General features: G+C 38.2%; 1 protein-coding gene across 3 annotated transcripts; it reads right to left on the minus strand.

Annotated features, from left to right (window-relative positions):
• Positions 1–18,960: 18,960 nt before the first annotated feature.
• TMEM144 (transmembrane protein 144) lies at positions 18,961–59,558 on the minus strand. Of its 3 annotated transcripts, none has more exons than XM_060178897.1 (12): positions 59,445–59,558; positions 50,340–50,510; positions 49,710–49,832; positions 47,482–47,581; positions 43,706–43,786; positions 37,541–37,622; positions 34,387–34,463; positions 32,107–32,225; positions 28,766–28,885; positions 26,964–27,061; positions 24,637–24,690; positions 18,961–21,266 (listed from the first exon to the last, which is right to left on the minus strand). In XM_060178897.1, the coding sequence occupies exons 2-12, from the start codon at positions 50,446–50,448 to the stop codon at positions 21,183–21,185; spliced, it is 1,047 nt and encodes a 348-aa protein (XP_060034880.1). In that variant the 5' UTR covers positions 50,449–50,510; positions 59,445–59,558; the 3' UTR covers positions 18,961–21,182. The 3 variants fall into 3 exon arrangements, with proteins under 3 accessions (XP_060034880.1, XP_060034881.1, XP_060034882.1); XM_060178898.1 differs by lacking the exon at positions 59,445–59,558 and adding an exon at positions 53,053–53,148; XM_060178899.1 differs by lacking the exons at positions 28,766–28,885; positions 59,445–59,558 and adding an exon at positions 52,827–53,156.
• Between the last annotated feature and the right edge of the window lie 1,390 nt (positions 59,559–60,948).

The following is a 60,948-nucleotide window of genomic DNA, read 5'->3' on the forward strand; positions in this document are numbered from 1 at the left end:
ATGGCTTTTTTTTTTTTTTTGAGGTTACAGTGTGCGTTAGAAATATAGTATTACTTCTATTAAAAATATTCTTGTAATCAGACTCAGCTCTGCTTTACGGTGGTGCCAGAGACTGAACCTGGGACTTCTGAGCTTCGTGCATGAATGTTGGTTGCGAAAATAGCTATGCTATCTCCATTTAAAAATAGTTTTGGGGGGCTGGGTGATGGCGTACCTGGTTGAGCGCACATCTTGCAATGAATCTGCAAGGACCCAGGTTTGAATCCCCAGTTCCCCCCTGCAGGGGTAAGCTTTGCGAGTGGTGAAGCAGTGCTGCAGGTGTCTCTCTGTCTCTCTCCTTTCTCTGTCACCCCCTTCCCTCTCAATTTCTGGCTGTCTCCAATGAATAAATAAATATATAATTTAAAAAATAAAATATTTAATAAAATAATAATAGTTTTTGTCATTGCAACATGCTTTATAGTAGGCAAATTATGGAAACAACCCAAGTACCCAAAGATTGATGAGTGTATAAAAAGATGAAGTATATGTGTACAATGCAATAAAAATACATAAAAAATGGCCCTTTGCAATAATACAGATGGAGCTAGGTGTGTGCATACTAAATAAAACAAGCCAGAAGAAAGACAAATATCAGATAATCCTGCTTACATGTGGAATATTAAGAAACAAAGCACAAAAAAAAAATCCAAAGTAAAAAAATGATGTTTTTTTAAAATTTAGAATAGTGACAGAAATTTTTTTATTTAGAATAGAAAAACTGAGAGGAAAGGGAAAATAATGATAATAATAATGGATAATACAGAGAGAGAGAGAGAAGCTTTCCCTCTTCAGGTAGGATAGGGAGTTTGAACAGCCATTGTAACGTGTGTTCTACCACGTGCACCACCAGCTGGTTCCTATGTCCCTTTTTCTATAGTATTCATTTTTTTTCATTTAAAAATATTTTTATTTATTTATTTTTTATTTCTTTATTGGGGGATTAATGTTTTACATTCGACAGCAGATACAATAGCTTGTACATGCATTAAGTTGTCCCAGTTTTTCCCATAACAATACAACCCCCACTAGGTCCTCTGCAATCATGAGATACATATTTTCAAGTGTGGTATTCATTTTTAAGGAAGAAAGCGTGATGTGTTACAACTTTAAAAACTGTAAGATTTTTTTATTTCACAGTTGTTTAGAATAATATTTTTTTCTACCTAGAAAAATGTAAAGCTTGCATTCAGATATACTTGTCTCCGCTTCAGTTCTTATACTGGTCATTTTATATAGGAGCCAGTATAATTCCTTTTTACTGACAATTCTGTGAACCTAAAAGAAAAATACAAATAATTTTATTTAAATACTTTGAATTCTGCTCATAAAAATCCTTTAAAGCTATTTCAGAGGTTTTTTTTGTTCTCTAATGATTGAGGATTCAGAATAGTTCCCCGTTAAATTTGCTGTCTAGATGATATGTGAGCAGGGGCCAAGTGGTGGTGCACCTGGTTAAGCGCACTCATTACATTGCACAAAGACTCAAAGCCCTGGTCCCCACCTGTTATTTAATAAATAAATAAATATAATTACATAAAGAAAATATTTAATAAAAATAAAAAGTTTTTGTCATTGCAACATGCTTTATAGAAGGCAAGTTATGAAAGCAACCCAAGTACCCAAAGACTGATGAGTGTATAAAAAGATGAAGTATAATAGGGGGAAGTAATAGGGGAAAGCTTCATGAGTGGTGAAGCAGGGCTACAGGTGTCTCTTTCTCTCCCTCCGTATTTCTCCCTCCCCTCTCAGTTTCTATCAAATATTAAATAAAGAAAAATTATGTATCAGCAATTATTAAAACAACCCTGAGATTGTGAATTGCCTTAAATTTACATGCTTTAGTTTTTCTCAAACTGCTTCTTTTTTAAATTTTTTATTTATAAAAAGGAAACATTGACTAAACCATAGGATAAGAGGGATATAGCTTCGCACAATTCCCACCACCAGAACTCCGTATCCCATCCCCTCCCCTGATAACTTTCCTGTTCTTTAACCCTCTGGGAGTATGGACCCAAGGTTATTGTGGGATGCAGAAGGTTGAAGGTCTGACTTCTGTAATTGCTTCCCTGATGAACATGGGCGTTGACAGATGGACCCATACTCCCAGCCTGTCTTTATCAATCCCTAGTGGGGAAGGGGTCTGGGGAAGCAGAGCTCCAGGACATACTGGTGGGGTTTTCTGTCCAGGGAAGGCTGATCAGCATCATGCTAGTATCTGGAACCTGGTGGTTGAAAAGAGAGTTACCATACAAAGCCAAACAAGTTGTTGACCAATCATGGACCTAAAGGCTGGAATAGTACAGATGAAGAGTTAAGGGGCCCTCCGTTTTGTAGATAGCTAGTAGGCATATTTTAGTTATATTCCAATGGGCCTGTGGTTATACTTCTTTTTTTTTTTTTTTTGTCTGAGCTTGAAATCTGATATGCAGATGGATCCTAATTATTGTCTGGGGAGGTGGTGTCATGGCTGGCAGAAGGACCAGAAAGCTGGATCAAGGAAAAGATCTCAAATATGGGAAAGGTGTATAAATATTGTTGACTGTAAACCCCATCGATTTGCTGTGATCTGGAGCCCATATTCAGCTTAGGAGCCTACGTGACCTCTGCATCCCTGTAGATCTGAGCTCACATTCTGTGGTCATAATTAGGAATGTTCCAACCTGCCCCAATATCAGGACCCATCTTCCTCAGGTGTAGCGTAGAGTATGTTGTCCAGCCTCCCTTCAGAGGATGGAACATTCTCTACAATTGTTGATCCAAGTTGAGGGCAAGATCCTATGGGGGTCCACAAAGGGGTCTGTTGTGTTGTTTTTGATATTTATGACCAGTAACAATGGAGAGAGGGATTTATTTGAGGTCTTGGTCCATCATGTCTGTTTGGGAATCTCAGGACTCCCTATTAGGGCCCCAGCTGATGGGGTGGCCTGATAGTGACTAAAGAGTCATCCTTAAAGTATGCCAGTCTCTTCAAACTGCTTCTTTCAATGTAATTCCTAAGTACATGGTATGCAATTACTATTGTAGCAACAATAAGGTCTTTTGAACTTACTTTTAATTCATACAATAAATATCTTTTGTGTACCTAGTTTGTAAAAATATTGTACTGGCTACCTAGGCTATTGATGGGAAACCAGAGAGATAGACTAGAAATGTGCATCATGATTAATATGATTGTAATTAATTAAACATTATCTTTGAGAAGACATAATAAGGGTTGAAGGGGAAGGTAAAGAAAGTTATTAATATTGTTCACGTTTTGTATGAGAGGGCAACTGAAATGAAATGAAAAAGAAATGAAATCCAAGCTCAGCAGTTAAGATTTGCTTTTGAGCCGTTTTGCAGGCGGTAAACTAAACCAGAGCAAATTTAAAATCTAGAATGAATAAAATATAGGACGGAAAAGTTAGCACTTTAATAGGTAAGAGGATAATGACACAGAACTTCAGTTTGTGGCAGAGAAAATTACAATTAAAAATTGTTAACAATGAGTACCAAAAGTCAACCAAATAAGAAGTGATAAGATCTTTTTTCAGTCTACCATGCATTGTTTTTATTGAAGTAACAATGGTTTATAACAATGTCTAAGTTTCTGGAGTACCCTTCATCAAACAGTACCCACATCGTGCCCACCATCAAAATACCAACATCCCTTTACCACAGTCTGCCATCCTCTCTACCACTCGATCTCCTATCCTTACCCTACTGGTAATCCACTTCTGCAGTCAGAAACCAAGGTTGTGTTACGCTTTCACTTTATTCTCTTGCTTTCTATTGTGTGGAGTCACCTGGCATTTGTCTCCTTCAGCTTAGTCCACTAAGCTGAGGAAACTCCTCTAGCTCTTTCCATGTTGCTGCAAATGGTAAGATTTCATCTTTTCTTTTAGCTGAGTAGTATTCCATTGTGTGTATATACCGTATCTTCTTCATTGACTATATCCATCCTTGGACATTTGAATTGTTTCTTGGTTGTAGTAAATCAGTTTAGTATTTTTAGGTCACACGGAAGATCACTTTAACATTTCAAGAATCCCTCATACTGTTTGTCATATGGTTTGGGCAGTTTTCAGTCCCACCAAGAGTATATAAGTGTTCTTTTTATCCATACCTGTATGAGCACCTACTGTTTGTTTTTTTTAATATATTTTTTATTTTATTTTTTAAACCTTTCTCTTCTTTTTTTTCAAAGATATTTATTATTGGATAGAGACAGAGAGAAATAGAGAAGAGAGGGGGAGGTAGAGAGGGAGAGAGACAGAGAGAGACCTGCAGCCCTGCTTCAGCACTTGTGAAGCTTTCTTTCCCTTGCAGGTGGTGAATTTTTTTTTATTTTTTAATAAGAGAAAGAGAGAAGGAAAGAAGCTGAGACCAATACACTGCTCTGTTATGACTTAGGACAGTGTTGAGGATTTAACCTGGGAGCTCGGAGCCTCAGCCATGAAAGTCTTTTTTGTAACCACTAGTAGTACTGTCTCCCTAGTCCTGCCCCCCCCTTAAATATATGCCATTATCGCTGTTGTGAGGTGACATCTCATTGTAGTTTGATTTCCTTGTTTATAATACTTTTTCATGTGTCTGTTACCCATCTGTGCATTTCCTTTCCTTTCCTTTTCTTCCTCTTTTTTTTTTTTCTCCAGGGTTATCACTGGAGCTCGGGGCCAGCACTACAAATCCACTGCTCCTGGAGGCTGTTTTTCTCATTTTGTTGCCCCTGTTGTGGTTGTTATTGTTATTGTTGTTATAGATGTTGTTGTTGTTGGATAGGACAGAGAGAAATCAAGAGAGGAGGAAATGACAAAGAGGAGGAGAGAAAGATAAGACACTTGCAGACCTGCTTCACTGCTTTCGAAGTGACCCCCTTGCAAGTGAGGAGCTGGGGGCTGGAACCCGGATCCTTATGCCCTTCCTTGCACTTTGCACCATGTGTGCTTAACCTGCTGCGTTAGTACCCAGCCCCCATATTTTCTTTCTTAAAAAAATATTTTTATTTATTTACTATTTGATAAATAGAAATTGAGAGGGGAGAGGGAGATAGAGATAGAGAGATAGACAGACAGACAGACAGACAGGGAGAGAGACTTTCATCCTTACTTCATGACCCTTGCAGGTGGGGACCAGGGACTTGAACCCCAGTCCTTGTGCACTATGATGTGGACACAACCAGAAGTGCCACAACCTCCCCCCTCCGCCCACCTCTGCATCTTCTTTGGAGAATATCTACTCAGTTCTGCCCATTTCTTGATAATTTATTCAACTTTTGTTTTTGAGTCTTATGGGTTTGTTCCGTTTGTCAGATGGTTGATATACAAATATATTTTCCTACGTAGATTTTTTCTCCTGTATAATGATTTTTCTCAGTGAGGCTTTTTAGTTTGATGTAGTCCTATTTATTTTTGCTACAATTTCCATTGCTGTTGTAGCATCCTCTGTGCTTTCACAGAAACCTTAGACTACAATTGATCCACTTACAACCTGACTCCAACCTCAGCATTTCCTGCAGGCAGAGTCCCCCCCACAACCCCCCACCCCAGAAGTTCAGGCAAGAGCTGGGCAGCAGGTACCAAAAGTAATTGCTAGTTTTGTTCCTGACAAATTACCTAGAAGCCCGAGCCCTTTGTGAAACTCCAGCTTATTTGTAGTTAGCCCCTTGGAGTTTTTTCCAGAAGCATTAGTCTCTGCTGGCAAACAAGGCCTGACCAACCTGCAGAGCCCTGGCAGAGGACTCCTTGCTGTACACTCCCGATAACCCCGTGCTGGAGGTGGGGTGACCTCTGTTTTGAGTCTGGGGACAGAGGCAGGAGTGTAGTATGGCAGGACACAGGCTCCTACGAGTGCACAGCATGCAGCAGAACCCACCTGCGAGCTGGTTAGATCTTGGGATGTGCACAGGGTGCTTGCTGGATACTATTTTCTAGTACGTAGGTGTGGGAGGGGAGTAGGTAGGTTCTTTTGTTTAACAGGAGTGGACGTTGTCTCAGATCTTAGCTAGCTCAACCATTTTTCAGGAGTGTATAGTGTTCTCATCAGGGATCTGCCCTCAGGTTCTAATAATATGGTGGGTGGAATTCAACATAGAGCCCCCAAACAGTTACAGGTATTATTTCAAATGTTACCATGATGACTTCTGCCAAGTGACTTCACCTTTTTGGTTTATTGTTGCTTCTCAGGTCAATGATGGGGGATTCCTTCACCTACGGGGTTAGGGTTAGGGGTTAGGGGTTAGGGGTTAGGGGTTAGGGGTTAGGGTTAGGGTTAGGCAGGTGTTTCTACCTTGGGCTCCAGGATAATTCTGCTACTGGTCCTCACACTCCAGTTTTCTCCCTCACCTTTCTTGAGTTTTTTCCTCTTTAATGGATGGTTTTCCTCTCTGCTATGCTGATTATCAGTAAGAGTCCTACTTTTTTCATCAGAAATCTCATCTACTTCATCTCACCCCTGAATCATTTTATGATAAATCTCAGACATTAATTCATGAGTCATTCAGTTTGAAATGCTGCAAGACTATGAAAACCAAAATACTATTATCAAGCATATATCTTCTTTTGTTTTTTAGCTGTAATTCAAGGAATTGCATAAGATATTTTACAATCTTCTTTTATTGAGGGGGTTAATGATTTACAGTATATTCGTTGACACACGTGTGCATTTTCATCATGCACCAAGACCTCCCAGGTTCTCTCCACTCTTCCCTCCCCTTCCTTCCCCAGAGTTGTTTGCTTTGATGCAATACATCTTGTTTAGTCTATGCTTAACTTTGCATTCTTTTCTGGCCCCATATATTAAGTCCTACTTATCTCATTCAGTATTTATCCTTCTCTTTTTGACTTATCTTGCTTAACATGGTTTCTCCAAGCTCCATCCAAGATGATACAAAGGAGAGACCTTCATTGTTTTTAGCAGCTGAGTAACATTCCGTCCTCTATATAAACCGGTATTTTAAGCAATTCACTTGACACTGGATCAGAGGTGTACATAGGTCTCTTCTGCTAGGTGTTTTTGTTTCCTTTGGGTAAACCCCCAGGACAGAAATTGCTGTGTCATAGGGCAGGTCCACTTCTAGGATTCTGAGAAATCTCCAGACTGTTTTCCACAGCAATGCAAAAGTGTCCCTTTTTCTGCACATCCTCTCTAGCATTCGTTGTTTCTGTCCTTTCTGATGTATGGCATTCTCACAGGTGCAAGGTGGTATTTCCTTGATGTCTTTATTTGCATTTCTCAGATGATTTCGAGCACCTTCTCGTGTATCTGCTGGCCCTCCGGATCTCTTCCTTGGTGAAATTTCTTTCCATGTCTTCACCCCTTTTAATAAGATTTCTTTTGTGTGTACTAAGCTTACTGAGCTCTTTCTATATCTTGGTTACTAGCCCTTTGAGGTGTGTTGTATAAAGATCTTCTCCCATGCTGTAGGGTGTCTTTCTGTTGGGTGGTGATATCCTGTGCAGAAGCTGTGCAGAAGCTTTCAGTTTGATACAGTCCCATTGGTATATTTTTGCTTTTGTTTCTTTGATACTGGATTTGAATCCTGGAGGGCTTTTTTGAAGCATAGATCGTGAAGTGCCTTGTGTTTCTTCTGTGTATTTGATAGTTTCTGGCCTAATGTCCATGCCACTGATCCACTTATAGTTGAGTTTTGTGCATGGTGATACCTGATGGTTCAGTTCCATTCACTTGCATGTTTCAATCCAATTTTTCCCAACATTTATTCAGGAGACTCTCCTTTTGTCATGTAATGGTTTGGGACCCTTTGTTAAAAGGTTGGCCATAGATGTGGAGGGCCTATTTCTGGATCTTCAATTTTATTACACTGGTCTATGTGTTTATTTTGGTTCCAGTACCAGGCAGTTTTGATTACTTTGATTAGTTCTGATTGCTTTGGCAATCCTGGTGATTTTTTTGGTTCCAGATAAATTTTTGTAACTTTTTTTCTTTTTTTTTTTTTTGCCTCCAGGATTATCGCTGGGGCTTGGTGTCTACACCATGAATCCATTGCTCCTGGTGGCTATTTTTTACCCTTTTGTTGCCCTTGTTGTTTATCGTTGCTATTATTGTTGTTAATAGTATTGTTATTACTGTTGTTGGATAGCATAGAGAGAAATGGAGAGAGGAGGGTAAGACAGAGAGGGGGAGAAGAAAATAGACATCTGCAGACCTGCTTCACCGCCTGTGAAGTGACCCCTTGCAGGTGGAGAGCCAGGGACTCGAACCGGGATCCTTAGGCCAGTCCTTGTGCTTCATGCCATGTGTGCTTAACCCACTGCGCTTGTTCTATTCCTTTAAAGAAGTTTGTCGGGGGGCTGGGTGGTGGTGCATCTGGTTGAGCATCCCCCTGGGTTCAATCCCCCAGTCCCCACCTGCAGGGGGAAAGCTTCGCCAGTGGTGAAGTAGGTGTCTATCACTCCTTGCCCTCTTGATTTCTGACTGTCTCTATCCAACAAATAAAGATATTTTTTTTTAAACAAGAAGTTTGTTGATACCTTGATGGGTATGGCATTAAACTTGTATATAGTTCTGGTAGGGTGGTCATTTTGACAATGTTAATTCTTTCAATCCATGAGCAAGGGATGCTTTCCATTTCTTTTTCTCTCTATTTCCTTGAACAGTAATACACAGTTTTCAGTGTATAAGTCCTTCACTTCCTTTGCTAACTTTATTCCCAAATATTTTATTGTTTTTGCTTTAGTGAAGAGGATTGATTTCTGTATGTTTTCTTCTAATTTAGTGTATCAAACATATTTCAGCATATGTAATCTCTTGTTGAGCTAGCCTGTTTGGTTTAAAACAAGATTAAAACAAGGTCTAGGTGTCTACTGCTTTTTATCTGCTGTCTCTAAAGTTGCTCTAGCCATATATTTATATGTCAGCATATCTATAAATATATAATGTATCTTTTTTCTGTATCCCTCTGTGTTTAAGAAAGCTCACAAGTTAAACTAGTATGTCTGCACAAATATATACTCATAAACATGAATATCTGAAGGGCCCAAGTCCTTATTTATCCAGGGAGTTCTCAGTAGGTCAATTTTGCTGATTTCTTCCTGTGGTGGATTTTCATATGTCCCCTTTCCATACACATGCTGAGAGAGTGGTAGAAAAAAACATCTGGGGACTGAATTTTTCATTGAATTCTTCCGGGAAAGTTTAAAGAAGTTGAGCTTCTCTCTGAATTAGATGCTCTCAGAAATTGTGGGTAGTTCTCTGATGGGGTGTCTATACATTTCATCTTGGGAAAAGGGAAACTAGGGAGACTTATCAAAACTGTGACTGGCAATGTAACAACAGTCATGCACTTAGTCAGAAGTGGTATTTGCAAATTGTACAGTATGTTTTGTCTGTGTTTATATGTGATTGCAAATTTTGTCTTGTTTCATCCTGAGCACAGTGACCTTGTTTAATGTGGGTGTACTGTGAAATAGTTTACATTCAACAGAACACTGAGTCCTAGCTGAGTACCAGGGGACACTTTTTTCTTAATGTTCACTTACCTTGACCCTAAACTTCAACTTCTCAGCATACACACCTAAAAAGAATGAAGGCACATAGACACAAACTTGTCTTCTATGGGAATGTTATTAGTAGCTAAAAACTGGAAATAACCTCATACCCATGTTAAAAAAAATGGACAAAGTGTTATATCTGTAATGTGCAATGGAAAGCCACTAGTTAATAAAAAGGAACAAATTATTGATACGCACACAATACTTAAACCTTGAAAATATTACGTACAGGAAGGCAAGCCACAAACTAGGGAAATATGTGATACGATTTACACCATATGGAATATAAGGATACTTGCTTAAATGCTTTTCTGAGAGTGTCTGTAGAGTTGTTTTCTGGCTAAAATTAATATTTGAATCCATCCACAGACTGAACAAACCACAGTGCCCTTCTCAATGTGGGTGGGCCTCATCAATCTGTTGAAAGGATGAATAGAATAAAAACTGAGTAAAGAGGGCTTTAGCTTTCTCTCTGCCATCCTTAGTTGTCTTTGGAGCAGCTGAAACCCAACTGGAATATAGAACATTGATTCTCTAGCTCTAGAAATGCTGGTAACAGCCCATGACAAATGAGCCCTGTCATCAGGTGACATGAACTGAGTTCTAAAAGTTTCCTTTTTTGTTTGTTTGTTTATCTGTGTGTTTTCTAATCTGGAGAGTTTACAGGTAGCAGTACAGAAAAGGAAGTTAGGAGAAATGGAAATAAAGTCCCCTGGTTTTCCTGAGTTAAGTAGAAAGTTGAAAATGTGAGAAAGTCAAAGCAGATAGAATATATGGAGTACGGTATTAGAGTAGGAGAAGAAAGGAAGGAAGAGAGACAGAGAAAGAAAGGCAGGGAAGAAAGGAAAGATTGATCCTAAGGCCCAGATTTCCAGACATATGCAAAGGGTTTCTCAACTTTCAGCTGTCTAAGGATAACTCCTGTGTGGGAGAAAAGTACTAAAGCTTGGGCAAAGACCCATGGGAAAGGAAAGGAGTGGCTGGAAAATATCCCCTGAATGTTCTAGATTTTGGAAGATTTCACATTCACTGCAGCCAAAGTAACAAACGAAAAAGGACAAAAACAAAATAAAAAAAAAAAGAAACCCAAACACTAAAACCAACAACCCTCCTAATATAAAAGGTATTTGAATACCAAAGTACTCAGAAGGGTAATTTGTTGTGGGATGAATTTACCCTAGACAAAATATTGCATATATCCAACTTTTGGTGACTTACATAGTAGTAGCTCACAAGATTATAAAGTTACAGGTGTTAGTGCCGCACTGCACTCACCACCAGAGTGCTGTGTGACTTGGTTTAACAAATAGTAAAAGGAAGGGTTCTGGGAATCAGGCTGTTTCAGAGTAAATGTATGGAGCTTAAAGTGAAGCTAGAGATTCTAGGACTCTGTTAAATGTACACACACACAAAAAAAATACATAGAATTCAACATAAAATTCACAGTATGGACTGGTAAAATAGCTCACTTGGGTAGAGTGCTGTTTTATCATGTGCACAACCCAGGTTCAAGCCCAGCCCTTACCACACTGGAGGGAAGTTTGATGGTGTGGTCTCTTTAACTCTTTTCCTTGGTCTCTTTATCTCTCCCTGAAAAAGTTATCCCTGAGCAGTGAAGACCTGGCAATAATTTTAAAAATCCACAGTGCCTTACAGCCAAATAAAAAGTACAGTAATGTACCCATGTCATGAATGATTAAATAGATATCAACGTTAAAAATAGAAGTTGTAAATACGCTCCATATACTTGAGAAAGTAAAGCACCACCACCCTACTAAAGAAAGTCAGTTGAAATGTAAACAATGATATATGATGAAAATGTACTGAATGAATTAACAGTCGATGGAAACTGAAGGAGGACTAGTAAAACTGAATATGGAAATATAGACATTATCTAAAATGATGACCGAATAAAAAAATTAATAGTGAATCAGTGAGTATTGGGAAAAATAAAGCAGACTAATAGATGTAACATTGGATTTAGAGATGAAAGTAAAGGAGGTAAGGAATAAGAGTAAGTTAACACTTTACTTCTGTGAGAATGTCATACATCAGAAAGGATAAATGCTGGAGAGGTTGTGGGGTAAGCAACCCTCCTGCATTGCTGGTGGGAATGAAAATTGGTCCAACCCTGTGGGTAACAGTTTGGAGAACTCTCAGAAGATTATGACCTAGCAATTTCTCTCCTGGGGATATATCCTAAGGAATCAAACACACCCCTTCAGAAAGATGTGTACTTATATTCATAGCAGTACAATTTGTAATAGCCAAAGCAACCTTGGTGTCCAACAACAGATGAGTGGCTGAATAAGTTGTGGTATATATACACAGTAGAATACTACTCTGCTATTAAAAATGGTGAATTCACCTTCTTTAACCCCATCTTGGATAGAGCTTGAAGGAATCATGTTAAGTGAGATAAATCAGATGGGATGATCTCACTCATAGACGGAAGTCGAAAAACAAGATCAGAAGGGAAAACATTAAGCAGAACTTGGACTGGAGTTGTTGTATTGCACCAAAGTAAAAGACTCTGGAATAGGGGTAAGGGTTCAGTTCCTGGAACGTGATGGCAGAGGACAACCTAGTGGAGGTTGTATTGTTATGTGGAAATGTTATACATGTACAAACTATTGTAATTTGCTTTAGACTGTAAACCATTAATCCTCCAATAAAGAAAAAAAATCATAAAAGAAAAAGTGCTGTCAGTGCCTTAGGAGAGGCTATAGGTTCTATAGAAAACCACATGGAATGTTTGAAAAAAATGTTTCTTCTAGGGGCCGGGGGTGGGGACAGGGCAGTGGCACACACAGGGTTAACTCCACATAGTACAAAGAACAAGGACCTGCTCAAGGATCCCAGTTCCAGCCCACAACCTAGCAGGTCTGCAGGTATCTATCTTTCACTCCCTCTCTTTTCCCCCCTCCCCTCTCAGTTTCTCTCTGTCCTAAACAAACAAACAAAGGCCACAGGAGCATTGGATTCCTAGTGTAGGCACTGAGCCCCAGAGATAACCCCTGAGGCAAAAAAAAAGTTACTTCTATAACTTGTTACAGCCTACTGTCTCCACCCAAGAAACTATTCTCAGCTTCCTTTACAGCTCATTTCCAGGATTTAAGTCATTAAAAAATGTTGAAAAACCTCCATTGGAAAGTTAGAATTTTTGTTTGTTTTCATGGGATCTTGTCAACATGAACTGTGTTGGAGATTTTATGACTGGATAAAGAAATAATCTTTCTGTGAATCTGAAAACAGCTTTGGCTATAAGCCTCTTGGAGACAACTCAGAATGTGAAAGTTAAGTCCTTTGAGCCAAAAACAAACAAGGTGATTTGATGCCTTTTTGGTTTTATTGTTATTTTTTTTGTAAAAAAATTAATATAGAAATTTTAAAGCATTTTCACCTTACCTCCTGGAAAGTCTTTATCAGATCAGATCAATATCCATTCTAAAAATTTTCTCTTTTCCTTCTAGGAGTGAAAAAGATATTCTTTCTTTCTTCCATTTTTTCTTTTTAGTAACTCAGTTCTTTGAATTTTTTTACTATCAAGGTGTGTCACACACACACACACACACACACACACACACACACACACACACACAAAAACTCAGTGCACAGAATTTGCCACACTAGTAAAAAAAAAAAAGTGAATTCATACTGTCCAGCTCCAGAATTTAGAGACCTTTATGTTGTAGGAAATACAAAATATATATTTTTCTGATCATTCATAAAGTATAGATCTTCTAGATTAAACAATTTTATATTTTACAATTTCTTAAAGGAGACATTATGAAAAAAAAGATAGATTATGGAATTGAGATGAACTCAAACACTCAAACAAAGCTTAAAACTCTTCTGGTCTATACCAGTAATTTAAAACAGGAAATTTCTGGCACATAACACATCATACTTCATTATAACAATTTTAATTGTTAAGTGTGTGTGTAGGGGTGTGTGGCTGGTTTGCTCCAGGGAATAAATGTTTTGTTATGAGTAAAGTTTGGATCTGGGTTATGGCTACCACATGGAGCATCATAAAAATGTAAAGATTTGTGAGCGGGAAAGCAGTGCTATGGTATCTCTCTTTTTCTTCTTTCTCCCTCTTTGCCTTTTACCTCCTATCTGAAAAATAAAACAGTAGTAAAAAAAAGTAGTCCTCTGACAACTGCAGAACCATGCAAATAGCTTTTATGAAGACATGATGACAAGGTAAAACACACACACACACACGCACACGCATACGCACACGCACACGCACACGCACACGCACACACACACACACACACACACACACACACACACACACACACACAGAGAACAAAAATAAAAGGAACCTGCAAGACAGCTCACTTGGCTAGTACCATGCTTTGCAGTGATCACAGCATAGGTGCAAACCTGGTCACGTGCATGGAAGAAGGCTTTGGTGCTGTGGGTCCCCCCCATCCTAGCACCTCTGACTATATAAAAAATAAAATTTTTAAAATTCTTTTGAAGACATAAATGTTTTTCCCCATGGGAGAAAATAATTGAGAACAGATTGTAATTGTTTTATTTTTTTTTAATTATCTTTATTGTGATTGGGGAGGTGGCGCAGTGGATAAAGCATCGGACTCTTGAGCATGAGATCCTGAGTTCAGTCCCCGGCAGCACATGTACCAGGGTGATGCCTAGTTCTCTCTCCACCTATGTTTCTCATTAATTAATAAATAAAATCTTTAAAAAATTATCTTTATTTATTGGATAAAGACAGCCAGGAATCAAGAGGAGAGAGGAGATAGGGAGAAAGACACTTGCATCACTGTTTGAGCACTGTTGTGAAGCTCCTTCCCCCAGCCCCCCATATGTGGGGACCAGGGGCTTGAACCCGAGTTCTGGCACACTTAACCAGGTACACCTCCAACCAGCCCTTGATTATAATTTTTTTAGATAAGCATTGACTGATTATCATAGCGATCAGATGATGATCAGACTCGAAAGGTTATAGACTATAGGATTCTTTTTTTTTTTCTTCTACCTTATTTTAGATAGTGTGAGAGGGAAGGAGAGAGAGAAAGAATGAAATAAAAGTCCTGGACCGGATGATTTTACAAATTAATTGTACAAAACCTTCAAAGAAGAACTAATATCTCTAATTTTAAAAGTATTCCAGAAGACTGAAGACACAAGATACTCCTTTCCACCTTCTATGAAGCCAACATCACTTTGATACTAAAAACAGACAGGGACACAACCAAAAAAGAAAACTACAGACCAATATCTCTGATGAACATAGATGCTAAAATATTGAACAAAATTCTAGCCAACCAGATATAGCAGTATATTAAAAAGATTGTTCATCATGACCAAGTGGGGTTTATCCCAGGCATGCAAGGTTGGCTTAATATATGTAAATTGATCAACATGATCCACCATATCAATAAAAGCAAGACCAAAAACCACATGGTCATACCAATAGATGCAGAGAAAGCCTTTGACAAAATACAACATCCCTTTATGATCAAAACACTACAAAAAATGGGAATATATGGAAAATTCCTGAAGATAGTGGAGTCTATATATAGCAAACCTACAGCCAACATAATGCTCAATGATGAAAAACTGGAAGCACTTCACCTCAGATCAGGTACTAGACAGGGCAGCCCACTATCACCATTATTATTCAACATAGTGTTGGAAGTTCTTGCCATAGCAATCAGGCAGAGGCAAGGAATTAAGGGATACAGATTGGAAGAGAAGAAGTCAAACTTTCCCTATTTGCAGATGACATGATAGTATACATAGAAAAACTTAAAGAATCCAGCAAGAAGCTTTTGGAAATCATCAGGCAATACAGTAAGGTGTCAGGTTGCAAAATTAACATTCAAAAGTCAGTGAGTGGAATTCCTCTATGCAAACACTAAGTTAGAAGATGATAAATTAAGAAATCAATTTCTTTTACTATAGTAACAAAACCAATAAAATATCTAGGAATAAACCTAACCAAGAAGTGAAAGACTTGTATACTGAAAATTATGAATCACTACTCAAGGAAATAGAAAAAGACACAAAGAAGTGGAAAGATATTCCATGTTCATGGGTTGTAAGAATTAACATCATCAGAATGATTATACTACCCAGAGCCATATACAAATTTAATGCTATCCCCATCAGGATCCCAACCACATTTTTTAGGAGAATAGAACAAATGCTACACATGTTTATCTGGAACCAGAAAAGACCTAGAATTGCCAAAATAATCTTGAGAAGAAAGAACTGGAGGCATCACACTGCCAGATCTCAAAATGTATTATAGGGCCATTGTGGTCAAAACTGCTTGGTGGGAGTTGGGCAGTAGCCCAGTGGGTTAAAGCCCCCAGTTAAAGCCCCCGGCTCCCCAACTGCAGGGGAGTCGCTTCACAGATGGTGAAGCAGGTCTGCAGGTGTCTATCTTTCTCTCTCCCTCTCTGTCTTCCCCTCCTCTCTCCATTTCTCTCTGTCCTATCCAACAACATCAACAACAATAATGACTACAAAATAAAAAAAATGTTTGGTACTGGAACATGAATAGACATTCTGATCAGTGGAATAGAATTGAGAGCCCAGAAGTAAGCCCCCACACCTATGGACATCTCATCTTTGACAAAGGTGCCCAGACTATTAAATGGGGAAAGATGAGTCTCTTCAACAAATGGTGTTAGAAAAAATGTGTTGAAATATGCAGAAGAATGAAACTGAACCACTATATTTCACCAAATACAAAAGTAAATTCCAAGTGGATCAAGGACTTGGAGGTTAGACCAGAAACTATCAGATACTTAGAGGAAAATATTGGCAGAATTCTTTTCCCCATAAATTTTAAAGACATCTTCAATGAAACAAATCCAATTACAAAGAAGACTAGGTCAAGCATCATCCTATGGGACTACATCAAATTAAAATACTTCTACACAGCTAAAGAAACTACTACCCAAACTAAGAGACCCCTCACAAAATGGGAGATGTTTAAATGCCATACATCAGACAAGAGGCTAATAACCTAAATATATAGAGCTTGCCAAACTCAACCACAAGAGAACAAATAACCCCATACAAAAATGGGGAGAGGTCATGAACAGAAAATTCACGACAGAGGAGATCCAAAAGGATGAGAAACACATGAAAAAATGCTTCAAGTCTGATTGTCAGAGAAATGCAAATAAAGACAGCAATGAGATACCATTTCATTCCTGTGAGCATGTCATACATCAGAAAAGGTAGCAGCAATATGCTGGAGAGGTTGTGGGGTCAAAGGAACCCTCCTGCTCTGCTGGTGGGAATGTTTATTGGTCCAACCTCTGTGGAGAACAGTCTGGAGAATTCTCAGAAGGCTAGAAATGGACCTACCCTATGATCCTTCAATTCCTCTCCTGGGGATATATCCTAAGGAACCCAACACACCCACCCAAAAAGATCTGTGTACACATATGTTGTTAGCAGCACAATTTGTAATAGCCAAAACCTGGAAGCAACCCAGGTGTCCAACAACAGATGAGTGGCTGAGCAAGTTGTGGTATCTATACACAGTGGAATACTACTCAGCTATTAAAAACAGTGACTTCACCATTTTCAGGCTATCTTGGCTGGAGCTTGAAGAAATCCTGTTAAATGAAAAATATCAGAAACAGGATGAATATGGGATGATCTCAATCCCAGGCAGAAGTTGAAAAACAAGATCAGAAGAGAAAACACAAGTAGAACCTGAATTGGAATTGATGTATTGCATCAAAGTAGAAGACTCTGGGGTGGGGGCGGGGAAGGGTACAGGTCCAAAAAGGATGACGGAGGTCGCGGTGGGGGTTGTATTGTTATGTGGAAAAGTGAGAAATGTTATGCATGTACAAACTATTGTATTTACTCTCGAATGTGAAACATTAATCCCCCAATAAAGAAATTTTTTTTTAAAAAGTGAAAAAGACCACAGCACTAAAGTTCCCTTCAGTGCTGTGAATCTGTCTTTAATGCTCTGAGGGCTCAATGGTGAAGCAGCACACTATCCAAAGGAGCTACTTCTCAGGCCCTATATGATTCCACTTCTATGCCAATTTAGAATAGGCGAAAGTAGTCCAGACTGGCCGAATACAGGTTGCCGATAATCTGGGGCATGGGAATCAACGGTAATGGCACCCAAGGCAACTTTTAGGGGTTGTTAGAAATGTTCTTTGCCTAAGTTATAGTGATGCATACCAAAAGGTATATATTTACTGAGGCTCAGTGCACTTTGTCTTTTCTGTTTTATTTTGTGTGCCTTCGCGTTACTTACTTATTGTAACAATTTACAGTGCTACGAAGAATGAAGAAGTAATATGACATTCATCCATACTTTCCTTACCCAGAGTTAATTACTTTAGCAGTTCGACTATGCTCCTGAACATTTTTTATTCTTAACACATTTCAAAGAACACATATCTGAATTCATGTTATGAAATTATATGTATTATCGATAATTACAAATAAGCTCACAAGGCTCATTTATCTTTGGTCGAAGCAAATGCTAATGAACTGGCATATGTTATTTTTAAACGTTTTATTCTTACCTGTATTTATAGAAATAACTTCATGATTTAAAAATGTAGCTGTTATCAGTCATGTTTATGGTTCTGCAATTTGCCTTTTTCAATCTCTAGCAGTATTGACATATAAATATCTAGTAGTTAGCCACTATTAAGTACAAACAATAAAGTACAACAGGAATAAAAAGATCCCATAACAAAGGGAAATTATGTACTATTAATTCTTTAAACTCTATTAGGAATTTTTGTTAACAGAAGAAAATTCTCATAATCTGGGTGCCGTACTTATTGTGCTGATAATTCCGTTCATTTTGCTGGGGCTCGGTGCCTGCACTACAAATCCACTGTTCCTAGAGGCCTTTTTTTCCCCCCAGTTTGTTCCCCTTGTTGTTGCCCTTGTTGTCTTTATTTTCACTGTTGCTACTGATGATGTTGTTGTTGGATAGGACAGAGAGAAATGAAGAGAGGAGGGGAAGACAGAGAGGGGGAGAGAAAGATAGATACCTGCAGATCTGCTTCATAGCTTCTGAAGCGACTCCCCTGCAGGTAGGGAGCCAGATCGAACCTGGATCCTTATGCTGGTCCTTGCATTTTGTGCCACCTGTGCTTAACCTGCTGCGCTACTGCCCAGCCCCACCCCTCCGCGTTCATTCTTTTCCCCTCAGAAACTGCTTATTTTCCATCAACTTTATTGTCATTTTCAAAGTCAGAGATAGCTTAAGAAAACTGAGTAGTTGTTCCCACTGATTTAGTGGTCTTACTAGTGGGAACTGCAGACCAGTCTTCAGTGGCAGGCAGAGCGCTCCAATTTTCATTAGGAAACTGTTGAACAGACACAGAGATAGCTCCCTTCTTAAATGCACTACCATATCTGTATTCAGCGGGCAGGATCTCTTTGATAAGAATAAGATATAATTTTAGGTAAGGTGAGGGGAACAAAAAAATAAAATAAAAAAGTTAAAATAAACACAAGAATTTGACCATTTGACTAAACAAGGAAAAATAAAAGTTCAAATCCTTAAGAGAGATAGGTGTGTGTGTGTGTGTGTGTGTGTGTGTATCCAAGTTGAACAAAGAAAGTAGATTTGGCAATTGCTCACTATCCTCTATGTTGTTGTTTGGCAATGATTTTGAAGAGACATATTTATTTCCACACTACTTTTACTCATACTGTAGGCATATCTGCTACTGGAAACTATATAGGAGGAATAATATTTTCTTTTAATTTTTCTTCTGCAACTGCTTTTTTCACATTATGCACCTTGCATGAAATGATGGATCTCAACTGAGATTATATGCTATCAAATATAAACACTGAAAACATTTTAATTAAAATTTTTATCATATCAGTATATCTAGTTATCAGAATGGCATTTCAGTTTAAAATTAAATGAGTTTTACATGAGGTTACAATCAAATATTTATATTAGCAATTCAACAATCAAAAAGGTGCCTAGTATCATTTTTAATTGCTCTCACACAGAGAATGTAAGTTGTGTACTAGCAGGTTTTTTTTTAATTCAAACTAATATTGTCTATTATTTTCTTTTGCTCAGAAGAAACCAGCAGTTAAAACAGGAAGAAAACCTCTAGTTAAAGGAGGCATTTTAGAAAGATGTATTTCAGAAAAAATACATACAAAATCAGAGAAGTATTTTTTTCTTTAAATGTTCACTCTGGTCAAGCAGAACTTAAGTTCAGCAACTGTAGTTTCCCTCATATTTGGAATAGTATATATTTATGTATTTATGAAAATGTGATTTTGTATATATATTATATACATGTATATAATATGTATGTACAAAATGCTTTTCATTATCTCCAGATAAAATTCATTATCAGGGAATAAAAATTTCCAACAACTGAGAGTATGCTTGTATTATTCATATACTCTCTTTTTTATTATCTTTATTTATTGGATAGAGACAGACAGAAGTCAAGAGGAAGAGGGAGATAGGGAAAGAGACAGACACCTACAGCCCTGCTTCACCACTTGCAAAGCTTTTCCCCTGCAGGTGGGGCCTGGGGACTCGAACCTGGGTCCTTGAGCACTGTAATATGTGCGCTCAACCAGGTGTGCCACCACCTGGTCCCCATATACTCTCAGCTGTTGGAAACTTTTGTTCCCTGATAATGAATTTTATCTGGAGATAATCAAAAGCATGTTGAGCTATGATGGGTGGCAGGTGTTGTTTTAGGCAATATTAACTTGAAATAAAAGTAAGTTTGGGCTAAAAATAATGAGATGGCCTTTTAAACATTCAGTTACTACCTCTGACATTTACTTTTGCTAGCAAAAAATTCAGGCAACTTTGTAATTTAAATGCCACTATAAGTCTCTCTGCTCGTCTACCTCTTTCCCATATTTTTCTTCTTCTTTTCATAAATGAGGCAAATATGACTGAAATGGGGACTGTAAGCTCTTTGCATATGAACTCAACATTGTTATAAAAATTATACCACATCAAATCCATAGTGAAGGCGGAAGATGTAAGGCTACAAGAATATAGGCATTGTAGTTATCCCATGAAGACCTAAGTCCTGCCTTTATAAACAGCTAATTAGAAGAATACCTGCTTTTATACTAGACAGACTCACTTTTTTTTTTTTTTTTCTCCAGGGTGATTGCTGGGCTCGGTGCCTGCACCATGAATCCACCCCTCCTGGAGGCCATTTTTCCCCCTTTTTGTTGCCCTAGTTGTTGCAGCCTCGTTGCGGTTTATTATTGCTATTGTTGACGTTGCTTTGTTGTTGGATAGGACAGAGAGAAATGGAGAGAGGAGGGGAAGACACAGAGAGAGGGGGAGAGAAAGATAGACACCTGCAGACCTGCTTCACCGCCCGTGAAGCGACTCCCCTGCAGATGGGGAGCCGGGGGCTCGAACCGGGATCCTTACGCCGGTCCCTGCGCTTTGCGCCACGTGCGCTTAACCCGCTGCGCCACCGCCCGACCCCCCAGACTCACTTTTTGTTCATTCTCAGATGTGAAAAGGAAAGCTATTTACCCACTCAGAAGAAGCACTGAGATCCAGTTTCTGTCTAGAAATGAACACAGCTCAATTTCTCCAGTGTCTAGAAGTGCTCTCTTAACCACTGCTGCCATCTGCTGGTCTTGTCGTTGTTAGAGTTTAGAGAAAACGGTGCATAATATGCCAGCCAAGATGATGAGAAATGCAAATATCATCAATAGGTAGTTTTGTAGGCCCTGGATAATAAAGAATAACTCTCATTATGAAAGTGTGAATGAAATACACAGAAATCACACTCTGAAGATCACTAGGGACCTTACTATCTAGTTGAACTACACATAGGCTTTTTCTTTTTTTTCTCCTTTGTCTTTTGCTAGCCTCTCACATACTCATCCAGATCTTTTAAAAAATATATTTATTTATTCCCTCTGTTGCCCTTGTTTTTTATTGTTGTAGTTATTATTGTTGTTATTTATGTCATTGTTGTTGGATAGGACAGAGAGAAAAGGAGAGAGAAGGGGAAGACAGAGAGGGGGAGGGAGAGAAAGACACCTGCAGACCTGCTTCACCGCTTGTGAAGTGACTCCCCCAACAGGTGGGGAGCTGGGGGCTCGAACCAGGATCCTTACATCAGTCCTTATGCTTTGCACCACCTACGCTTAACCCGCTGCACTACCACCGGATCTGACTGATTTATCCTTTCAGTAAATACATGTGGGCTCCCACTATAAATCCTATACAGCGACCTGTGCCAGGGTTAAGATGATGAACGTACAAGTTTCTTATCAGCGCCAAGTGGTACATTACATAGACTAGTGTTTACAACAAAGCAAAAGAACTTTAGGTTCCAAGTATATGGGAACCTTACAGCATACAATATATTTGGGCTTTTATTTTTCTGAGCAATGGAAGGACACCGAAGGATTGGGCATCTGGATATGATAAAAAGACCAAATCTGCATTTGTTAAAACTCACACCTTTTTGAAGATGGTAAATAGACTCCAAGGGGCTAGACTGGATACTAATTGGTGTCTACATTTTTTTGTTGTTGTTGGGGCTGGGTGCTGGCATTATGAACACACCTCCTGGTGACCATCTTTTCTGTTTTACTGGACAGGACAGAGAGAAATTGAGAGAGGAAGGGGAGAGAGAAAGGGAAAGAGAAAGACAACCTGCAGACCTGCTTAGCCACTTGTGAAAGTATCCCCCTGCAGGTGGGGAACAGGGGCTTGAATCCAGATCCTTGTGGGGGTCCTTGTGCTTAGGATTATGTGTGCTTAACTGAGCGCAGCCTCTTCTTCTCTTTCTCCCTCCCCTTCTTTCTCTTCCCTTTTTCCGCTTCCCATTCTCCTTCTCCTTCTTCCTCTTTTCCTTCTTCTTTTAAGGTTTGCTTATTTGTTTACTGATTATGAGAGAATGAAAGGAGGCAGGGAGAGAGTGAATAAATGAGAGAGAGAGAGAGAATGAGATCACTGTCAGCACTGGAATCAATGATTGTTGGGGGTTGAACCTGCCATCACTGAGGTTTCTGGAATATCATTTAGTACTCCGATAGGCTGAAAAATCTCCTGGCCTAGTTTGATTTTTCTGGGGGAAAGATGAAGTGAAGAGGGAGAGATGAAGATTGCTCCAAAGCAAGAACTAGATAAACGATGTTTGATCTGCATATGGCTGCACTGCCCTCCTTCTTCTTCTAGCGTTTGCCCTTCTTCCGTAGCCAGTCAGCAGCGTCAGGTGGAGCCTGATGTAGGGTTTCGAGACCTCCTTTGAATCTGGAGAGGTGGCAGTCGTTGACTATGTGGGTCATAGTCTGTCTGTAGCCGCAGGGGCAGTTCGGGTCGTCTCTGGCTCCCCAGCGATGGAACATAGCGGCGCACCCCTTAAAGATGGGAACATTGAGAACCACTTTGCAGTGTAGCCAGTCTGGCTTCAGAGTAGCAAAGAAATAGTTTTCCATATTGAGTAGAAATGCTTTGTTTCCTGCACATTCTACTTCTGGGGGGCAGGGACACAGATTAATTCTAGTCTCTCTTCCACAAGTAAACCCTCAAAAATTGAGAAATACTTTTCTTGTGTATCCCTGAAGTGACTTTTTTGCCTGGTCAAAAAAAAAAAAAGGCTCCTTTGACCATTTTTCAATTTGAAAGACTTCAAGTTTTCTCATGTCTCATTCCCCTTTGAATGATTTCCAAGTTGTATACATTCCATTTAAAAATAGCACCCAGGCTGCTAAAGCAAGATTTGAGCATCATAAAGACAGCAGTGAGTACCTGTCTAAATTTAGAAGTATAATCTTAAAATTACATGGAGGTTTTATGCTAGTCTAACATTAAATGATATTACTAGGTTTTTTTGGTTTTACCTGCAGAAGTACCTCAGTGCCTGCACTACAAATCCACCACTCCATTTTCCCCCATTTTGTTGCCCTTGTTGTTACTGGATAAGAGAGAAGTTGGGAGAGGAGTGAAAGACAGAGAGGTGGAAAGAAAGACAGACACCTGCAGACCTGCTTCACTGCTTGTGAGGCAACCCCCCCTGCGGGTGGGGAGCTGGGAACTCAAAGTGGGATCTTTATGCTGGTCTTTGCATGCCGTGTGCGCTTAACCCGCTGCACTATCACCCAGCCCCTCGATATTAGTAGTTCATAAGATTAATGCCAGTTAATGCATAATCAAAATATTTTTACCACTCCCCCTTTTTCTTTAACTGAATGCAATTTTTTTTAAGTATAAATAATTTTAAATGTCTTTAATGACTAGAGAGGCTTATGTATGCTGGGTTGTGGCCATTTGAACAGTCTGATTTGCTATACACATGAACACTATGTGAAATCACTATAATATACATTTTACAGTGAAAGACAGCACAACAAACCCCTGCCTGATCCATAACAACTCACTTTATCTTATTTCTATCTCGGATCATGCACTGAGACTTTTAAGACTCCCTAATACGCCTTTCTCAGTTAAAAGACAGTAACGTTTAACTAGAAACCAGCACTAGGCACTCAATAAATATTCCTTCAAAGAGCGAAGACACTTACGTGAATTCAAACCATACCTTATAAATGAGACAACTGGTGCAATCACTTGAGTCAGTAAAGGTCAATGAGGACCTCAGTTATCAACATCAAAAGGAAGGAGACAGCTACATTGAGCAATATCACTAGACAGCCCTCCCCCACAAGTGGGGGAGGAAATGTGTGTTACCACCCAGCCCTCAGCTAGTCCTCTTAAAATGTTAAAGATAGCATTATAAGTGAGAGTTGTCCAGACTGCCCTCCACAGTGGTTGGACCAGTTTACATTCCCACTAGCATTGCAGTAGGGTTCCTGTGTCCCCACAATTTTTCCAGCATTTGTTGTTACTGTAGTTTCTGATGTATAACATTCTCACAGGGGTGAAATAATTAGTGATTACCGTATCTTAAGTATTTTGTCTACTAATGTGGAATGACAAAATTTTTCACATTGGATATAGAATAGAAAATCCATTTGTGTATTCTCTGCCCTGGGTTTAAAAGTTGTGTTAAATTTTCAGAAAACAATGCACTTGCCTTGCTTGGATCTATCCCTGCTTTCTAAATGTACCCTTTCTTGTACATACCTGTATTTCTTTAAAAATGAAGACACCCCACAAAGCGGCTACAAGTCCTGGGCCCTTAAATGGAAATTAGAACTTTAATTAGACTGAATATTTTTCTATGACTATATTCTGTCAATATAGTAAAATGGAAAGCAAATCTTAGATGTTAAATAACTTTCTATTATAAAAATGATATAACGATATTGTCAGGGAAAACTGTAAACTCAATTTTAATTAACATTGAATTAAACCAAACATCAGTAAGCAAAAAATGAATAGTTGGGGCTGGGGAGATAGCAGAATGGTTATAAAAATGACTCATGATCATGCCTGAGACTTTGAAGTCCCAGGTTCAATCCCCAGCACCACAATAAGCCAGAGCTGAGCAGAACTCTGGTCTTTCTTTCTGTACTACTCTCTCTCTTAAGTAAAATCAATAATATATATATATATTTAAAAATGAATAGTTCATTTTTCTCCATAGTTTTCATTTTCATTCTTTTAAGGTGCTGCCATATAATATTTTCTTTAATGTTCTATTTTTTTAAGATTTTTTTTATTTGTGAGAAAGATAAAAGAAGAGAGAAAGAACCAGATATCACTCTGGCACATGTGCTGCTGGGGATTGAACTTGCGACCTCATACTTGAGAGTCCAAAGCTTTATCACTGCGCCACCTCCTGGACTACTAATGTTCTATTTTCATAGTATCTTATTAGCAAATGTTGAGGTAGTTACTTAGCATACTAGAAATGAGACTAATAAAGTAAGTGAAGAACAAATAAAACCATTTTTTCATGAAATGATATCATATCAGAATTATTCTTAATATTTTCTTTTGGGCCTCACAAAATAATGTGCAAATGGAAGCAGTAGACAGTTAAAAATATTTTAAACTCATGCTACTACACAGTAATTATATATAACATAAAACTAATTAATTAAAAACACAGTATTGTGGGAAGACAGAAAATCTGTGAGTAAAATAGATGTTAGTGAACAGAAGATGAAGATTGAAAGGGAATATTGGAAAAAGAGGATGAAAAGGAATAAAATGAAAATAAGAGGGTAATTCTGAAGCTTGAAAAAAATTAAGTTAATGAATATTTGTTGATTCTGAAGCTTAGAAGGAAGGGACATAAGTGAGAAAATGATAGCAATCTAAGATATTTCAATTACACACCCAATTGAAACAATCCCTATATGTATATATTTTTATATGTCTGGTATTACAGTTTCATGCATTTATGATTCCATTCTCCAGAGCCAGTTTTTTTAAATTTTAATTTCATACCAGAGAGAAAGAAACAGATAGGGATGAAAAGGGAGAGACAGAGAGTGAGAGAAACCAGAGCACCGTGCCACCATCTGTAAAGCTTTCCTAGGTGCTAGGACTTGAACCCAGAGTTTTCCACATGATTGGGTGCACTATCTCCTAGTTCCTAAATTAACCAGTTCCTTTGTGAATATGTCCTCCATAGGACCATAACGAAGTTGAAGCCAAAACCTAGTTTGGATTCCACATGAAAGTAGCATTGAATACAGTCAACTCTGTACTTAAGAAAACTTAGCTTCTTAGTAATTGTGTGACTTCAAACAATTCTCTTAAGCTATTGCCTCCATTTACAATGCTATCAATATCTGTTCTATCGACATCAATGGAAACATTTATATTTTTCTTCCTGTCACCTAACTGTATGCTATACCCAGATAAGTAGCATGTAATACATGTCATGATAACTGGCATCACAGAGCACTTACACTTTTGTATTTTTTTTTAAGTTTTCCTTAAAAATACTGAAGTATCACATGAAAAAGACTCTGAAGTCATACTTCAGTCTCACAAGGTCATTGTGAGATTTATGTGTGATAACATAAAGAGAAGTATTTTTTATACTTATAAAGTCCTTATAAACTTATGTAGTATATTATAAATAGCAAGTGATAAACTGTACTAAATGACATCTGGTAAGATGATCAAACAAAAACTACAAGTAAATTAAAAGGTAAGGATTAACAAATCTATTAAAGTGATATTTTAGAAATGTCCCCCAAGTGAAAAAGGACATGGAAACTTAAGGGTGTCATCTTATCTGTGAATCTATTATACTAATCATACTAAAAAATAAGTCCCATTATTTTTTTCCCCAATGCACTGCTGAACTCTGGCTTATGATGTTGGGGATTGATCCTGTGGTTTGGAGCCTCAAGCATGAAAATCTTTTTTGCATAACCACTCTGAGATGCTCTTTAGTAATTCACTGAGATACCATCAGAAAGAAAAAGAAAAAGAAAAAAAACTGGATTTACTTTTGAAACACAAAATTTAGAAATAATTCAACTACTCACCGCAGTTATGATTGGAAAGCTAACCACAGCACTCAGAGATTGATTAGCTATGAAACAACAGCAGGTAGCTATTGCCCAAAGGACTCCTGACAGGAATCCTGAAACACAGACAATATACGTTAGATACACCGATTCTTTCTCCCAAAATTAACACTTCAAACACAGCAGGAATGTTAACTCCACATGTAAATGCATTTCTTTTAAAATTGAATTTAATTTAGTTTTTGATAGAGACAGAGAAATTGGCCGGGGGAGGGGATAAAGAGGGAGACAGAGACAGAGACAGAGAGAGAGAGAGACCTGCAGTACTACTTCACCATTTGTGAAGCTTCCCACCCTGCAAGTGACGGACAAGAGGCTTTGAAGTTGGGTCCTTGTGCACACTTAACGTGCCACTGCCTGACATGGTAAATGCATTCTTATGGATACTGTTCTACAAGCTATCTTATGGATACTAGCTGTTCTACAACATTTTGATCATTTTGCAAATTAAATAATTTCTCTCCTCTTGACTGCTGTGGGTATATTTAGCAACCACTTTTCACTTTATTGGCACTAAATAGACAGTTGAGGTAAAGATCAAGAATGGGGAGGGGCCTAGGGAATATGCTGTATCTGGATATGTTCTTCAAACACTGTTTTCTTTAAATCCTGACATAAAAATAAGAGAAACTTATAGCAATGCTATAGCTAATGAGGGAAAGAAAAATCCTAGAATAAGAATGAAAACACCTAATAAAACTTTAAGGATACTTTGGATAGGCATTCAGCAAATATTCTATCATTTTCTATAAGAGGGCACACCTTGGCTTAAATTTATGCTTCATTTTGTTTTCATGAAATTTTTATTATTGATCTAAGTTCCAAATTTAATTACTGCAAACTCCTAAATGAGTGACAGATAATATTTGCCATGCATAAGTACTGAATTATACACCTTTTGCCAAAAAACCCAAATAACTAATTACACCTAGTAAATATTTGGTAGATTATGCTAGTAAAAAGTACATTTCGCCATTAATGTTTAATACACATAGTTTAAAAATATGTTAATTATTTTTAAAACTCTAAAATAGTTTTAACTTTTTGGAGGAACTTTTACCCAGCAAATTAAAATTCCAATACAATAATAATAATGGAGTTACAGCACCCTGATTTTTAATAAGAATTGTTAGATAATGAAGAAGAGATAATAAAGTCAATACAGATATCTTAACATAGAGAGAGTTATTTTTTAAAAGATTTCTTTGCTTTTATTTTTTAATATTTATTTTCCCTTTTGTTGCCCTTTTTAAAATTGTTTTTATAGTTATTATTGTTGTTATTGATGTCGTTGTTGTTAGATCCGACAGAAAGAACTGGAGAGAGGAGGGGAAGACAGAGAGGAAGAGAAAGATAGACACCTGCAGACCTACTTCACTGCCTATGAAGCGACTCCCCTGCAGGTGGGGAGCTGGGGGCTCGAACCTGGATCCTTAACTCTGGTCCTTGGGCTTCGCGTCACGCGCGCTTAACCCGCTGCGCTACTGCCCGACTCCCAGAGAAAGTTCTTACAGTCACTATTTTTCAAGCTTTAGTTTTTGTGATAATTATTGGCTTCCTATATCTAATTTCAAGGTTTTTAAGTAGCATTTGGTAGTGACCTGGGTCAAAGCATTTAAGGGAATAAAGACAAATAGAGAGAGAGAGAGAGAGAGAGAGAACAGAGAGAATAACTTGGCTTCCAGAAGATGATTAAGCTAAACGAATCAAGGACAATACTTTTAGTTATTAGGAACAATTTATGTAGTAGATACTCTCACCTGGTAAGACTGCTTCAGGATATAGTTTAGGATTATTTTTCATGACTACACAGTAAGCCAGAAAGTAGACGGTGCTGGTAAGAAAGATGCCACTGAAGTGTGCAAAAACATAGTCTATATCTGAAAATACAGATAAAACTCTCCAGCATATCATTTTAGTCATCGCTAATATAATTAGGTTTCTAAAAATAAAGCAAACTCACCAAAATCAAGAACACTATTATATTTTATCACCCTAGATTTCTATATTTTCTTTATATAAAACATTACCATATAAAACATAGAAACATTTAATAAATGAGTCTCTGTGATCAAATCTAAATTGCTTGTTGTTGTTTTTTAAGACCACCTTAGAAAGTTAAAAAATGAAACAAGGAACATTAACTCATTTTTTGGCCTCCATTTAATTGGATACGACAGAGAAATTGAGAGGGAAGGGGAGATAACAGAAGGAGAGAGAAAGATAGACACCTGCTGACCTGCTTCACCACTTGTGGAGTGACACCCTGCCCTCGCAGGTGGGGAGCCCAGGGGCTCAAACTGGAATCCCTGCACGGGTCCTTGTGCTTCGTACTACCTGCGTTTAACCTGGTGCACCACCGCCCGACCCCCTTAACTCCTTTTTTTAGGAAGAGATATTCAAGTGGAATTACTGATGACTTTAGCAATTGTAGTTCCAAGGAGCCTACAGGTGGAGGCGCTGCAGAAATATTTGAGGGTGTTGTTAATCCTATAGCCTTTTCAGTCAATTAATCCAAAGATAAGTATCTCTGTTGTAGATGACAGCTGTACAAAGGGATATTCAGGAAATTATTGCAGAGAGTTTTATTCAGTTGTTTACTATAAACTTAATTATACAGAAAAGCTAATTACACATGGTGCTGGATCCACTGTCCCAGCAACATTAATGTCACTGTTGGCAGATGACACTTTGAATCAAGTGTGCCCTAGCGTCTTGGCTGGGGAAATCACACTGGGCCCAGTGTTTCATCTAAAATTGTGACAAGCAACAGGTAGCCATGCTTAGGAAGGAAAGCTTCAAGGTCAAAGAGTTTGTTTTGTTTTTTAAAAATCTAAAATCCCACACAGCTACCACAAAAGGCGGGACAGTACAGCTCTTGAAGTCACAGACCACCTGGGTGTGGCTTTCCAACTTAAGAATTGAGGCAATGAATATATTTTCTGTGTCTTAATTTTCTCAATTATATAAGAGGGATTAAAAATGGTATTTACTGGGGGTCGGGCGGTAGCGCCAGTGGGTTAAACGCACATGGTGCCAAGTGCAATGACCCACCCAAGAATCCCAGTTCGAGCCCCTGGCACTCCGCCTGCAGGGGAATTGCTTCACAAGCAGTGAATCAGGTCTGCAGGTGTCTGTATCTCCCCGTTTTTGTCTCCCCTACTCTCTCGATTTCTCTCTGTCCTATACAACAGCAACATCATCAACAACAACAATAACAGTACCAACAACAAGGGCAACAAAATGGGGAAAAATGACCTCCAGGAGCAGTGGATTTGTGGTGCAGGCACCAAGCCTCAGCAATAACACTGGAAGCAAAAAAAAAAAAAAAAAAGTATTTAACTAGAAAGGTTGGTATAAAAGCTAATTGGGTTAATATAATATAAATGGAGCATGGCCTTGTACAGGTATGCACTATGTACACACATTTGTTAAGGAAAAAAGAAAAAATTAACCCTGGGGCTGGGTAGTGGTGAACCCAGTTAAGCACATGTAGTACTAAGCGCAAGGATAGGGGTTCAAGCTCCCACTCTGCACCTACAGGGGGTAAGCTTCAGAAGCAGTGAAACAGGGCTGCAGGTGTCTATCTTTCACTCTCCCTAGAATCTCCCCCTCCCCTCTCAATTTATCTCTGTTCTATCCAATTTTTTAAAAATTATTTCTTGCTGGGTTTTTTTAATAAGCTGAAATAAAGTATATAGTTCAATAAGACTATATTTGAGTTGTGATATCTACGAACTAATTGTTATTTTTATGTGAAGAAACTGTTGAGGATATGTTGGGTTCTTTGTATTTGTACCAAGAGAATACTCATGAATTATCAGTACTCATGAATAATCAGTTACTTTTAGCTTGTGTTCACTGAATGGTAGGGCTGAGCTAATTTCCTTGTGGCTACAAGAAACCATAGAGTTAACTTAATGGCTCATTTCTAGGAAGTGTGGTACAAAACCTTTAGACTCATTTCTCATTCTAATTTTATTTATTTGTCTTCCCTTTTGTTGCCCTTGTTGTTTATAACCTTGTTGTGGTTATTGATGCAGTTGTTGTTGGATAAGATAGAGAGAAATGGAGAGAGATGGGGAAGACAGAGAAGGGGAGAGAAAGACACCTGCAGACCTGCTCCACCACCTGTGAAGCGACTCCCCTGTAGGTGGGGAGCCGGGGGCTCAAACCAGGATCCTTAGGCCAGTCATTGCGCCACCACCTATAAGTTTTTATCCTTTAAAGTGAAAAGAGTAACAACAGAAAAAGTATTTTATATAACTTGAAAAAAGAACTTCGTAAAGGTTTTGAATACTGTTGATGGGGCTGACTAGAAAGGAAGAAAGAAACTGTGGTATCTATTCAAAGTCTATTCACCATTTTAAAGTTGAGTTCAAATGCCCATTTCATTATCAGTCTTTCTCTTACAACTTTTGCCTTCTACATTTCTCCCTTATGTAACCATAGATCACGTTTATTTTCGTTACTGTCTGATTTAGAACTTTATTTTTAATTACCTTATTATTATTGCTTATGGCTAGAAACCATATAGCAACAAAACTATAGGAATCCTGAAGTAGATTTCATTTCCTTTTGGTCTGTACAAGGGTATTATAGTGTTTATGCCCAAGGAATTAATTCTAATACTAGAAAGAGAGGAGTACTTTAAAATCAAGTGAAATCAAGTAAAATTCAAAGCGTAATCTTAAAGGTTAAGGTCTAACCTATTTAGAAAATTTTGTTGGTCAAATGCAAAGTAGCATATAGAATGACCCATTATAAAGTACTACGTATTACATTTTAGATTTTTCTAAGAGAATACTTATTTCCCCAGAGACCATTTAGCTAAAAAATAATCTCCAAATCTTACTGTAAAGCTACAGAGCATGTGTTAAGTCTGAGTAGTTGTAATGCATTATGACCAAAGTTGATTATATATGCATGTTAAGGATCACATAACAGTCTTTTATAACTTCTAGTTTTCAGATTTTACAATGAAAAAAATTAATATTGAGTTTATGCACCAGTACTTGCTATGAACACAGCTTCTTTATAATGTTAAGTATAAAATTGATATTGAGTTTAATTATAAAGTAAAATAACTGTTTACTCTCACCATACTGGCTTGACCCTGCATAAATGCTATCATTTTGTTTGCTGTGGTCCTTGATATAAATGACTGGCACAAACGTACATCCATAAAGTATTCCAGATATCACTGCAAGACTACAGCCCCTTAAAAAGACAAATAAATCTCTATTAACCTTGACCCAAAGTAGTATTTCTTACAAATACACAAATGGAATCATAAACTTAGCATGCTTCAACATGAAAATCACTAGAAGTTATGCACAAAGACCACCCATTTACCCCAACTGGCAGAGCTCAAAGAATTAAGTTGTCAAAGTGGTATCTAGACCAAGAATGCAGTTTTAGTCCTGCAAATGTCTAATGTTGGAGGTTCATGATTTACCAAAGAACTATCACCATAAATTATCATTGTGTGAGAACACTGCTATCTCACTCCCTACATAAACATAGCTATGTTATTAAGTACTTGTGTACACTATTCTATATGCTTTTTAGAAGTGCTAGAGTATCTATCACGGGAATAAGATAGACTATTAACACTGTCTGTTCAAAACAGCTATTGAGATCCACAGATTTATCTATGCCTTAGTTGACCATGGTCAAGAGAAAGTGCTGGTGTAATCAAATAACATCGATATTTCAGGTAAATAGTGCATCACATTAAGCACTAGAGTAGATTCAATCCTTAGATTTTTAGCCCTGTCTGCATGAAGCAAATATTCCCAGTGAATTTTGGAGAGAGGTGTTCAATATTTTGGAATAGCTCCTTGAACTTAATACAGAGGATGATGGTATGGAACAGGATAGAATTTTAGGCTAAAACCATTTCAAGAATTAAAACAGATTCTTAAAAGTCTGTTTTGGTAGCGGTATTGGAACTGTCAGGGCCAACCTTGGCCATGAGTTCTATTCACATTAGTCAACCATATATCATGGTCTAGCCTGGACATTGTCTTGAGAAGTGTCCCAAACACAGACCAGACCTGGGTAATCATGAGATAACTAAAAATGATTTTATTAATACCAATTTCCTTAATGAGGGTGATGTTTTGTCAAAGGAATGTTTCGAGAGATCTATTTCATTCTGTAGCAAAAATAAAATATTTCTGAGAAAGCTTGTTAGTTGACTCTCTTAATTGATCCAGGTATTTACGGAACACGTATTATGTCAGGGCATTGCCTCCCTTTCACTGAGGAACATGCATAGCAGGTCTTTAAGTAGCATTTTTTTCCCCACATAGCTTTTTTGTTTTGTTTTGTTTTGTTACTCCAGGGTTATCACTGGGTCGCAGTGCCTGCACCATGAATCCACTGCTCCTAGAGGCTGTTTTTTCCTTTTAGTTGCCCTTGTTGTGATGATTGTTGTCATTATTGTTGAATAGGACAGAGATAAATCAATAGAGGAGGGGTAGACAGAGAGAGAGAAAGAGAGAGAGAGAGAGAAAGACACCTGCAGATCTGCTTCACCTCTTGTGAAGTGACCCCCTGCAGGTGGGGATCCGGGGGCTCGAACCTGGATCTTTAAACCGGTCCTTGTGCTTTGTGCCACATGTGCTTAACCTGCTGCGCTACCACCTGACCCCATTTCCACATAGCTTTTTCATGTTGATAAAAAAAAAAAAAGCTAGTTAGTGTCTACAACAATCGTTAAACAACATTTTGAAAAGCCGACTTCGTTGTCTCATTTTGCTTAAAAAATCAGTTTCCAAGAACCCATCGAGGATTTTTAATGAAGACTTGCTCTATATTTTGTTAGACTTACTCTAAATAATTTGTCACTATCTTTATTTAGTGGATAGAGATAGCTATAAATAGAGAAAGGGGAGATAGAGATGGAGAGAGACAGAGACATATATGCAGCCCTGCTTCACCATTTGTGAAGCTTTCCCTCTGCAGGAGGGAACGGGGGGGTGGGTGTCTAACCTGGCACCTTGTGCTACATAATGTGTGCACTTAACCAGGTGTGCTCCCACCCGGCCCAAGGACTTGCTCTATATACAACAGAGGAAATGTTATATATTCTTCAGGGTAACAAGGTTTTACATAGTTTACTATTTCTTTGTCAATCAAGTAACAACAATAATAGTGGTTAATACTGAGCTTAACGTAGAAATTCTTCACAGTATTGAGACCAAGAATTTCACCACCTAAAATTCAGTAAATGATAAAAAGAAAAATGTCTCTACTACAAAACGAAGGAAGCCAAAAGTTTTGCTACCAATTTCTTCTTAAGCTTACTATCACGCCACTCTGGTAATCCCTGTTTTAATCAAAAAAGAAGCAGAATAACCAAACCTTCTCTTACACTATGCGATGTTGTACTGTAGAAAGTTTATTCACCCAGGAATAATCTGGACAGGGATCTGGAGTACTGTTGACCACCTATTCAAAACATTGGTATAAAGCAACATGAAAATACAAAATACCATACAACTGGTAATCATTCTTGTCACAGTGTTTTCTTTCAGCATTTTTTCTTCCATACAGTTAAAATATGAAAAATATTAAAATACTTTGCAATATACATTCTAGCTCTTTTAAAAAGATTTTTTGCATTGTAGTATTTTATATTTTATTTTTCTTATATTTGATAAGGGAGAAATTCAGAGAGCAGGGAAGATAAAGAAGGAGAGAGAAAGAGAGATACCTGCAGCATTGCTTCACCACTTGTGAAGCTTGCCCCCTGCAGGTGGGGACCTAGGGCTTGAACCCAGGTAACATGTGTGCTCAACCAAGTGTACCTCACCTAACCCCAATACATCATGATTCTGTTGCTATCTCTGGAATCTAATACTTCTAATTGTTTCTCTTTCATGTGGAATAGTTTGGCATTTGGAAATTTTGGCTTGTATTTTTTCCCACAGTTTAATATAAGGGTGTTTTGTAGCTCACTTGAATAGTATGCTGGTTTACTAAGTGCACTACTCAGGTTTGGGACCGCCTTGCACCATATTGAAAGAAAGAACCTTGGAGGGGGGGTCGTGGAGGGGGTGGTGATGGAGCTGGTTGAGCACACATGCTTTAATATACAAGGACCAGGGTTTGAGCTCCACTGGCAGGAAAGCTTTTGTGAGTGGTGAAGCACTGTTGTATCTGTCTCTCTCTCTCTCTCTCCCTCTCTATCATCCCCTTCCCTTTCAATTTCAATTTCTGGCTGTCTCTATCCAATAAATAAATAAAGGTAATATATTTTTTAAGAGAAGCTTTGGTGCTATGGTCTCTTTCACTCCCTCTATCTCTTTGAAAAAAAAAAAACACAAATATTAAAGAGCCACAAAGAGAATCTGAAAACTATATTTATTTTAAGTAAGACCAAGAGAACTTTTGCTTCACTTATAATCTTACATCGAAATTAGCACCGTATGCCTCTCTCAATCCATATCAAATAATATTGCATCTGCCGATCACAACCTAACCAACACAATGATTGCCACCTCAACATGCTTCACTTCAGACTGTGTCCAGAGACTTCACGTGTGGAATGACGACCCTTCAGCTTCATTACTCGGGTGAGACCTTTCCTTTCATAGTATACTCTAATTCCATCTCAGGTGGTTCACTTTCTAACAAAGTCCCAAAACCTAGATATACACCAGTTTCTGTGAGAGAGATCTTATGTTCACACGTATTCATAAACTACTGCAAAATATATACCTGAAAGCAGAAGTACACTAGAGTTTGCAGTGAGTACCCCCCTAACACTTTCCTCTCCACTATTCCAAGCTTTGGGTCCACGATTGCTCAACAATTTGTTTGGCTTTGTATGTTAACTCTCTTTTCAGCCACCAGGTTCCAGATGTCATCAGGATGCCGGCCAGGCTTCCCTGGACTGAAGACCCCACCAATGTGTCCTGGAGCTCTGCTTCCCCAGAGACCCACCCTACTAGGGAAAAAGAGGGGCAGACTGGGAGTATGGACCGACCAGTCAACACCCATGTTCAGTGGGGAAGCAATTACAGAAGCCAGACCTTCTACCTTCTGCAACCCACAATGAGCCTGGGTCCATGCTCCCAGAGGGATAGAGAATGGGAAAGCTATCGGGGGAGGGGGTGGGATATGGAGATTGGGTGGTGGGAATTGTGTGGAATTGTATCCCTCCTACCCTATGGTTTTGTTAATCCTTTCTTAAATAAAAAATAAAAATAAATAAAAAATTAAAAAAGAAATTAGCAAAAACATGATTACTGACTGTTTTTATACAGTTTTATTAAAGCCCAGAAAAGTACAGGTATTTTTGATACACCCGTAAAATATGTGATATAAAAACGAATAATCTTATCAGTCCTCATTTATAATGAATATTCAAATTACACGTCAGTAAGGGAACTGGATATCCACTAAGGGAAATCCAGATTTGAATTATTCTGCACGGAATGGCTAAGAGCAACAGATGCATACTTCTTTAGTCAGTAAAGTTTTTAAATGAATCTTAGCATTTCCTGTTCTTTTCATTGCGGAACCATGGCCTCACACATGCCCAGTTTCCCGACTTTAGGCCGCATTTTCATTCAGAGAGAGACAGAGACAAGGAGAGGCAGCGCAACACAGGAGTTTCCTGTGGTGCGGTAGCACCTTTCCTATGGTGTAGTGTCAAGGGACATGCACTACCTAGTGAACTATATCTCTAGTTGCTGTCCTAATATTCTAAATCAATAATTTCTGAGCAAGTTAGTGATGTTTTTTATTGACTGCAAACAGCTGTCTGCTCTTTGGCTCAAGTACCTTTTTTTTTTTTTTAAAAAAAATTATACTTATTTATTTTCAATGGGAGAGAAACGGGGAGATGGAAAGAGAGACATGGGAGCACTGCTGAGCTCTGGCTTATGGTGGTGCTGAAGCTTGAATGCAGGACCTCAGTGCCTCAGGCATGAAATACTTTTGCATAACCATTATGCTGTCTTTCTATCCCGGGCTGGAATATCTTGATGTTATAAGTATGTTCCATTTGTAAGAAATAGTTAATTTAATTTTTTTCATGTGTTAAGTCTAGGTTTTTCTTTGTGTGTGTGTGTGTTTGTCAAACACATTACCTTTCACGACAAGGCACTAACTCTAATGGGTCATGGTTGTATGCTAACCAATCTTACTGCTTATGCATCTTTAACCTTAGTGTGCTTCTATCCTTGGAAACTTCTTTCTTCTTACTTTCGAAAGTGAATTTTCTATTCTTCAGCACTATCCAGGGTTTTCCTATAGTTGAAACCCTTAAGTTTTTCCAAATCTGGGGGCTATATAGACATCTCCTTGTAAACATCTATAGTTACTAAAGTGTGCTTGTTGAGGTCAACTGTGCAAATATTAATGGCCACCAAGCAACAACAAACATTTGAAGAGATTTTTATAGAGCACTGAGTAACAACAGTGACAACGTTTCTCACCTGCTCCAACTCTATTCATAGTCGATTCAGTTCCCTTTTCGCCTGTACTTTGAAGCGAGTTTTCTCTAATTCTATACTTACACGTTCTGTGATTAGTGGTGTGGTGTCTGTGGAGCATGTGCTATTCGGTGTTTCACTTCTGATAAACAGGAATACAAAAGCACTGTAAAACACACACAAATTTTAGTGATATTTATTAGTGCCCTGGTCCATTTCAATGTACTTGCATTTGAAAAGAGTCGAAATCCTCGAATGATATAATGTGGACTTCCAGCCATTTTTCATCAGTGCCTCTTGTTACTCTCAATTCCAACAGATTAAAAGTTCAGTATGTACACTCCTCCTCACACCCAAAGAGCTCTTTCTCCTGATTTTCCTGTTTCAGTTCATATTCCTATCTTTATAGTCCTGTTTCACTTTGGAGTCATGTGATAAATACATATTAATAAATGAATAAATAGTTCTATAAATAAAATAGTACACCTTTCCTATTTTTTAAAAAATATTTTATTATTTATTGGACAGATACATAGAAATCTGAGGGAAGGGGATATGGGGGGGGGAGAGAGAGAGAAACACTGCTTCACTGCTTATGAAGTTTTTCCCCTGCAAATGAGGACTGACTTGGGGGGTCCTGGGTCCTTGTGTATAGTAACAAGTGCACTCAACCAGGTGTGGTGCTGCTTAGCCCCCTACATCTCACCTCTTATAATGTCAAAAGCTTAACAAAATCCTCAGCGAGGCAGACATATTGTTAGTCTAATCAGAAAAATAGTATCACTATTATTATTATTATTGTTATTTATTGCATAGAGACAGCCATAAATCGAGAGGGAAGGGGATGATAGAGATGAAGCGAGACACCTGCAGCCCTGCTTTCCCCCTGTAAGTGGGGACCAGGGGCTTGAACCCTGGTCCTTGCACATTGTGACATGTGCACTCAACCAGGTGCACCACCATCTGGCCCCCCAGAGACAGAACTCTATATTTACCCATACCTTGAAAATAACTCTAGGATTCTCTACTGATGTTGCAAGAATGCCCACCCCAGGCTCTTGTTCCTATAACATACATACACTCACATGCATGAGTACAACATGAAATAGTATGCAACTGTATAAAAGGCACAGAAGATGCTCTCTGTGTGTTGGCATGGAAGGATCTTCTGGGTACGTTTTAAGAAATAAACACACACTCATAAGCCTAACAACTTTCCTCTCACTTAACATCTATCTCACAATGTACTGTCAATTTATATACAGTATCTTTGTGACAATGCTTCAATTAATGTTAACTTCTGAGCCATGCAAATATGATAAAATAAGTTAAATATTAGACAAATGTATATATTTTGACATTCCTCTTTTAATATAACTGCATGGTTCAAAATTTACAATGATATGTGAAGATTTTAAGTATATATGAGGTTGAAGTACCACAGTTAACCAAGTGTAAAATCATTATTTTTTTGTTATTTTTATTGAGGGATTAATGGTTTACAGTGCTGTCACTGACACATATTTATTATTATGTGCTAAGCTAAGTCTAGCTTTAATTATTGATTATGTGCTAAGCTAAGTCTAGCTTTTCATTGACAATTATGCTATCTGCCATAATGAAAAGCTCATGAAAAGCATATTCAATACTCTGTTTTATATCTAGAAGATATGATAATCTATATAGTTTTGTATAAAATTAAACCATTTCATTGTTAGCTAATTTCCTAGTAGCTTCTCTACTTCAGCCTCTTATTTGCTCTCAAATATGTTAATAATGTTAATAACTGCCTACTCCTTTCTCTTCTCTCCTCTTCTCTTCTCTTCTCTTCTCTTCTCTTCTCTTCTCTTCTCTTCTCTTCTCTTCTCTTCTCTTCTCTTCTCTCTCCTCTTCTCTTCTCTTCTCTTCTCTTCTCTTCTCTTTTCTTCTCTTCTCTATCAGAGCACTGCTCAGCTCCGGCTTATGATGATGGTGCAGGGGATTGAACCTGGGACTTCAGAGCATGTTCCTTTTTTATATGAAGCTTATCCACTTGGGTTCTTACTGCTGTCTGCACTGAGTTCCACTCAACCTATCTCAACGTAATTCCCCCACGCGGACTTCTTTTACTGCCTGTGCTCTCCATATCTCTAGCGTCTCACAACCACTTGCGCTTGTTTGTTTCTTCCTTAATGGGGCAGACTACATATTCTCCTTTTCCTGTTTAAACTCAAGGAGAGTTCAGTGGCTGCCTGAGAGAAGAGAACTTTCCCCAAGGTCCGTCCTCAGCAAACCTTCTTCTGACTTCCGTTAGCACTGAGAATAGCCATTCTGCAATCTACACTGTTTCCTAAAAATGCATGAGATCATTTTTATTCCTCTAAAGGTTTTCTAATTTAGTAGAAGTTATAAGTCACATCTTGTGACTTTTCCAAGGTTTGAAAAGGATTAAAAACTCAGTAAGATGGAATGCATAGAAGCTGGCTCCACGTATGTGTGTGTGTACTTATTCCTAAATGTCATTTTCAAAACTAATATTAGACATTGCAGTTGCATTTCCTTCTTGAAATTATAGATTAGAAAACTATTTTTGTTTTACAGACCAGGTGTTTTTCTAATAGTACTGGATTATTCATCATATAAAAATGGCTTTTAAGGGGGCTGGGTGGTAGTGTAACGGGTTAAGCGCACATGGTGCAAAGCCCAAGGACCGGCATAAGGATCCCGGTTTGAGTCCCTGGCTCCCCACCTGCAGGGGGCAACGTTTCACAGACGGTGAAGCAGGTCTGCAGGTGTCTGTCTTTCTCTCCCCCTCTCTGTCTTCCTCTCCTCTCTCCATATCTCTTTGTCCTATCCAAAAAAAAAAAAAATGGCCTTTAAATTCTTCAAACTGCTATATGACCCTCAACAACTCATTAAATCTCTTTGAGCCTAAATCTTTAAAGTAAGTAAGCAGTGATGTGCCGATTTTACAGGTCTGTGGTGAGAATTTAATAAAACATACAAAAATTTTATTGTACTTTTTGGTACACAGTAAAATCTCAAAATACGTCAGTAAATAGATGGGAGGCAGGTATAGAGAGTATAAAAAAGAAATCAAGATAATCTCATGGTTTTTCGCCTTTGTGACTGTCTGAAGTCACAAAACAGTTTATGTCAAGGGAATCCCAATTTATGTAGGTCAAGAAGGGGCATAGTGGAGACCACATAAAGACAAGCCATGAGATTTCTCTTGTGCATATATCTACATAAAATCAAATAAATCACAAGGTCTTTTGGGATGTAGACTTACAGAACTTGGTATGTCAAAATCAAAGCTCCACAATAAAGGCTATGACCATAGTCAAGTGCATGGAGAACTTGAAAATACATATCAACACATTATACACAAGGGAATTTCTCTTCATTTTCAGCTTCTCCAGTTTGCCTATATATCTTCCTACTAGTGAAGTTCACATATATTTGTACTGATAAATGAATTCAGCAAACATTTATTGAGCAAGCATCTATTCTGTGTCAAGCCACCATGTAGGAAAGTTATTAATAATGATTTGGAGATATTAATGTACAAAGAAAATAATAGATCTTGCTCTTCAGGACCGACTAGTTCAAGGATAAGAGTGTGTTAGCTATAATATAAAGTAGACCCTGGGAATTTTGATAATGTTCAAAATGCAGTGAAAGTTTAGGAGTGATTCATTCTAATTAGGAAGAAAAAAATCAAGAAAAATCACACAGGATAATCAATTTGAATTGATTATTTTCAGAGTGGCCAGTAAGGATAAGGAAAGTACATTCTGGACTGGGGAAATTGTCTGGGAGTAGAGTGTGATCAGTACTTCTGAATCAGTGAATTGATTAGAAGAAAGATCTGCCAGGAAGGGTTGAGTCAGTAGCCGTAGAGGAGGACCTATCAAATGAAGGAGACAGATTTAGCCTGAGCCTAGTGGAGAGCCTTCAGAGATTCTCTCATAAAAGAGTGACATGGGGGCTGTGTGGTGGCGCACCTGGTTGAGCACATATGTTACAGTGTGCAAGGCTGTGGGTTCGAGCCCCCGGCCCCCAACTGCAGGGGGAAAGCTTCACAAGTGGTGAAGGAGAGCTGCAGGTGTCTCTCTGTCTTTCTCCTTCACTATCACCCCCTTCCCTCTCGATTTCTGGCTGTCTCTATCCAAATAAATAAATAAAGATAATTTAAAAAAAAGAGTGACATGATCTAATTTGATAGCTGATACAAGCAAGTCACACTGACAAAAAGCAGAAGTGAAAACGAAAAAAAATAGAAGTGAAGATTTTATAATCACTGATAGGTAAGTAGGTAGTAAGGAATGAAAGGAAAGAAAATCTTGAAATATTCAGAAAAAAAAATTAGACATGTCAGGGTATAAGAAAAATTATGACTGAGATTTGGAACTTGAAGGAATGACCACAGCCAATCGGCTAGTACTTTCGATAGAATGGGACTACAAGAAGAAAAATGAACTAGCAGGGAATGGTAAAATGTAAAAAAAAAAAAAAGTCATTATGACTGGGAAATGTTCACAGGCAAAAGAAGGAACAGTTGTGTTGTGCTGGTCATGAGTCCGTCCTAGCAAGATGGTTCCAAGCTGCATGCTTCCAGGTACACTGACTAGTTTGACCCAGAGTTACAGCAAATGCCCAAAGGAGAAACAACAACGTGAAATAGCTATTAATAAGGCTGGTATTTGGTAGTTATAATGAAAACTACCTAATATACATTCATGTGCCTTGCATTATACAAAGCACTTAACATATTTTATTTCATTTAATCCTCAAAATATCTTAATGATATTGGTGCTATTATTGCAGTGCAGATGAAGAAACTAAAATTTAGCAAAATTAAGTGATTTTCCTAAGACCACATAAGTGGAAGTGGTAGAACATGAATAATTGGTTTATAACTTTAGAGAAACTACTCTTTCTAAAAGAAAAAAAAAAGAATATAGATAAAAGACAGTGTATGAAGGACAGGGTAAATTTGCCTTAGATTACCATAAAGTCAAAACTAAGATAGTCTGTATAGCAATTTTGGGGTGTAAATAAATGGTTTTTGAGGGAGTTGTTAAAAGCTAGAATGCTGTGTGAATTGTACAAAATATGTAAAATTGCCTCTAGCCGAAAATGTCAGGAATCTGCTATTTTAGAATAATCTATGTTATCTCTTCTCCAATTGGCCTGGAACCACTTTTTAAGGCAACATTTCAATGACAAAGAGATTGTTCTGGGAGAAAGCCATTAAAGGGGGGAAGAAGAGAAAAGACAGTGTTCTTTCCAAGAAGGAAAAAAAAAAGTCAAATGATTCAGGCAGTGCTATCCATTACACTGACAAGAAATATCAATGGAGCCCAGACAGGAAAGAGGACTGTGTTTAATGTGGCCTAATCACTACTCAAGTTTTACTGACCGAATTCTGCCATATAGAAATTCAAAGTCATGGTCATCCTTACATAGTACACACAAGTGGACACAGTTGCATCTAAGAATATGTACTTAGGTGGTTTGTTTTCATACTGAAGAAGTGGTTATTTAACTGGATTAGGACATATTTTTTTCGATACCTAACATTTAAAACATTTAATTTGTTTTTGGTTTTTATTTTTGATAGAGGCAGAACTTGAGAGGGAAGAGGAAGATAGAAAGGGAGGGAGGAAGTGAGAGAGAGAGATGCAGCACTGCTTCAACTCTCCTGAAGCATCCCCCCTACAGGTGGAGACTGGAGACTTGGATTGGGGTCCTTATGCATGGTAACTTGTGTGCTCTACCAGGTGTGTTACCACCCAGACTCTAACTGTATTAAAAAAGATGAGAGAGGGAGTTGGGCGGTAGCGCAGTGGGTTAAGCGCATGTGGCACAAAGCACAAGGACTGACATAAGGATCCTGGTTCGAGCCCCCGGCAGAGGAGTAGCTTCGCAGGCGGTGAAGCAGATCTGCAGGTGTCTTTCTCTCTCCATCTCTGTCTTCCCCTCCTCTCTCAGTTTCTCTCTGTCCTGTCCAATAACAAATGACACCAATAACAACAGTAATAACCATAACAAGGCTACAACAACAAGGGCAACAAAAGGGGGAAAAGTAAATGGCCTGTAGGAGTAGTGGATTCATGGTGCAGGCACTGAGCCCCAGCAATGACCCCCTGGAGACAAAAAAAAAAAGTTGGTTTTGAAAAAAAAATAGTTAAAGACAACTGAATCTCTAGAAAAGTACCCTAAATAATCAGAAAAATAACCAAATCATTAGATATGGCTGAGTACCTTATTACTGATAGTGCAGCTCCGATATAATTTAGTAGAGGTTTGGGTACTTCTTCTGCATCCATTCCAAACCAGCCAAACCTGGTAAGTGAGAAAATCACATTAAAACACATATTGTTGAAAATCCGTTCAGAGCCATCCCAGATACTGTACAGTCAGAGAGCAAGTACAGGATTTGTTTGCATGAAAAATTGTTCCTCGTAGTGCTGAGGGACAGGAACCTGGGGGGTACTGCCCAGGAAACTGGAGTGGTGACAGGTGTGGTTTGGAAAGGTGAAGGTGTGGCATCGCTTCTCTCTGCCTAGGTCAACATGTGAGTAAGATGTTTCCGCCCCGCCCCGCCCCGCCCCGCCCCGCCCACCTTTCTTCTCTCTTTCTCTGGCTATCAGCCCTAGGTAAGCATCCCATCAACATGTAAGAGCTCTGTGAGCTTCTCTCTCTATCTCTGTCTTACTCTCTCTCTTTCAGTTGGCCTAACATGTGAATGTTCTCAATTTTCCCAGAGTTTAAAATTCCTAAAAATCATGTTCTCTTAATTCTTGAGACTGTGACAAACTTTTTTTTTTTTTTTTTTTGCCTCCAGGGTTGTCGCTGGGGCTCAGTGCCTGCACCACAAATCCACTGCTCCTGGAGGCTATTTTTTCCCTTTTGTTGCCCTTGTTGTTTATCATTATGGTTATTATTATTGTTGTTGTTGATGTCATTGTTGTTGGATAGGACAGAGAGAAATGGAGAGAGATGGGGAGGGCAGAAACAGGGAGAGAAAGACATCTACAAACTTGCTTTACCACTTGTGAAGACAACCCCCTGCAGGTGGAGAGCGGGGACCTGAACCCGGATCCTTATGTCGGTCCTTGTGCTTTGCGCCATGTGCGCTTAACCCACTGCGCTACCGCCCGACTCCCCAACAAACTTTTAAACGTTGGGGGAACAAATGGCTGGTCAATTCCCCCACCCCACCCCCAGTACAGTAGTGTTTCTGGACATGCACTTGAGGTTAGGTTCTTAGGTTCAGATCTTCAGTCCCTCACTAGTGAACCGCAGTTAGCATAAATTACTTTAATAAATTACTTATCTTCACTGTGCTCAGTTTTCTAGTTTTAAAATGGAATAATTATAGATACTCTACAGTCTTCTTAAAAGATTAAATGGGTCAGTCTACATAAAAGTACTTGTGAATACAAGGAAGAAGAAAGATAAACATTAGACTTACGTGACTAATTGAATCATGTGATTAATTGAATGCTTATGTGACTAATTACTTGCCTGCAGTCATATGTAGTATTGAAATCGACTTAAGTGACTGCTTGGTTAACTTCGTAGTGTTCACTATTGATAATTATTACAAACTACCCAGGAGCAAGAGGGGGGAAAATGAAGAGATAAAAGGAACTTGTCACTCGGTTGCAAAAAGCAGGACAGGAAATTAGGAAGAGAGTGGAGAAGATAGCATAATGGTTATGCAAAATGATATTCATCCCTGTGGCTCTTAAGTCCTAGCTTCAAATCCCCCACACCACCACAACCCAGACAATGCTTTAAATAAAATAAAATAAAATAAAATGGGGAAGGGACAGGAATGGACTCAATAAATGTCTGAGTCCAAAAATAAGGTAAAAATAATATCCTCCTTTCTATTCATTTTCCTAACTTCAATTTGAATTGGTAATCTTAATGCTGACCAGGGCAATAGATTCCAATAGAGTAGAAAGTATATTAGAATGGAATGTTCTTTAACTATACTGTAAAGTATAATTGTTGGTCATATACAAAAACTAAGAAATAAGAAAGTAGCGAGTGTTACTGAGTAACTAAAATTTTACTTTTATCAACTGGTAATTACTTTTAACATAAATGGCCACATGTTTGATGTATTGCACCAAAGTAAAAGACTCTGGGGTGGGGAGGGAGGGTTCAGGTCCTGGAACATGATGGCAGAGGAGGGCCTAGTGGGGGTTGTTTTATTGTTATGTGGAAATGTTATGCATGTACAAACTATTATATTTCACTGTCAACTGTAAGCCATTAACCCCCAATAAAGAAATCAAAAAATTAAATAAATGGCCACATGTAACTTTCGGGGACCATATAGGCCAGTTCAGCTACAGAACTAAGGTTGGCAATTTTCCCTTATGAGCCTAGAGTGTACATATTTTAGGCTTTGAGAACCACATAACCTCTTGCATCTACTCAATTCTGCCATTGTAGTGTAAAAGGAGCCTCATATGACACTTTAATGGATGCATCCGGTAACACTCCAATAAAATTGATTAAGAGATTGAGTGGTGGCTTGCTGGCTGTGACCCACCATCTACAGCAAGGCGGAGGGGCTTCAAGTCCATGGACCAACAATCATTTGGTCTGGCCCTGCCAAGGTAGTGATAGGCAAGACTGAAAATTCAAGAACCCTAGGAGCTTTTTTTCATAGCAACATTAAGTGCTAATTAAAAAAATTTTTATATTGTTTATTTAATTATTTTTGGGTAGACACAGAGAAATTGAGAGGGAAAGGAGATCGAGAGGCTAGAGGGAGAGAGACAGAGACACCTGCAGCCCTGCTTCACCGCTTGTGAAGCTTTCCCCTGCAAGTGGAGACCAGGGGCTTGAATCTGGGTCCCTGTGCTCTGTAATGTGAGCGGTTATAACCAGGTGTGCCACTGCCTGACCCCTTACATTTTTTTTTTTTGCTTTTTTTAAATACTTATTCCCTTTTGTTGCCCCTTTTTTTATTGTTGTAGTTATTATTGTTGTCATCGTTGTTGGATAGGACAGAGAGAAATGAAGAGAGGAGGGGAAGACAGAGAGGGGGCGAGAAATATAGACACCTGCAGACCTGCTTCACCGCCTGTGAAGCGACTCCCCTGCAGGTGGGGAGCCAGGGGCTTGAACCAAGATCTTTACGCCAGTCCTTGTGCTTTGTACCACCTTCGCTACCACCCGACTCCCACTAAGTGCTAATTTTTAAGTTGATAATTTTATATGGCCTACAAATGATGTTATGAAGATTCAAATGGTCCTTGGGAGAAAAAGTTCCCTACCCCTGCTTTAGAGGCCTATGTATGTGTATATCAGTATACGTGCTGCTTTAGAACTAGAGGACAATCCTGGCATACTAGCTCTGTGACTTCCAGCAATTACTCAGCCTCTTGACATATCAGCTTGAGACAGAATAGGCTGTCTCAAGAATGGCATTTCTAACAGAGGAATTGCCACTTTGTATTACTCATTGTAGTTCCTCTTGACACTGTATCTATGTCATAGCTCAGCAGTATATGAATCATCTTTTTCAAAGCAGAGAATATTGTTATCAAATCCTAAATGTTAATTTGAACAGGCGAGTTTCCTGAGCAAATACAGTCTTGGAAGACCTCACCCAAACCAAATATTAAGTACTGTTCCATACCTTGAGTCTCTCTCAGTGGAGGTACTGTCCTTTTCTGGGAATTCTACCACTCTGTTAATTTCTCCACACAACCAAAGTTAAATAATAATTGGACTATAGGGAACTGGGGTCACAGGCCTTCTGGCTCAAGAAAAGTATTACCACTTGGAACCCAGACGTAATTCTTTACTAAATCGTGATCAAGTATCCGTATTCATTTGCATTTAGAACAGAAATAATTAAGGTGGATATTTTATATGTTATCTTAGCAGATGTAATTTCTGTGAGAATAAAATTCAATGAGTCTTCCTACCAATCAGCCCAATCCCTATAACTTGCTTACTTAGGGTATGAAAGCAAAATATCGTAGCAGAAATACTTTGAATTGTGTTACCTTGAGCTTGCCCAACCTGTTAAGGTATTAAATGATCCCCAGATTAAGATTCCAAGGCCTAGACCAATGGTTTTGATAATTGGGACTACAGCAATATTTCCTGTAGATAAAACACACAGAAGGAATGTGTTATTTCTTATAAATACATTATAAAACACTGTGATTACATTTTAACTATAAAGCATGTGGCATTTGAACAAATTTAGTAAAACACAGCTCCTCACTTAGAAGAATAATTACATTTGGGTATAAAAAGCTCATGCTTATGATGTGAAAGTTCTAGGCTTAGAGAAAAGTTCTGTAAACAAAAATGTGACATTGGCGCCCTACTTAACAGTATCAATGTTCTTCAAGTCTCTTTTCGATGCCTGTTAACAGAAATTATCACTGATAGAGTTAGTGAGTGAGTCCTCCTAGATTTGAATCACTGGTAGATTTGGATTCTGGATGGCCCCTGATTTTCTAGTCTATGTTCATTGGCTTGTCCTCTGGATTCCTGTATTCACTGCTTTATGTTCAATCTCCTCTTAAAAAGATTTCCTCTGTAGGCTTCCAAAATGCATTTCTGTCCTAGTTGTCCTCCTACTTATATCATTAGCTTTTTTTTTTTTTCCTGGCTGCTCTTTTTCATCAAATCTTCTAGAGTCTGGTTCCCCTGAACCTATCTATCCTTAAACATGTTCCTAAAGCGTCTTTGTTTGGGCTACTAGATCTAATACATTGCTTTTAGATGTAGTGCTGTGCTCCAAACTTCCCGTAAGAAATCTGCAACCAGATGTCCCACCCTGGAGACACTAGAAACTTCCAAGTCAGAAGGCCCTAAGCTGACAACATATCATTCTAATCCTAACCCTCTTTCATTTTCATTATATGTATTATTGCAATCAAGGTTATCGCTGAGGTTTGGTGCCTGCATAATGAATCCACTACTCCCTGCAGCCATTTTCCCTCCTACCCCACACCCTTTATTTGATAGAGCAGAAAGAAATTGAGAGGGGGGAAGATGAAGGGGGAGGGGAAGAGACACACTTGAAGCTCCCCACCTGCAGGTGGGGAGCCAGGACTTGATCCCAGGTCCTTGCACATGGTAACCTGTGCGCTCAGCCAGGCTACCACTACCAGATCTCCTCATTCTCCCTTTCAAAATCACTGTTTTCCCTAATTTCTTCAAGGTACCAACACATTTCTGATCTCTATTAAAAAAAGTCACTACATCATCAACTGCTCCCTTTCATTTCTTCCATTTATCCAATGAAATACCACAACCTACACCAATCCTGTCTATAACATGTCTCCTGTTAGATTTTTATCCTCTCTGAATTCCAGTGGAGCCTACTCGGTGAATGTAAAGTGGTTATAAATGTCTGTTGAATGAATGAATGTCTTTTCTGTTCTCCTCTCCCCATTGGCCATTACAAATATAGTCACACTGAATAGCAAGTGAGGTGCAGTAATTCAAATTCTAGTATAAATTTGAGTGAACTTTTGCCCTTCAATTTAGAATAAATAAGAAAATATTTTTCCAGGTTCAATCCCTCGCACTACCATAAGCCAGAGCTGAGCAATGTTCTGGTGTTTCTCTCTGCACCCTTCTTTCTGTATCTCTCTCACGAAAATAAAATACATAGTTAAAAATAAATAAAAAGAATATTCTTGATTGGTCAAGCAAAGCTATATACCATAGTTATTTAATTCTAGATATTGATCATTTAAATGTTGGCAGCAAATTATCAACTTATAAATAGATATATTTAATTTATTAAACACTTAATTTATTAAAAGTAGTAAATTGATAGTTTCTCCCATTGAAGAAAGCCTTTTTTTTTTTTTACACTAGTCCTTCGCAAATGATGTGTCTATAATTGTTTTACTTTTAAGGACTAGTTCTAAAAATGACATTAGTAGAGACTAATATTTAATAAATATTTCTTTATGAATTAGGTAGAGAAAAAGGCTAGAGCATTTATAATGATATGAGTTATGCTTGACCAGAGAGGATAACTGAATATTTTTGCTGTAGTTATTCTCTATCAGGAACTTAGAAAGAAATCATTATGAGGAACTAGACAGGAAATATATAAAAAATATGGAAATCTGAATAAAAATAAACATTTTGCCTATATATATGTGAATTATTCAGAATTATGGTTTGTCCTGTATTTTTATGAGTGATGGTTATTTTGATTATAGTATTCAATGATTAAAGAATAAATTATGTCAGACATTACCTGTTGCCCAAATACAGCCTCCGACCATTGCAAAAGGCCAAAACTTAGGGCAGTGTAATATAATATTGACCACCAGAGAAACCAACCATATGGCAGCACAAAGTACCCACTGGAGAAACATCCCTGAAAAAAAAATTGGCATTAGTGGTTCAGATCAATTTAACAACATTATTTGCACATTTCTGAAGTGTCCTCATTGGTGATTTAAAGATTAAATGAATACAGAAAAAAATCAACATTTCTGTATTTTTTTCTTTTATTATTTAATTGGGGAGTTAATGGCTTACAGTTCAATTGTTGATACATGGGTACAATTTCTTATCAAATATGTGCCTATAAAACATTCTCATCAACTGAGATACTTTTCTACCATCCTACACAAGGACTCTAAAGCCCTCCCCACACCTCTTTCAACAGTCTTCTGCATTGAAACAACATAACGTTTATGCAAACAACTTTCATGCCTGAGCTTCTCAGCCCCCAGGTTCAAGGCCCAGTACCACCATAAACCAAGCAGTAAAAAACAAACACACTTTTTTGTTAAAAAGACCAGAAAACACACACACACACACACACACACACACACACTTAAAACTAACTTAAGGTTAACAATGAAGGAAGAATAATTACCATCACCAGTATCATATTTTTTAAGAGGTACAAAGTTGGAACCAAACAAAATTATAGCTATAGAAGAGGAGATGAAACCAATGGTTAGGTCCATTTCATTACTGCTCATGGCTCCAGTACCACCTGCAGCCAAACTGGTTCACATTGACTGGGTTTACTTTGCTCGTGTCTCTGCAACAAAAGAAATAAAAATAAAGCACATGATTATGATGGTTGAGGAGGTGGTCCAGAAGTTAAGAGCATGCTTTTTAAAACCTAGAGACCTAGGTCTTATCCCTGAAACTATGACCAGAGAAGCATATATTCTTTGTCTCATATAAATTAGCATATTTTTAAAAAGAGGTTATGAATCTGTGATTAATAAATGATATTGATAATGCCTTTTGAGTCTGCCATTACTCCTTCCAAATGAATAGGAGGTAATTAAAGCCTGTGTTTTATTTCACAGACCACATTCCCGAATTTTTTTTCCAATTTTGTCCATATTTTTCATCACTAACCTACAATTAAAATATTATCTTCAGAGCTTGAGAGTCATGATCTAGATACTTTAATTTTTAATTATCTTTATTTACTGGAGAGAAACAGCCAGAAATCAAGAGGGAAGGGGCGGATAGGGAAAGAGAGAGACACCTGCAGTCCTGCTTCATCACTCACAGAGCTTTCCCCCTGCAAGTGGGTCTTCCTTCCTCCCTCCCTTCCTTCCTTCCTTCCTTCCTTCCTTCCTTCCTTCCTTCCTTCCTTCCTTTCTTCCTTCTTCCTTCCTTCCTTCCTCCTTTCTGCCTTCTTTCCTTCCTTTCTCCTTCCTGTCTTCTTTCCTTCCTTCCTCCCTCCCTCCCTTCCTCCCTTCCTTCCTCCCTTCCTTCCTTCCTTCCTTCCTTCCTTCCTCCTCCCTCCTTCTTTCCTTCCTTTTTTCTCTTTCTTTCTTTCTTTCTTTCTTTCTTTTCTTTTCTTTCCTTTCCTTTTTTTTTTTTTTTAAGAGCGAGTGGGAGATAGAGATAGAAATGAGGGAAAGGGACAAGGAGAACTACCTACAGCATTGCTCTACCACTTGTGAAGTTTCTCCTTACATGTGGGAGCTAGTGACTTGAACCTGGGTCCTTTCACATGGCAATGTGTCTGCTCTGCCCAGTAAGCCACCACTGCACCCTGATATACTTCTTATAATATTAGAAAAATAATTCGGGGGGCCTGGGTAGTGGTGCACCTGGTTGAGTACACATGTTACAATGCACAAGGATGCAGGTTTGAGCCTCCGGTCTCCACCTGCAGAGGGAAAACTTTGCGAGTGATGAAGCAGTGTTGCAGTTGTCTCTCTGTGTCTCTCCCTATCTCTTCCTTCTCTCTTGATTTCTGGCTTCTGATAATAAAAAACTAAGAAATATGTATATTTTTAAAAAGGAAAAAATTCTTCCATGTAGGTGGCTTGGTATGATGAGAAAGCTTCTGAACTAGGACTGTTTATTTCAATATGTTGCTGCGATAATCAAATGAGTGAGATGAGCAGAGACTTTCAAACTATCAGTGCCTTACACGCAAAAGCTTTTTTTAAAAAATTTTTTTATTATCTTTGTTTTATTTACTGGATAGAGACAGCCCAAAATTGAGAGGGAAGGGGGTGATAGAGAGGGAGAGAGACAGAAAGACGCCTGCAACACTGCTTCACCACTTGCTATTATCTGAAGATAATGAAGTTTATTGTGTGCAGCTCTGGTAGCTTTCAGAAAGCAAGTGCTCTAATTTCAAGGTAGAGTGACAATAGGCTTTCAGGATGTGGCTACCTCTACTGTAACAATGACATTACTGTGGAAAAGCAAAGCACCCAAGTCCCAAGTTTTTTTGTTTTTTTTTTTTAACAAATCCTTAAATTATCAAACTATTACTGTTTTCTACGTTAAAGTGGTATTGAAATGTTTCCTTTTGCGTCTTTCTTTTTCTTTCTTTTTTCCTTTCTTTCTTTCTTTCTTTCTTTCTTTCTTTCTTTCTTTCTGCCTCTGGGTGACTGCCTGGGCTTGTTGCCTGCACTATGAATCCACTGCTCCTAGAAGCCATTTTTTTCCCTTTTGTTGCCCCTGTGACACTTTTATTTCTTTTAACTGCATTCATTGCTGTGCTAGTTCTTTTGTCTCACTACTAAAACATTTCCTGTAGATTTCTTTAAGTGGTCTACATTTCTGTGCAGAACTTTGTTAGTTTTGTGATAAGTTAGGACAGATATTGCTGGTTCTAGTTCAACTAAGTTTTCAGTTTTAGTTTCATGTTCATTTCCTTCACTCTGCTAGCAAGTTCTGCTAGTTTGTCCCTGGATTAAAATCAGTAGAGCTTGAATATATTTATTCGGAGCCTTGACGTGTCTTTTGAACATGGACACGTTTTGAAAACTCAGGGAACCTCCCCTTCCCAACTCCTCAACCCAATACCAGTGAAGATATTTGGCTTTCCCTTTTTTTTTTTTTTTGTTTTTTTTTTTTGAGTAGTTGTACTCACTGCGCTGGGATTGACGGCTCAAACCCCCTCGTTTCTCTGCAGCGCGTGTGCAAAGCCTGTGCCAGGTTTCCCCGCACATCTGCGGGTGACTGAGAAGTTCTGCTGGGACAATTATTTCTGCGTTAGCCGCAGGGGCGGGGAGCGATCCCGTAAATTTCGACCCAGAAAATTTCCCTGGGCTCTCATCAGTGACCAGTCAGCTTCTACTTCCTACAGAGACAGTTACCTAAACAATGACTGGGCGGACCAGGGGTCGGGGTGGAAGTGGGGGCTCTGGCAAAGAGACCCAGAGGCCCTCCACAAAGCCACCCCCAGAAGGCAGCAGGTTGGGAAACCTTCCTACCTCAGCTCTGCTGGAGTGCATGGTCATGTGACTTGTGTGTCACCGAACTGGAGTTACCAGGCAGTGAGTGCTCTTCCTTAGTCAGCTAGAGCTTTTGTGCATTTCGAGAAGCGACAAGTGGGGAATTCTGGAGCTTGTAGCCCTCTTCAGATGTCAGAGGGCTGAGTAATATTTGTACTGTTTGTGGATGAAACAGAAAAAAATCAAGCAGTTTCACATTTCTGTAAAAAAAAAAAAAAAGTCCTAGGTTTTTTCACTGAGTATCAAGAATTTCATTGGAGCCCCTAATGTCACAATGATCATTCACTCGTGATGTCACATTTCACTTATAAGTTAAGACTTCTTTAGAAACGCACACAGAGGGTAGCGCAGCGGGTTAAGCGCATGTGGCATAAAGCCCAAGGACCTGCTTAAGGATCCGGGTTAGAGTCCCTGGCTCCCCACCTACAGGGGAGTCGCTTCACAGGCTGTGAAGCAGGTTTGCAGGTCTTTCTCTCCCTCTCTCTGTCTTCCCCTCTCTCTCCATTTCTCTCTGTTCTATCCAACAACGATGACATCAATAACAATAATAAAAACCACAACAATAGTAAAACAACCAGGGTGACAACAATAAAACAAGGGCAACAAAAGGGAATAAATAAATTAAAATTTTTTTGTAAAATACTAAAAAGAAAAAAGCGCACAGAAATGATTTATCTAATCTCTACTCAATGTAGTAGGAGCATCTATGACCTCTGGAGATTGACTGTGTTTATCAAATGCTTTGAAAGGAGGTCTCGAAACTTTACATCAGGCTCAACCTGACGCTGTTGACTGGCTACGTGACTGGCTACGGAAGAAGGGCAAATGCTAGAAGAAGAGGGTTTGTTTGTTTTCTTGTCTTTGTTGTTTTGTTTTGTAAACACTAATACAGTAGTCCTTCATGAGAAGGGGCTATCTCCCTTGATCTCCAATGGAAACCTGAAACTAAGGGTGGTTATGATCCCTTACTATACTGTTTTCTTCTTCCTATAGGTAAATGCAATAAAATTTAATTAATTAATCAGGCACACTATCTGGGGAGATAGTTCATCTGGCAGAGCACAGGAACTGATACATAAGGTCTCAGGTTTCATCCCTGACCATCTCACATGCCAGAATTGAGCCGTGCAATAGTCTCTCATTAAATATTAAGTTCTCGGGTGGGTGTAGATAGCATAATGGTTATGCAAACAGATTGTCATACTTGAGGCTCCTAAGTCCCAGATTCAACCCCCACACCACCATAAGCCAGAGCTGAGCAGTGCTCTGGTTAAAAAAATAATATACATTAAATGCTTTAAAATATTAGTTACAGTAGGAGATTAACCACAATAGTGCAATAACTTGAAAATATAATACAGTAAAAGTTATATGAATGTGATGCCTTTAAAATTTTTTTTTATTATCTTTATTGGATAGAGGCAGCCAGAAACTGAAGGGGTTATAGAGAGGGAGAGAGACATAGGAGACACTGCAGTCCTGCTTCACCACTCATGAAGCTTTTCCCCTTTAGGTGGGGCCCAGAGGCTTGAACCTGAGTCCTTGAACCCGGGTCCTTTGTGCACTATATTGGATGGGTTCAAACAGGTGCACCACCACCCAGCCTCTTGAATGTGATCTCTTTAAAAGTATCTTATGGCAAGTAAGATTTTCTCACTGCAGATGAGGTGGCAGTGGAAAACTGACATCTGGGGAAGGTGAAACTCTTCACTGGGGCCTGAAGGGTGACTTTGCCTGACTGTGACTCCACACTACATCGGCTGAAATAAAAGTGTGGGTTAGTGGCTCAGAAATTATTTTCCTTTTACATCTCTTCCAGGTGATAATAATGTAGACTTAGGTTTGAAAGTTGCGTTCAGGATAAACAGTGGGCAGGTTTTTTTTATTTTCACTAGTAGGAATCACTTGGAGAGTAGATTAACATTTTTTTTTATTGTTTGGTATCCTGATTTAGATCTTGAGAAACATTGGTCTAATCCTTCATTGCTGGATAGATATGTAGTCACTTTAGCATTGAATATTTACATCTGAATTTAAAAATTCCATAAGTCACTTGTAATGGGAGCTCTTTATATGATTGGAAGCATCATAAGCAAATTCTAGAATATTCCATTACCACAGAACTTTCTCTTGAGCAGAACTGTTCTAGACTGTTTTCTCTAGGAATGTAGTAATAAACAATAACAAAACACTACATTCTTGTAGGTTCCAGAATATCTTGAACAGATATGAACTGACAGTTTCAGAAAGGGGAAGTGTTGGGCTTGTCCTATTCTGAGAGTTCAAGAAAGATTTCTCTGAGGAAAGTGATGGTTAATTCAGACAGTTCAGTGGTTGGTAATGGTGGTGGAGTTATAAGGGAAAAACATTAAGACTGTCAAAAGCTGGGGATCCTAAAAGGGCTTGGTTTGAAATTTCACTCAGATTCACATACTAGTGTGAGACTCCCCCCCCCCCCAAATGGATGGTAAAGTGTCATGACATTTAAAAAAAGATGGTGAGTTGGGGTGATAGCGTAATGGTTATGCAAATGACCTTATGCCTGAGGTTCTGAGGTCTCAGGTTCAATCCCCAGTGTAACCATAAACTAGAGCTGGTCAGTGTTCTGATCTCTCTCTCTCTCTCTCTCTCTCCTCTCTCTGTACCTCCCTTTAAGATAAATACTTCTAAAAACATAAACATTACAAAAGGCAAGTCCTCTCTCCCCCCTTTTTTTCACTTAAGGGAAAGGGTTGATTTAGTTTTTCAGAAAGATTTTTGATAAAGTCCCCGAACACACACACACACACACACACACACACACACACACACACACACACACACACACACACACTTTCTGACAGATGAACACTCAAACTGTATTGAAACACAGGATCTAAACAAAACCTACAATTGTCCTACTTACTGATTTATATAAGAGAACTCAGTGATTGGCTGGTCCTTTTTTTCTTCAGATTCACATTGTTGCAAATTCAGGATATGGATTTTATGGATTTTCCCAGCTAGTGATTTTTGTTGCTGGTAGTGGTACCAGGATTTCAACTGTGGCCTAATTCATGCAAAGAATTTGCTCCTAGCATGAGATACATTCCAAACCCCAGTCCAGTGCTTTTCATATCAAGCCACAGAGTCAATTCAAATATGGACACTCCTCACTTAAACTAAAAAAAATAATTCTTTCTAATTTATTTTACACACACTAATGCCTTATTGTAAAGATCTATATTGGAAATTTTAGGCAAACACTAGAAGATCTAGGCTAACTTGCCCTCTGTGTCTGGAAAAGTAATCTAGTCTCTCTAAAATTTAGTTTCCAAGTATATGGATGTTAATGATAACATCTGTGTACTTCATCCTTTTTTGTTGTCACTAGATATAATGTATATAAAAAATTATTAGGAGTTGAACTTCTGTCATTACAAGAAACAAACAAACAAAACTAAATAAACTGAAAAATAAAGATTCCTCTACAACTTTTCCAACTACAGGAGTATACATTCTCCTCAGGATTAACATAGCATAAGCTAAGACAATCACTTTCTGGGCCATAAAGAATGTCTTACAACATTTAAAAGAATAGATAACACACACACACACACACACACACACACACACACACACACACACTTTAAAAAAGGAGACAGAAAGCTAGAAAAATATTTTAAAATACTGGAAGTTAATCAGCACACCTCCAAGTCACTTATACAGAAGAATACCTGAAGCAAAATATATTTCAAAGTAAATCAAAATGAAACTGTTACTAAATGTGTGGGATACAGTGAAAGTACAACTCAGAGGATGACAATATATATATAGTACAGAATCCATAGGCCAGCCAAGTAAGTGTTCACCATAATAATCTAATTACTCACATTAATGGAAGAGCAATTAAATCCAAAATAAGCATAAGAATAAATTATGTTGTGATAAAAATCAATGAAATTGAAAACTAGAATCAACAGAGAAAATTCATGAAGAAACCGCTACTTGAAAAATATCAATAAAAGCAATAAATCTCTAGCCAAACTAATTAAAAGAATACCACAATTTACAATTATTAGTAATGAAAGGATGGCATCATTATAAATTCCATGGATCTCAAAAGGATAATAAAGGAATATTGATTTTTTCTAAAGTTATCTCCATTTTTCTTTTTCTTTATTTTGGTTACATTGTTCTCATATAAAAATGTGACAGGTATCAGCACATTGATATTGTAGCCTGATATTTTACTGTACTGACCTGTTGTTTCTGAAAATCATTTTCTTAAGCTTTATTGATTGGTTCATAAAAGCATATTTAGTTAACAATCTTATGTTGATACATTTGCTAGATAGATTACATGAAGTTAAACAATCCTCTGAAAGACACACTCTGTCAAGACTCCTTCAAGGAGAAATAATCTGAATAATCCTGTATTTGTTAACTAATTAAACAATTTGAAAATCTTCCAAATTAGAAAAAAAACAATTCTAGATAAGTCCACTGTTGGATTCTTCCAAATAGTTAAGGAAAGTTTATTATCTATATTCTCTTTCAAAAAATAGGGAAAGAAGTGCTTCCTAAAACCAGACAAAGGAGGGGCTGAGTGGTGGTGCACCAGGTTAAGCACACATAGTATGAAGATTAAGGGCTTCACAAGTGGTAAAGCAGGTCTGCAGGTGTCTCTCTTTCTCTCTCCCTCTCCACGTCCCCTTCCAATTTCTCTCTGTTCTATCAAAAAATATATATATAAAGCCAGACAAAGGTAATGTAAGAAAATACAGTTGCATATCAGCATCTCTAATGAATGCAAGTGCAAAAACTTAAACCAAAAAATGAGCGAATAGAACTCCACTATATATATAGAACTATCACCATGATCACCATGCAAGGCTGGTTCAATATTCTAAAGTCAGTTAAATGCAGTCCATCATAGGAATTACGAGTTGAAGGTAGAAAAAAAAAAAAAAGCTACTGATTCATTAGCTAGCATAAGCATACATAGTGTTTAAAAACACTCTTTCTGGTTTCTTTGGAAAAGAAGGATCCAGTTTAACAAACATACTTTTCAATAAATGTCTTATTACATTATGGAAAAAAATTGAAATTTCCACGAGTAGCCTTACATCAGGAAAAACATATGATGGTACTAGAATTGATGAGTTAGTGTTGAAATAACGTGCCTATCCTAACCCAAAGAATATTTTCATGTAAAATATTTTACAGTAATGCTAACCACAGTGAATGAGAAAACCATTACCTTTGCTGATTTTGAAAATAAGTGCTCCACAAAAAATAACTAAGTAAAGTTTTTGCCTTAAAAATGTTTATAATTCTTGGCCAGTGAAATAGTTCACTTGTATAGCTTGCTGCTTTGACATGTTGCAACCTAGATTCAAGCCTGGACCCCACCACACTGAAGGAAGCTTTGTTTGGTGCTGTGGTCTCTTTCACTTTCTCTCTAAAATAATAAATAAATACATGTTTACAATTCTATAGGAAAATACACTAAAATGATAGTTTTAACCACCTATTCTGAGTTTAAGAAAACATTTTTATACTGACTTCATAATGTTTTTGAAGTAGTATAGAATGAGAACCTACAATGAAATAATAGGAACAAAACATTAAAAAAAAAAAGGAAATTTACAAATAACTCGAAGTGAAAGGTGTAGAGTTTAAACATAGCCATCAAAGATGAGTAGATTTGTTCCGGAGGGTAGTCAGGGAAGGTTTCACTGACAGGAGACCCTTTGAAACTGGAAGGAAGGGAGGGAGGGGAGAGATAATGAAGTAGAGAGACCCTGACGTATCACTGACACAAAGAGACCACTATAGCAAACTGGATGTTGAAAAGGAGAATGGTAAAAGATGAAGTCGGGATGGTAATAAGGGGTGAATAGGATGTGAGAGATCTTAAATGATTCAGGCTTTTCCTCTGATGAATATGAGGACGTCACAAGTATTTGGATCACAGGGGCTGTATTGTTTACTATCGCTAACAAATTGTCTCCAAATGAGGTGACTTCAAGAACATGGGCATTTAGTCTCTGTTTTTCTGTGACTAATTTGGCAGCTTGAATCCAAAGGCCTTAGGTCCAATCCCTGGCGCCTCCATATCTCTTAACTGAACAGTGCTCTGGTTTCTGTTCATCCTCTATCTTACGTAAAAGTGAATAAATAAACCAAAAGGAACCTGAAGTATTTGTGAGTTGAGCATTGTCTGAAGATGTAGTTAGACCTAAGATTCCATATCCAAATGGCCTACTTACATGACTGACAAGTTGATTCCAGCTGCTGGTGGGAAACATTAGCTCTTAGTTCTGTGGGCCTCACCATAGGACTCTGAATATTCTCATGAGATGGTGTGACTTTCCTCAGAGTGAGAGACTCAAGGAGGAAGTGTCATGGTCTTCTGTGACCTCGCCTCTGAAGTCATGCACATGCCTTCTACAGTATTCTATTGGTCATACTGGCCTTACTTGGATCTGTGTAAAAGAAGATAGAATAGAGTTAAGGACACCAAGAGACAAGTGTAATTGGGGACTGTGCTTGAGGGTGGCTGCTATGGAGAGAGAATTACCAGCAATCAATGAATTCCTTTGTGTGGATGCAAGCAGAGAGGATCTAGTGCAAATGCAAAGGAAATGGTCTTTTCAGTGCCCTGTGGGTCACTGCTAGTGTTTACATGCAGTTTGCTGGAAGGCACACATTCTCTCACAGTCATTTTCCTTGCTTCCTAGTAAAACACAAAACATGACTAAAAGTCAAGAATGAGGACTAGGGTGACTGGGGAAACAGCTCAACTGGTAAAGTATATAGTTTTCCTGTGTGAGATTCCCAGCAGTCTGATTCTCAGCAATGCATGTATCAGAATGGTGTTCTGGTTTTTCTCTGTTTCCTTCTCTCTGCCATGTGATAGTCTCTCTTTCATATGCAGTAAATCAGATAAATATTATTTTTTAAATGAGGGGGTAGATACCATAATGGTTATGCAAAGAGACTCTCATGCCTGAGGCTCTGAAGTCCCAGATTCAGTCCTCTGTACCAACATAAAACAGAGCTAAACAGTACCCTGGTATAAATAAATAAATAAATAAATAAATAAATAAATAAATAAATAAATAAATAAATGGAGGAGGAGAGGGAGAAGAAGAATTGGGAGGGAGTTTTTTTTTTTTTTTTAAGAGATCAGAGTATTCTAAGTTTTTCAGTATCTTCTCAATTGATGCAGAAGTCTTTGTCATATTATTTTCATACTCATATCATTAAGAAGAAAGCAAAATTCTCTTTTTGATCAAAATTCTCTTTTTGATCGACTGAATTTAGTAAAGTGAAAGAAAACTCAATTTTGGCTTCCCCTCATTTTAAAAGCAGTGAATTTTCTTTCCTGGACTGATGATTATTGTCAAAGATTTCTTACTTTCTTAGTCCAACTAAGGGTTTACTTTCTCATTATATTATTGTAACTTACAGTAGGTCAAAAATAATGATGACAGTCACTGTCTCTTCCTGGAAACTTTTGGTCAAAATGCATAAACACATATAATATGCCTGCACAACAACTCCACTCCTGGTGGCCGTTTCTTTTCCTTATTGTTTTCATAGATAGATAGATAGATAGATAGATAGATAGATAGATAGAGAAAGAGAGACATCTGCAGCATTGCTCCACCACTTACAAAACCACCCCACTGCAGGTAGGTGCTGGGGAATTGAACCCAGGTTTTTGCACCTAGTAATGTGTGCTGTCTACCAGGAGAGCCACCATCTGAC

The sequence above is a fragment of the Erinaceus europaeus genome, chromosome 19, assembly GCF_950295315.1.
Source record: "Erinaceus europaeus chromosome 19, mEriEur2.1, whole genome shotgun sequence".
NCBI lineage: Eukaryota > Metazoa > Chordata > Mammalia > Eulipotyphla > Erinaceidae > Erinaceus > Erinaceus europaeus.

Excerpts from the sequence above, each read along its gene's own strand:
- TMEM144 (XM_060178897.1), bottom strand. The coding sequence starts at position 50,448 with ATGAGCAGTAATGAAATGGACCTAACCATTGGTTTCATCTCCTCTTCT. Across the intron at positions 49,833-50,339 it reads AAAATATGATACTGGTGATG|GGATGTTTCTCCAGTGGGTA; the intron begins GTAATTATTCTT and ends TTTTTTTTTCAG. Across the intron at positions 37,623-43,705 it reads GCTGCACTATCAGTAATAAG|TGCTTTTGTATTCCTGTTTA; the intron begins GTACTCAGCCAT and ends TGTGTTTTACAG.